Raw genomic sequence first — 72,089 nt, 5'->3', positions numbered from 1 at the left:
GTGGGATATACCGTGGATATTTTGTAGTTTATGGCTAATGTCCACTTATCAGTTAGTACAAACAATGCATATCATTTTAGCTCTAGGTAACCTCACTCAGGATGATATTTTCTAATTCCATCCATTTCCTTGCAAAATTCACAATGTCCTTGTTTTTAATAGCTATGTAGTATTCCATTGTGTAAATGAACCACATTTTCTGTATCCATTCTTCTGTTGAGTGACATCTGAGTTGTTCCCAGTTTCTGGCTACTACAAATAAACCTGCTATGAACATAGCGGAACACATTTCCTTGTGGTGTGGTAGAACAACTTTTGGGTATATGCTCAGGAGTAGTATAGGTGGGTCTTTAAGTAAAACTATTCCTAATTTTCTGAGAAACTGTCAGATTGATTTCCATAGTAGTTGTATACATTTGCAATCCCACCAGCAATGGAGGAGTCTTCCCCTTTCTCCATATCCTCTCCTGGATGTGCTATCACACAAGTTAATGATCAACGAAAACATTCATTCTAGGTTGAATTAGAGTTTGTAGAACCTGTAATCTAGGGTTATGGTTATAGGTTTTTGTGTGCACCATAAAAAGACAGAGTTTCCAATAAAGAACAAATAATTCTATTATGAATATAAGAATAGAGAATAGATGATTATCTAGTTTAGCTGAACAAGACTTTAAAAATAAAGCTAAGATAGACGATAATATGGTTCTTGATAAATACAAATTGTTGTCAGCTAAGCTTAGGAAAAAAACTTGCTGCTATAGACTGGTTTGCTTAAACTTTGTTAAGCAATAACAAAAGAATTATTGCTTTGGGGTTATGATGAACTTGTAGAGAGAAAGATAGATGGGAACTGTTTAGTTAGTAGGAGTTTCAAAGGAAGAATATATAATCAATGATCCTGTTGTAGTTTTCTTTTGTATGTAATGATTTTAATCTGTTTTTGAAGAACATGTTTTTATGGTGATTGTTTTTAGAGAACCTATAACTTGTGTCTATGAGGTAATCTTTTTCTTACATAAAGAACTTTGTCTTAGTATAAATAGGCTAAGGGGAAAAAATAAAGTTGTTGGAGTAAGCTTGTTGATGCTCGCTCCATCCACCAAATGTGCGGATGTAAAATGGTTGGAGGTTTGCTACCAAGTACATGTATACATAAGCATTTAAAGCGCTTGGAGCCTTGTGTCTAAGTGTGTGCTTGCCTTATATCGTCACTGACTCCACCTCCTCTCCTTAGATCACTGAACACATTTTTGGAGATAGAAGTCGACAGTCAAATCTATAGTTATTAGCATAAGTATCACAACTTAGTGGTTTAAAATATAAGTTTATTATCCCAGAGTTTTATGTACCAGATTTTTAATACTACTCTCATCTTATAAGGTTCAAATAAAAGAAATTATTTCTGGAGCTTCTTAAGGAAAATATTATTTTTGTCATTTGTAGTTCCTATAGCATATCTTTATGGGTTAATTTATGACCAAATTTATCATCAAACTCATCAATGTGAAAACTCTAATTCTTTTCTATTATCCTATTTTTCTATATCTGCCTGACCAGAGACATGAAAATTCTTTGATTTTTAGGACATCAGTCAGAATGGCTAAGATGAAAATCTCAGGTGACACAGATGCTGGTAAGGATATGGAGAAAGGAACATTCCTTGGGATTGCAAGCTGGTACAACTCTGAAAATAGTATGGAGGTTCTTTAGAAAATTGGACATAGTACTACCTAAGGGCTCAGCCAAACCACTCCTGGGCATATACCCAGCCTTATTTATAATTTCAGAAGCTGGTAAGAACACAGATGTCCTTCAACAGAGGAATGGATACAGAAAATGTGGTACATTTACACAATGGAGTACTACTTAGCTATTAAAAGCAAGGCAAATGGATGAACTAGAAAATATCCTGAGTGAGGTAACCCAATCACATACACACACACACACACACACACACACACACACACACACACACACAAAACACACATGGTATGTACTCACTGATAAGTAGATATTAGCCCAAAAGCTTGGAATACCCAAGATACAATCCATACCCCATGAGGCTCAATAAAAAGGATGACCAAAGTGCAAATGCTTCAGTCTTTCTTAAAAAGGGGAACGAAATTGTTCACAGGAGGAAATATGGAGACAAAGTTTGGAGCAGAGATCGAAGGAAAGGCCATCCGGAGACTGCCCCACCTGGGTATCCAGCCCATAAACAGCTATCAAACCCAGATACTATTGTGGTTTTCAGGAAGTGCATGGTGACAGGAGCCTGATAGAGCTGTCTCTTGAGAGGCTCTGCCAGAGCAAATACAGATGTAGATGCTCACAGCCAACCATTGAACTGAAAATGGGGCCTCCAGTGGAGGAGTTAGGGAAAGGTTTGAAGCTGAAAGTGTTTGCAAACCCATAAGAACAACAATACCAACCAACCAGAGCTCCCAGTGACTGACTAAACCACCATCCAAAGAGTACACATGGACAGACCCATGGCTCCAGCTGCATATGTAGCAGAGGATGGCTTTGTTGGGCATTAATGAGAGGAGAAGCCTTTAGCCCTGCCAAGGCTCGATATCCTAGTGTAGGGGAATATCAGGGTGGAAGGTGGGAAGGGTTGGGTGGGTGAGGGAACACTCTCATTGAAGCAGGGGGAAGGGTGATGAGCTAGGGGGTTTATGGACAGGAAGTCGGGAAAGGGGATAACATTTGAAATGTAAACAAAAAATTCCATTAAGAAAGGACTCATCAGGTCCACTTCATAGTGCATAATGTTAAAAATTCTCTTGTCGTGGAAGTTACCATAGGCATGGGTTCTAGGATTTAGACTGCAGATATTTTTGTAGATATTATTTCTTCCCCCAAAGTTAAAACTTATCTTTACTTAAAATTGCCCATACCTACATTATGCTAGTATATCCAGAAAATGTTAGGTCCTAATCACAGACTAAACATCATTACTCTAAGCCCTAATATATAAAACTCGCCCTTTATTTCCTCTCGAAAAGTAAGTAAAATGCTTAATCTTGATTATCAACCTGGTGAGAATTACGATCACTATAAAAAGAAACTTCTAAGCACGTCTTAGAGCTTTTCTAGATTAGGTCAACTGCAGGAAAGAGCTACTCTAAATGTAATGGTACCATCCTGTGGGATGGGTTGTCTAGACTGAGTAGAAGGGAGAAAGTAACCCAAGCATGAGTGTTCAAGGAGTATTGCTTCCCAATTATAAAGGCAATGTGACAAATTGCCTCTCTTTCTAGCATGCCACAGATCCCATTGCTATGACTTTCCAACCATAATGGACTTTAAACTATGAGTGAGTTAAACCCTTTCTCCATTCTTGTCAGGAATATGAATGATAATGGCAATGAGGTAAGTAACTACTGCGTTATGTTTCTTAAGAGCTTTGGGTTTACGGTTGTTACAGCTATCATAGTTGGATGATTTCAGAGTACATGGACTTGATGCGAAGATCTAGAAAGTGGTCAGGTACAATGAAAAAGGACTAAGGGCAGGGATAACACTTCAACAGATGTTCCTATCGATAAGAAGAATTTCTATATGGTTAAGTTAGTATCTTAGGTCTGAGGGGATCCCTCTGGCATGTACATGTTTACATCATACAGAGTGACTTGGATAGCAGAGACAATGACCTGTATAGATTTCTGAAATTTAACTACTATGAGAACCAGAACACACTCAAAGTGAATATCCCTTCTATCACAGAACTGTCATGCAGAATTAACTATGAGCTAAAAGGACAGCAATAAAACTAAAGATATATGTCATCGTATCAGGAATACTGAGACCCTTTTGGATCTCTGTTATGTGTACTGGGCTTTCTGGGTGATCTCATAGATAGACCCACTGTGTGATTCAGTAGTTTCTTTTAAGAAGACAAAGAGGGCACAATGAACAGATTGCATGTAGGAAATAAAGGAGTATAATAGTCTTGCACTTTCTAGGTACTAAGTTTATAGCTCACCCCTTAGTTTTTTTTCTTGGTCCCACTGAAGTAGCTGATATTAACTATCTGTCCTTGAACAAAACAAATATTTTCACACTTCTGTGTATTGCCTTAGGCTGTCCCTGCAATTACAAAGTCCTTTCCCTCTCTCCCTCCATCTTCAAACCCAGTTCAGTAAAGACCTTCTGACCCGACTGGATTTTTATCACTTATTCTTTCCTCTGAGTTCCAGTAGCATTCCAAATATAGCCAGATAGATATAGCCTTTGGAACACTACAAGAAACATTGTCTACTCTTAAAGCCTAGCAATTGCTAATGGTTGCTAATGATAAACTGAGGTCAATAAGAGGACAGACATATAAACAATTTAGTGCCCTAACTTGTGAATTCTCATATGGGGGTATCGCTAGATTTACCCAAGGGAGGTAGATCATAGTGTACTATATTCTTTTTTAGAACTTGGGTACAGATTCCACACTGAATCACCTGCTGTGTCTTCTCCCTTAAATCTTCTGAGTATGTAGCATGCAATATGGGAGAAATTTCTTCTTTTAGGGTTAAGTCTAGTACTTCCGATATCTAGAGAGAAAAACAAACTTTTCTCCTAGGCTTATCTTGTCTCTGAGAGCCTCTCCCTTTGCTAGCTACTTCATTCAGCGCTAGAGTAGCCAGTTAGTGCGCAGTTCCTGGAAGATGCCATGCTCTGTAAGTGGATCTGGAAAAGTGACTCAATGAAAAGGCTGGAAGGAGAGAGAAGGACTTGGGAATTCCAGGGAAAATGAACTTGTAGAAGTATCTAAAAGCACAAGAGATCTGTAAGCCACATCCAGTTCTGTAGCATGCAAGCAAACTAGTAAGCTGGTGAACAGTAAGCCATACAATAACAACTCCATTCCTTGGCCACCTATGGAGCTAGCAGCAATGGTTCATTTTCTTCAAAGCATGGGAACTAAATGAATTAGCAGAGGACTCACAACATGCCAATTTCTTTTCTTACAAGAAACATTCTTTCACAGCAGAGAAATGTGTTACGGATGTAGTTTTGTCTTCTCTAGAACATACTAAATGTGTAATACTGGACAACTTTTATTTGATTTATGGCTCTCGAAGTTTCCAGTAAAACGAGAATTACAGATCGTATTTCAAATGACACAGCTCTGCACTTTTTGTCCTATTGCTCTGCTTGAGACATGTTAAAATGCTCCTAGGCCTGTCTTGGCTGGGCTTGACTTACATTATATAAAACAATGAGCAACATGTTTCTGTCTACTTGAAGGAAGCCGCTACTGGGACAAATCCAGTCTATTTGAGACACTATCTGAAAAGCAACAGGAATACAAACAATGAGATCCCTTAACTCTTCTTAAGCTCCTTAAACTTTGGTTAAAGGTGCAGGATATAAATTTGTAAAATTAAAGAGCCTATTATTTTAAGGTCAGTATGAACCACACCATGAAAGGACAATGCACAGTGTGGTAAAGGAGTGCAAGACGCAGACTCACCACAACATTGAAGAGTGGTATGCAATGTGAAGAGGAATGCATCAGGCTGACACAATGCATTATCAGTAGCACCAATACAGATGATGTGGTGGGGAGAAGCACAAGAGCTCAGGGTCTGTAAGATGAGTGTGTACCATCAAGGTGGTGACTTGAATTCAATCCCCAGGAGGAAGGAGAAAGACGACTTCTACAGGTTGTTCTCTGACCACCACACCTCAAACACGGCACCTATCCACATCGAATAAGTAAATAATTGTTAATAAAAGAGGACTCTAGAATTTAGAGAATATTAGACATTGATTAAACAACTAAAGCATCTGTAGAGTCATTTGAGCCAAGAAATAGCTCATTATCTTCAGCCATTGTTTCTTATCCAATAAGTTTTATCAGTCTAAATGTTAGGCAACGAAGTTCTAATTAGATTATTTGGCCCTGTGAGGATTAAGCCATTGCTAAAATTATTTTTACAATTTTATATTTACTTCCTTGTCTTAAGTAACAGAATATTGTTAGAAATGATGGATTTGATAAAGAAGAGTTATAGGCCATAGTGGGATACAAAAGAGTGGTTGAACTGAGGTGGTAATCAATAATCTTAAAGTACTTTTTTTTGTGGGAAGGGCTAAGTTTTTGGGCTTTTGCTTTTTGTTTTATGACTGGGTAGTTCATGGTAGTGCTCTCTCTAAAAGTACAGCAAACAAAATATTCCAGGGCACCGAGAGCTGTAACTACCTGTATTTCTGTAAAATCAGGGTTTGTATGTTGTGTCTGTTAGGTAAAGCTATCAATAGAAAAGGCTTCTGCTATTCTTGACACCAAACCGTCAGCTTGGATTTTAGAAATGAAGGTTTAAAAACTGCAATATGCCAGCTCCAGATTTCAGTGCCAGCTCCAGAGATCAATATCATTTGTTCACCACAGCAGGGGCATTTGTTAAGAAATTACTCTTCCTCTGAGTCCCAGGGAGAGAATAAAGCTTAGCGCGCTGTAGTTCCATGGCAGATCTCTCCACTGATAGCAGCAAACCCCAGCCAGGCCTGTGTGCCGTGGGTCTGTGCTTGTGTTTGTATCTTAGAAGGGTGGGGCCAGTTCTCTTTTTACTGAGCCCCATTCCCAAGGATTTATCACTACTGACTTATTCATTCTGGAGCAAGAGCTTTCATGGGAAATAATTCACTTGAGAACAATACCTCAAGTGCACACATAGAACAGCATGGTTGGCTGGCAAAACGACCTGAAGGAGGTCAAGCTACCATGGTGGGTTGTGAGGCCATCAGAAAGAAGTAGTCACGGGTGAAGATAGACTGATTTCTGACATAGGGCACTGAGGAGGGAAAATCATGATCGGACTGGATAGAATTTGCTATATTCTGGATAGAATATGACTATAAATCAAACATGTGTAAACCTTTGCTGGAGAAGGCCGTATGTATTGAATATATGGACTCACAGTGAACATACAATCATATGTAATGATTCTCAAAAAGGCTAAAAATTCCTTTTGTTTATAGACTTGGCTGTTGAAATGTCTAGGAATAATTTTTTCATGTATTGACTCAAAATCTAATAGTTCCATAGCCTATACCATCATTTATGGTATTATTTGACAATAGCAAAAAGCTTTCTGGTTTCTACATTTGTTAAGCTATGCTTTTAGTCAGTGTTAAAGAGTTGTCAAATATAATTAAATGTATAAAAGTGTTTTAAATTATTCACCACATATATCTATGCTATGGGCAGAATGCTTCTCTGTTTCCTTCCTTCTGGTGGTAAATGCTGCCTTAACATCTACTGTGATGGTAAGTGGAGGTGGTCTTTGGGAACGTAATTAGGAATATGTGAGGATGTATCATGTGACTGCGGTCAGACTGAGACCTTGATTAGAAAAGACAGTTTTCTGTCTTTCTTTTTTTGTAAGCTTGTCAAGATTAGGTCATGTGAAGATGGAAGATGGCAGCTTTTGGAAGAAAAAAAAGAAACTACTAGAATGAAACCTACATTGCTAGACCCACGATTCTAGACTTTATAGGCTCTAGAATTGAGAGAAATAAATTTGTGTTTTGAACCATGTGGCCCTTGATATTTGTTATGGCAGCACCAAAACACTATCCGAATTCATAGTGCTGTTTTCCACATAAATTATTTTTGCACATATTGAATGTGTCTTTTATAACAAAAAAATAGGAAATGTATTTTCCTATCAATAAAAGAAAACACAACTAGCTATTTTTCATAATTACAAATACCACATTATTGTACATTTTCTTGAAAGGAAATAATTCTCTTTCTGTGCTAGCAATTTTACAGTTCTTTTGTACAGGCTTTGCTATTTCGAATATGGCTTCTCCCCCATGACCTATATAACTCCACTGCCAGGTGCTGTAGGGCAGATTCACATTGAGTAACCTCTCTACCCTGTAGCTTTGTGTTTATGACTCTGGATGAGTTGACATTGAGGGCTCTGAGTGGAATCCTCAAAGCCGTTGTAGCCTGAGAAAGCTGGCGATAACTGGGAACCTCTGAAATGAGATGTATCTGAAGTTCAAAATGTCCTATGTGTGATAGAAATCACCAAGAGAAGAGATCAGAGTGGTAAGAGGATGGTCTTAATGAAAATGTTCTCACTTAAAAATTTTTTCAGTACATAAAAAAATCACAGGCCTCCCTTTTCTTGATGATCACCTGTTTCATTGTCTTTTGACAGTGGCTTTTAAACTCTTTTCCATTCTGAAAATTTTTGTTTCATAAATTTGCATCTCTGTGTTTGGGTGCACATGCATATGTGTATGTGTATATATGTGTATGCGTATGTATGTGACGTATACATATACTGTAATCATTGTATTTTCTGATTGAGCCATTATTTAGTTTCCTTTATCATTAAAACATTTTTTCTTTAGGATCTAACTTATTTAATACAATCATAAAAATACTTTGGCTTACCTACATGGTAATTAATTTGATCTAGTATCATTTTTATTTATATGTTGTCAAAAATCATCATGACTGGAGAAGAAGAAATACCTTATATTACAAAAATACATACTGTATCATTAGGAATAAGCAATCTTGCCTATAATTCACTTACTATTTGGACGTGGGTCAGTGACTGTAGGCTATCCAGAGGGCTTATGAAGCTTCAATGGTTTGGATGAGGCTTAAAAAACAATCACAGTGGTAATTTAGAATCCCATTTTCTTTTTGAGGTGATAGAGGAGATCATATTTAGTTTTTTCTTTGTAAATCTGTAATTCCATTCCATCGTGTCTTAAGAACTGTTTCTGAAGGAGAAGAACTTGTCTGTAGGTTTATCACCATGCAACATGTTATTTATCTTTGAGTTAGCAACAACGCTTGTTGCTCTCCAGGGTACCACATGAGTACAGATGTGTCTTCAGCTTTGAAGTCTTGCCTCATTGCCCATGAATCCTCACCTCTAGGTTGCTTTCCTGGGGAGGAGAATAGACTCTGCCTCTGCCTTGCATCCTTCGGTTTTTATACTCCTGTCCCTGCAGTCTTCATTCGGCACAGTGGTTATCTAGTGTCTTCAGAATAGTAGATAGTGAAGTTTTAAGAAAATAAAGATTATGTATTATTTATCTTTGATTCTTTCACGCCAATATATGGTACAAGCTTTGTAGACACTTTGAAAATTTAAATTTTAATATTTGACATAGTAAGCTAAGGCTAGAGGGTTTAGTTGATGAGTGAGAAAGAAGAACAAGACAAAATCTAAGCAGGAGTGATTGTGAGTTCTTGTGTACAGTATTATGAGTCCACCTTAGGAAGGGAAATAGTTTATACAGTTATACGGTTAAATCTTAACCCAACAAAATAACTGATAATCACTAAGAATTGGTAAATTATCTTCTATATATTTTATATTAATAAGTATTAATAGAAATAACATAATTACATATTATATACAACATACTTCTATAACATATAAAATATATAATATAAAAATAAAATATAAAATGCAAGGTATGATATATAATATTGCTTATATGTTCTTGATACAATTACTTTAATCATTTAAGCAGTTTTCATTTTAAGTGACTCTACACAAAATAAAAATATTTGCTCATACCAATAGCATAAAAGCCAGTTAATAACTGAAATTTTAATAAATTACTTGGTTAAAGTAGGATTTTATTTAATCTAGAAGAAAGAATTCTGCCAAACTAATACCTTGATTAATAGTTATGTTCGTCAGGTGCCCATTAATATTCATAGAATACAGTAGATGAATTTTTTAATAATCTAAAGTGTTTCTATCATGATTCCTATTTTTCCCCTCAGATTTGCAATATGTATATATAAAATCAGGATCTTGAATTAAAAAGATTTGACTTGCACATTTCACACATGACAAAAATTAAGCTATTCGAATGCAAGCAGTTTTTTTTTTCCTTTAAACAGGAAGCTACATTGTAAAAGTTCTTGTATAGTCCTTTTTTTTTTTAAGTCATTTTTTACTCCTCAACAGAGTTTTATAACTGGGCTCACCACTATTGGTATCCAGTGATAACTTTGGTCTTACAATGAAACTAGAGGCAGAGAAGACCCAGGCTATCCAAAACAACTTTGAAAAGGTACATGATTTTCTGATCTCAAATCTCAATACAAAGCCACTGTAATTAAGACAAATACTTTTATAATGGTAGTCTTTGATCAAAGTGAATAGAACTGAGAATCTAGGAACCAACTCTTAATCTTGATAGGAAATTTTTGAAATATTGAAATACGAGAGCTAAGAAATCCAATGGGGATTTTTCTGCAATAATTTATTAAAGTATATATTTCTATCAATTTTAGACCCCACTTTAACTCAAAAATAGACCATAGGCAATAATTGTAAGGATGCCACATATGAAACCCTGAGAGGGAAACATAAAGATATGTGTCAGCATTTGTGACCTTGGCTGTGCAGTGGGTTCTCAGATGTGACACACTCACAAAAATGATTCACACAGAAATAGAAGCAGCAAAAATAAATGTAGATAAAATGTTCCTTACACACTTTAAAATGCAAAACCAACCTACAGCATGGAGGAACAAATTTCTCTAATGAAGTGTCAGAAGTGGAATTATTTTAAAAATACTTTTAAATTCCTATAATTAAAAAGTTAAATGATAAGCAACGAAACAAGAAGCAAGTAAGTGATTTGAACAACCATTTCTCTAAAGAATAATTTTAATAATGAATTTGTTAATAACTAATAAGTAGAAGAGAAGATCTTTAACTTTCACAGCAATTAAGCCATTTCATTTCGCATATGTAAATTGTGCCTGTATGTCTCACAAGTTAAAAGAATAAAATTATATGGTTACACAAAACTTATTTCAAATGTTCATTTCAATATTTATGACATTAAAAATGTAGAAACAGCCTAAATGTCTATCAACTCATAAATAGAATATTATTTGGCAGTAACAAGGAATAAAGAATTTATGTATGGACAGATGAATTTTGAAAATCTAGTAATTTGGAGAGGTCCAATATCATAGACACAAGTGCATGATTTTCTCATGTTTCCATTTATATTGAAGGTGAAAATTAGGAGCGGCAAACACACATAAGTGGAAAGCAAGGATGTTAGCTAACTGAATTTGATGACCATAATCTAAAATTAAACACTGATGTTTGTACAGTCCTGGAGATGTGGTAAAATTACCAGAGCTTACACTTTAAGAAGGTAAAAGTTCTTTCTCAAGGCCATTATATAAAATGCTATCAGAAGGTAAGGCTTATTATAGTTCTGCTTTACATGTGAAATTTAGGTATTTGACTAATTTTGGTATTTGAATAAAACTAATTTAATATTAAGTAATACAGTAAGAATTTTAGTCAGGACAATTTTACTCTAGTTCCTCCCTTAAAAAGCTTGTCTTTTTGGCTGTTTTGTGGATAGGCATGGCTATCTCAGCACCATAATTGATTGTGTGTGTGTGTGTGTGTGTGTGTGTGTGTGTGTGTGTGTGTGTGTGTGTGTGTGTGTGTGTGTGTATGGCTTGGTAGGGTGCACCCAAAGTATGGGGCAACTTTCAGGAATTGTTTTCCTCCTCTCACTGGTTCCAGGGATCAAACATACTGGTAGGCTTGTATGGCATACCCATTTACTGACTCAGTATTCTTGCTGGCCTATATTATTATTACTATAAAGTAATCATACTTCTTTGGGGTAGGGTATGCATAGTAAGTGGTACAGTGTAATTAGAACAGACTTGTTTGTGGCCAGCATTAATTTATTCCTCAGGTACTTCAATAGATAAAGCAACTTGGCAAGAAACACATCCTTTAAATCCACAGGAGAATGTCAATCAGGCAAATTCATCTCTTTTCCTTGAGCTGGCAAATCTATCCATAGTTCCAAAGTGTATTTGGTTACACATCACAACATAACCGTGATTAAGTACACTGAAGTCAATAAAGAAAGTGAATTCTTGGCACCTTAGAATTATAGAATGCTCATGAATAAATAGAACTTCCCATCTGTGTAAACTTGAATACCTCACACACTTGCTACTTGGAGATATTTCTTTGTTCTGCTTCTATTATTTTTTCTCCTTCTAATACTCCTTTTCAATTACTTCGTACATCCTTACAGCTCTCTGATTTTTTACCTACAGTTTTTTCTATAGGTTGGAGAAGTAGCTCTGTAGAATTCAACTGGGGACAGCAAGAGGCTTGTGTAGTGACTTTTTTCTTTTATTGGTTAATTTATTTACATTTCAAATGTTATCCCCCTTCCTAGGTAAATCTCCTATTCCATCCCCTGTCCCCTGCTTATATGAGGGTACTCCCCCTCCCACCCACACACCCCCTCTTCAGCACCCTAACATTCCCCTACTCTGGGTCATGGAGCCTCCCATTGATGGCAGATAAGACAGTCTTTTGCTACATATGCAGCTGGAGCCATGGGTCCCTCCATGTGTACCTTTGGTTGGTGGTTTAGTCCCTGGGATCTTTGGGGGTCTGCTTGGTTGGTATTGTTCTTTTTGTGGGGTTGCTAGCCCCAAAAAACAAAAATAGTTTTTTGTTCTAGACCTTTACTCCCCCTGTCCCAATTTGTTTAGTGATTTTTCACTGTAAGTGGTTTTACAATGAAAAGGTTTAAGAATGTTTTCATGCAGCATTGTGCTTTGTGTACATATCTACCCGTACTGCCCTTCTTACTTAATGGGGCTGACTCTGTTAACCAAGCTCAGCTGGAAGCAACCCAACATCCATTTAGAGAATATGCCAGAGTTGAGGAGGTGGAGGGTTTGAACTTTTCTCTGAGAGCAATGTCGCCATTTTAGGCATTTCTCTACCCTGTAGGAGAGCGAAGCTGTGGGGGAGAAATGTTTATCACGTAAATGAAAATGAAAAAGCTTCCAGAGTTAGATGCCTGCCTCTCAGAGCAGAGTCTAGGGTCTATGTAATGGTAGAAATAACCTTTGCAATGTTTTGGCACATGACCGTTGCAACCATGGGACCGAGTATATAATTGTACTTAGTCTTTATTAGTCTGCATTTAAATCCAGGTGGTTTAATATAGCTATCAGATATTTTATCAGACAGCATAACTCTAGTTTATTTTTATGAATATTTAAATAAGAATAGTAGCTTGTCCTTATTAATAATGTATAATGTAAAATATTATCTTTTTATTATCTTTTTGATCCTCCCAACAGCCATGTGATAAAAGGGCTGTCATTATCTTGATTTCACCCATAGGACAATCAAGGAACATAGAGGTTAAATGAAGGACAGAGCTTAAGATAGATTTTAAAGGATTCGAGTCCAGAATCTTTGTTTTTTGATTTTTGTTCTCATTTGTAGACACACTTTATTAATCTCTCTTGAACTACATTCCATTTCTTTTACTAAGGAGAAGAGTAGCAGGTCCCCTCTTCACTATCTTTACTTTTACATTTTGTAGGGCATCCCTTTTCAGTTTTTCATACTTCTAATTCTTTCAACCACTTTGGTATGTATACATGTCCATTTTTATATATCATCTTTGAGGCAGAATCATTCCATTTGTCTTATTCTCTGATCATCTTTGATGAATACCAAGTGGATTCTTTGAACATGAAAGATTTTATCCTTGAAATATATGTTTGTGAAATCACTAAGTGCTCTCAGATATTTGATATTCCGAAACCTGATAATGCATTCTTGCTTCTACCATGGAAAAATCTCATTCAGTCCACAATGAGAGTAAACTCAGGGGCTTTTTGACACGGTTTTCTATGAAAAGGGTACTTTTTTCCTTTGATACATTAGGAAGATGTGGGTTTACCTTTGTACTTTTTTTTTTACACAAATAAGGTAATTCTATAAGAAGAACGATCTGTGCTTTTATATTTTCATCCTAGGTGCATGGGACGGCTATGCTTGTTCTTCAGAGGCACTGCATGATTAGAAAAAGAATAGCAGTTTCTTCCACATCCTCCAAGAACTTTTATTAACTGCCAAATGAGGATGCAGACTATGTGTGCAGAGCATATTAATACTCTGCATTGATGCTTCAATATATGCACAGGTGAGGAAACAGAGGTACAGAGATGACATTCATCTAGGATCACACAGGCGGTACAGGAAGCCAATACCTAAGTTTTGCCTAAGTTAATTCCAAAACTGTCCTCAGAGGGAGGAGTATGCATGGTAGAATTCAGTTTCCTATACCTTGCAGTCTTCTCTAGGGAATTCGAGAAACATCTACTGTGTACCCTACAATGGAGACCAATTAAAACAAAACCTATGGAATTGAATAGAAAGTTTTGCTGACTCTCTGGTTCTCTCTGTAGGTCAGTGCTGCAATATCCTTTAAGGTTTGATAGCACAGGGTCAGTAGAAGTTTACTTTCAAAGCTTACTGATGCACATATGTATTATTTGCAAGAGATAATGAGTATCAGTTTTTCTTTTCGATCAAAAACTTATGTTTGAGCACCCCCTCCCCCATTCTATCTTTCCTTATGGAAGCAGGCATATCTGGGTAACCAGGTTTGATCAACATTTCATGAATCAAATGACTTAAAAGAGATGGATTCAGGCATTAAAACGAGTCATATAGAGTCTTACCATGTGTTTCTCCAGAGTCTAGCCTAGTGACTCCACATGACTTCTCAGCCTTCCAGATCTAGCTCTTACTCTACATCCAGTGTCCAGGCCTAGTAGTGCCACCTCTGCCTGCTCAGCAGACAACCTCTGTGCTTCCTACAGCCACCACTCTAGTCAACCTGCATAATCCCTAATTCATCCTAAATATTTGTCCTTATACCCTCAGGTAAGTGTAGGCCTCACTCCTCATCAAGGAAATTTTTCTTTGCCACAGGCAGAGAGCTCTACAGCAAACAGCAGCCAAGCTAAAGACAACGTTCTGGAGCCCAGTTCCAATAGATACATTTACACGCATCTCCCTCACCTGAGGCTCAGGGAGCATTGTCGAAGAAGGGGCAGAAAGATTTTTAAGAGACAGAGGATGAGAGTTGGTTCTAAGACCCTCTCTCCTAGGATTGTCAGAAGTTCTACCCATAGTCTCAACATGAGTGCACAGACATGAACTGAACGACATAATAGAACTGACATGAGTAGAAACATCAACTGACATGAATAGAAACATCAAGGTGGATGGAGGCAAGCCCATTAGGTCTAAACTCTACACAAAAAGCAACTTAGGAATGCTCAGAGTGGGGAAAATACTTTTCCCTAGGGGAGAACACATTTATCCAGTACCAAATGATTGGCTCTGAAAACATACATACAAATATACAGGCTGAATAGATTATATTTCAATGAAAAGAGGCCATGAATTTAAAAGAGAAAAAGAAAAGGTATAATGGTGGGATTGGAGAGAAGAAAGTGAAGGAGAAAAATGATAGAATTATATTAGAATCTCAAAAATAAAAGAAAACAGTCATGTTTTCCTCTCCCTGTCTTTTCCCGCTAGATTCTGAGGAGCCAGTGCAGCCTACAGCGTGGGAGCATCTGCCTCAGCCTATCTTCCTCACTCCATCCATGCCGGGAGACATTTAGTTGCTTGCTATCTGGGTGTGTCTTTCAGCTCTGTGGGTCTTTCCAAGCTTTGAGGTTCCAAAGAATAGTTGCTGAAGTATTGTCACCTCATGACTGTAAGGTTGAATCTGTGGGCTAGTGTAGCCTGTAATTGTAAAAAAAAAAACAATCCACGATAAGACTGGCTAGGCACCGGCCCCATAGGGAGCCGCAAGCCACAGTCTTCCCAGGTTCCTGTGGTTAGCTACCGCTGAATTCTTGTATCTTTCCAACCCATCTACCCTGCTGACTCTAATCCCTTAGCCCGGTAAAAGGAAAATTCCAGAGGCTTGTAGTTTATCAAATGCCCACACAAAAACTCAAAACTCAATTGATATTGATACAAGCTGCACACCTAGATTGGACAGATGTGCCCTACCTTATTTAATCGTCTATGTAAGAAATCCCCAATCACTTACGACTCCTAGGACCACGTGGTTCTGGCTCATCCTCCCTCAAGTTCCATCTTGTCTCTCCTGTCTCAGTCCTTTCCCTCTGTCCCTCCCTCTGTCCCTCTGTCTATCCCTCCCTCCCTTTCTCCCTTCCTCCCTTTTCTTTCAGCTAAAACTTTCAGCTCCCTGCCCCCTTCCACCGCCCAGTCACAGGCTGCAGTCTTATCTGACTAATTAAGAATTTAATTAAAAAAAAAAAAAAGAATTTAAGCCACTACCCAAAGACTATACATGAACTGACCCTGGGCTCCAACCTCATAGGTAGCAATGAATAGCCCAGTAAGAGCACCAGTGGAAGGGGAAGCCTGGTCCTGCTAAGACTGAACCCCCAGTGAACGGATTTGTGGGGAGGCGGTAATGGGGAGGATGGGGAGGAGACATCCATAAAGAAGGAGAGGGAGGGATTAGTGGATGTTACCAGAACCGAAAGGGAACAACTCTAAATGTAACAAGAATGTTAATAAAGATGGAAAAAAAAGAATTCACCTGACCTCACCTGAGTTCAGGCGCCCCTTTTGAGGGGGCAGAAAACACAGCAATTCACAAACGGCTAGTTCTATCACTTTTCAGTAGGCTTCCTGAGGTACAGAAAGATCCCCCTGCTCAACCATACCTAAGTCATATGTTGACAACCAACCCGAATCAGCCTGCAGTAGTTAATGGTGAAATTGATTTCCATCTTGTACTCAGTGTCTTCACCTTTAAGCTTCACGTTAGACTGCTAAACGGTTTACATCTTTGGAAAGCTATAAGGTATGGCAATAAATTACCATACATATGATGCCATATAGCAACACGCCTTTTACTATCCTACAGTTTTAGAGGTCAACATTCCTCCAGTCATGGTTCAGCATGGCATGCTTCCTCCAGAAGTTCAAATCGAGATCGTTTTCCTGGTGCTACAGATCACCTGCATTTTTCCGCATTTTCTTTCTCCTTGTTCAAAACCAGCAACATGCCCTTTTCAAGTTTCTCTCCTCCTGCCCTGTTTGCTTCCTTGTTTCTATGCTCACGGTCCCTCCCTGTCCCTGCCTCCCTGTCACCTTCTCTGACTCAGGCATCCTTCATTCTAAACAAGGATCCTATGATTCTTTTGCATCTGATAATTTATAATAATACTGAAGTCCTTAATCTAATTAAAAATTCGTTTACCATATAAAGAAGCATTCACATGGGCTCTAGAGACGAGAACACTGACATCTTTGGGAGAATCATTTTTGTTGACCTAAAAATCAGAGTGAATTTATTTTTAAGAGAGTAGTCGTTAACCATTTCCCAGAAGATACTCCTTATAACTGCCAGTGCCCCGGTGAGTGTGGGGAAGCACACAGTTTTTATATGGCAGGCACACAACCCTCCTGGAAGATGCCAAAGCCCTCTTGCTTTCTCTGTTTAAGGACATCTATGACTGCATCTTGAAAATAAGGCACAATTAAGGTATGCTCCCCAGGACTTAAAGATTTTCTGAAAGGATTCGGGCTCATAACTGAAAGGAGTGGGGATATTACCCTGCTGTTTAAGCTACTATTTCTCTGTGATGTTTCTTTTCTCCCCCAGACATGGCAATTTACCGTATTTTAGATGGCAAACTTGCTTTTTTATGTCGTTATGAATTTATTCTGAAACTGTGCTTATCAAATAAACTTTATATATCTTCTGTGTATTAGTTCTTAAAAGCTGAAGGCAAGATTTTAGAACTCAGCAAACCTTTTCTCCAAAAAGATAGAATCTAACAAATCAAAAGCACCCGCCTTTTGAGACTCCATTTATTTCCAAGTTTCACAATCCTATTTTGAACCTCAAAGTCAATAATTGCTGTTTGGTTATCCCTTGAAAGCTATGACAGCCTCTGAATAATAAATGAGTAGCAGGGTCTCCAGAATACAATGCAGTACTTTTATCTTTTGACATAGCTAACAGTATGGTAGCATATGTATCAAAATGCCGAGCAGGTGGGACAGACAATACACGTCGAAATTCAGCTGCTGCAGAGACTGCTAAGGGATATAGCGGGGGCACCACTATGGGGGAAAAACAGGGAGGAGTAACAGAATGGCAGCAAAGAATGGAGACCATGTTTCCAGCCAGGAAAAGTACTCTGCGAATAAACTGTGAGCTTTACAGAGATCCTTGAACAGCACATCAGTAGAACACTTCTGACACATCACCATGTCTTTGTCTGCCCACCTCTGATGTTTCCCTCATCAGCCTAGAAGCATCTAGGCTAAAGTCCGTACCTCATAGGAGCAGGAGCAGGCCTTGAGGTGGTTTGAAATTCCATTCAAAAATGTACTCTATTCTTCACTATACTTCATTGGACAATGAGCAGGGAATGCATGCATATATGCATGTGTGTGGCACATACATATGGGCTATGTGTCCATGTGATATATTCATAGATAGGGTGTATACCTGTATGTAAAGTAAGACATGTGTGTGGTATTGCTGGGCTTATATAGTGTATAGTGTGTGCTGTGTGATGGGTTTGCATGATCTATGAATACGAGCTACAGACATGCCTCTGTGGTGTGACATATATGATGTGTGGCATATGTACATTCATATATGTGTGAATGAGAGTGTCTATGGAAACATTTAAAACTACTATCTGGACCCAGGCTCTTGAATTGATGACTAGGTCCATCACATGGGTAAATTATCTTTACAAAAGGCTAATAATCAAGCTATTTTCAAGTAATCCTGTGAGTTACTACATGAAATGTACTTGGAACACTGCCTAGTGCACAGATGGCACTTGTCAGAGATAGCTGTTGTTTGGTGATATTGGATTTATTAAGACTTTGAGGGTTATGTTAAAAGGTCTCTCTGCTTCTTCTAGTAGTTGATGAACTGTTGGAAGTAGTAGGTAGTGGCAGTTTAGTACCCAACTGTTAGATCCCAGCTAGCAGAGATTTTTCTTTGTCCTTGCTGATCTCCAGTCCTAGCACCTACTCATCTTTAAATTCATTGCAGATTCTGACAACACATAAAAACCCAAGCTGTTGGTATTTCAGGTACCTGTCTAGACTGGTAAAGCATAGAGGTTGCATTCCAGTGTGCAGACTAGGGGAAAAAGAGGCAGGGGGTGAGTGGCTATCAAAGATATCACTGAAACTCATGAATAGTAGTTTGTGTTCATGTAGCAATTGGTGATTTCTACATTTTTATTCTTAGCAGAGGTAAGAAACCCCATGGAAACCTCTAGAAAGAGTGGAGATACCTATGGCTAACAAATAAGCCATTGACATTCAGTGTGGGCATAGGGGACAGGGGTTGAGGAAAACTCATTTCCTTAGCCTGTTTCTGGACCCAGATCAGATTTCAAAGCATGTTGAGAAGTCACCTAGGTGAATTCTGGCCACTGTGGCCTCATCAGGATGGGGCAGCAGGTAGGTTGGGGGCCCAGAGTACAGAGCCAACACTGCATACCCAGCAAGGAGAAGGACCATAACAGCAAGGCAGGAGGAAGCTGCAAGTGGGAAAGAGGTTCCCCTTGTCATAGGTTCCCTGAGGCAGGGAAAGCATTGGAGGGTCTCTGCCTTATCAATTGCAGAGTAGGAAGTAGTCTTAATATAAGTTAGTATCTTCCAATTTTAGAAATTAGACATATGTAAGTACATATAAATAGATTTCTACATTTGATACAAACAATAGAGAGACTGGTGGGAGGATGAAATGACTCAGAACAACTTAATAATACTAGAAAGGTGGGTAGGTTATATTTAAGCAGGAAAAACAAAAGGACAGGTTGTGTCTGTCTTGAGCATCATTTTATAAGGATCAGGAATCTTTCAATATGCTAGAGTAGTAAGTTCTTGTCTTTCTGTATGCCCTTATGCTGCTATACACACACACACACACACACACACACACACACACACACACACACACACACGTAACACATACACGCTTAAGTCCACCTGGAGACACGTGTAACCCTTCCTCATCATGAAAACCACCTGATTTACAGTGCAAAGATTTAATGAAATAAAACTTCAATATAGTGGAAAACAATAGCATCCTTTAAGATGATAAAGCTCACTTGAATCCACAGTTACTGTCACAGAAAGACAACTGCCTATTCAGTGAAAACTTCTATTGCAAAGTAGTTCGTGGTTATATGTATCTGTATACATTTGATTGACAAAAAATGTACATTATATACATTAGCGATAATTTCTGAGTAGAAGAATTATTTTTCTTGCTCACTTTTCTATTATATGAAAATAATTAACTTTAAACATAGGTTACTTTAAAAGTCAGATAAATGTTTTTCTTTGAAAATAGGCCTTGCTGGAGCTCACTAAATATTCCTTGAAAGCCTTGACTCTGTTTTAATTTGCTTGAGTTTTTGACTGTCACTGAAACTTGGCACTTGAGAATTTTGAGAAGTATCCAGATAATTTCTTCTGCTTGATTAGACTGAAGTTGAGCTGTTTAGAGCTTTGGAAGAAAAAAGAAGTAGAACCCTAGCTCTTTGCATAAAATACCCCCTTCACACAAGCTTGATAACTGAAGTGAGTAAAGTTGAAGGTCTTCTTATGACTTGTTCTTGGCTGAAGTGGCTTGTGTTGGCTCCAGGTCAAGTGTGGTTCTCTGGAGTTGAGAAAGTCTTCTAAAATCCAATATCTTGCTTTTCCTATGAAATATGATCTTTCAGACTTCCACCTTTTAGGTCAGAAGGGAGTGAGTGGGAATGAGATGATAAAGGTAATTGATTCTTTAGAATGCAGCGGGTCTGTTTTGTGATTTAAGTAGACTGAGTTCCAAATTGTACCATTTTGGGTACAGTAATTTCAGGTCTCAATCTCATATAACACATAGCTTAACAACGAGATATTAAAGGAACCATTAGCACCAGCATAGCTGTCACTGTAGACTGTGCACAGAATTCTTGCCTGTCATTTCCTCATTTGATCTTTTTGGATACTTTCTAAAGCAGGTGGTATTATTATTTTAATGTTGTCAGTGAGCCTGTGGCTCAGAGAAGGGGGTACTCCACTCGGTGTCATCGTTGTGGATACACATTTACGTGGGTTCATAAACTATGAGCCCAAAGAGATGAGCCATCCGCACACCCCATGAGGGTTCCTCTACTGAAGTCGCTGTTCCCATGAACCACTGTTTTTGTATTTATATGTATATATGTAAATGTGTGGAAGCATGAGTGTGTGCCAATGGATGTGCTTATCTGTGTGCATAGTGAGCTCTGAGACTGAGGCTGGGTTTCTTCGATCCTCTTCACTGTATCTTTTGAGACAGGGTCCCTTATCTAGAATGGAGTTTTCTAGTCCAACCATATTAGCTGGAACACGCTATTACAGGCCCTTATGATCCAAACCTTTCTCTTTAGTATGGGTAATGGGATCCAAATTCAGGTCCTCGTGCATATGCAGTGAGTGCTTTCCACACTGATTCATCTCCCCAGTATGGAATAGTTAAATTTGACAGTAAACATGATTGGATGAAGAAGCATCTTGGGGACTGATTGGGAGTTTCTGGTGGGTTCTATGAGAGAATTTCCAGAGAGGGGTGAGTGGAAGATACATCCTAAATGTGGATGGCACCATTCCGTAGATATTTACCTGAATAGAGTAACAGGAACAAAAGGAGACAGCCAGAGTGTACACACAGTTTTCCTTTCTCTTCTTTACCTGCCATGACCTGGGTTGCACTAGTCCACCCTGATTTCACAATCTTGTTAAATTATGAACCCAAATATATCTTTTTTCCATGGAGGTTTTTTTTTTTTTCTGTCAGGTATTGTGGTCATAGTATTGGTTGCAAAATACTCATCGCACACAGCCCAATAAAACACACACACATGCACACACACACACACACACACACACACACACACACACACACATGCACAAACACACACACACACACACAAACACATGCCGCACACATGGATACACCTTGCCTCAATAAGGAAACACTTTCCTTTACATATTTAGGGGGTCATTATGAGAAGATGACTTTGAAAAGGTCCTGGCCAATAAAAAGGAACTGTATGCAAAAGCTTTTGAATTGTTTTGTTTTATTGTTTAGTGCCATTTCTTTTCTCAAAGTAACCTAATTCTGAAGTTGGAAACGTGGCTGTCTGTGTGGTGTTTGCTACACAGGTATGAAGACTTGACTTTGATGTCCCATACCTACATTAAAAAATGGTTGACATGATGCCTGTCTGAAATCCTTACACTAGGGATATAGAGACAGTGCAACTCCTTAGATTTGTTGGTGAGCTAATTTTGCTAAATCATTGAACACCATGTGCGGAGAGATACCCTGTGTCAGAAAATAAGGTGGAAAATGGTTAAGGAAGAGGCCTGGCATTCATCTTTGACCTCTACATGCACATATGTGCACATACGCATGCAGATACATTAATACCATAATCACATACACACAAAGTAAACAATCCCAACCAGCAAAAACAAACAAACAAACAAAAAAACCAAACAAACCTAAATGAACATTTAGCTTTTGGGGAGTAGTATGTAGAAACAAACTAGCCTTTATGACTTGCTGTTTTAATTAACCAACAATTTACCACAGATTATTTTCAATTGGTAGAATGTCTTCACTGTTGACCTTGCATAAACAGGAAGGGAGCAGGTTCATTTCATTTCATTTAATTGATTTCATATATAAAAGGAAAGTAGGGTGTTTGTACTTATCAACATATATCTCATTAACTAGAACCCTACACAGCTTTTTTTCATGAAGTCATTATTATTTAGGAGACAACAAGAGGCAAATTTGTTTGCAATAGACTGCTTATATAATAATGCTGAATAATTGCCTGGATCTAAAGTCAGAATCTCATCTGGTTGAATATGTAAATGGTACAGTAGTGTTCATTTTCAGTGTTCTTTTAGTCTAGTGATTAAATGGCAGATTTAGAAAACCATTGCTGGGGAGGTGGTCCGCGGGCAGAAACCAGGAGCTCTTTTTAGCAGCTGTTCCCACTTGGAAGCTCATGGTGCTGCTCTTCTCTGACTTGGAGAAGGTAAGAAGAAGCTCCCAGTAAGAACTTTGTCCTTTCCCTGCCTTCTGTCTCACGTGACAGTCAAAATGAGAGCGAATTCTCCCCAAGGACAGTGTTGTATTGCTATTTGACTTATAATAAGTGTCAGGAGGATACTACCGGGGAGAAATGAAAACTCAACCTTAGCAGGACTGCTCTTGCTGGGGAAGCAGATGTCGAAATAAACCTGCCTAAGCTACTTATAATGGGGAAAGTCTTTCCCTGCTGGCAGCAGCCCATAAGCATTTCTGCTTCCTTTAGTTCCCACAGGGGACATTATCTTAAGACTATGCCCAGGACAGTGCTTCCGTTGTCATCTTGAGTTATTCAACTCACTGCATGTCTAAGCCCCTTTCCTCTAGATGATTGTAAGATGAGAGCGTGAGGTGCTGAGTGATACATGAATTCTTGGTAGTACTTAGGCTGTGTCACTTACTGTAGTTGTGAGCAAAAACTGTGGGTGGGAGCTCCCAGACACCAGCCAGAGTCTGGATTCCATGACAGGCAATCAGGAAGAATAGCCCAGTGACACTCTGAATAGATTGGATCCTTCCTTCTGTTGCATTAGCTCGTGTCACATTGTAAATCTGCTGTTATTTTTTGAAGTAAATATAAGTATTATTATTCTTAGTGATGTCCTGATTTTATTCTTACCAGGCCTTCTTAAAGATCTATTGAATATGGAATTAAGCAAATAAGTTCAGAATAAGTAGGTGATGCAAACTGCTGTTTTGTTTGTTTTTGGGTACACATTGATAAAAGTAAAATGGAATTTAGAAAGATTTTATATTGAATTCATCAGTATCAGGGGTATTAGGTTCAATTTAGATTCAGATCTAATGAACTTTTCTCTTTTTCTCCCCTTTTGAAAAGTAGAATGCATGCAACAAAATTAAACATCAACTAACCTGTATGTGCTCACATTTGTCTTGAGGTATGAAAGATGGGGCATTTTCTCCACCATGTGTCAATGCTGTCTATTTTCAGTATAATTGACTTGAAAGCACCCTCCTTTGCTTTTAAACTCAATGGCCCTTCCCTTCCGTAGCAGATAGTTCTTCACTGTGAGGGGGCCTTATGCAGAGTATCTCCCGTATCTCTGTCTTCCTGGATGGCTTAATTCAGTCCCTTGTACCAAACAGGTGTTTAGTGCTTTGTTAGTTGAACAGAACAGACAAGCATTCTGGAGCTGATGTCCTTGAAGATCCATTTATTATCTCTACATGAGTTTCCATATGTTAAAAGAGATGGGAGGAACAACCGATTTTCAACGTAAGTGAATGAAGCTATGAAGGGGGAATTTCAGGCGTGTGATAGAGATATTTGGGGCTGAGTATACAGTCCTTTGCAAGCCTGGGCTTCTTATCTGTTTTTTCAGTAAAGGCTGCCTGCAACTTCTGTTCAAACATTTTGCACATGCTTTGTTGGGGAGAAAAACGAATGTTAACAGGAGCAGAGAATGAAGGCTTCGAATTTGAATGCCCCTGGCCCTGAATATTCCCTCTACCATGTCTAGGCCGCTGACTTAAGCATTCGAACAGAGGATTACAAGCTTAAAACTGAAGCTGAAGGTCACATGACTTTGTAGCATATCATAGGCATTCAACAATGACTGCTATTTAGCAAGTGGTTTTGTCTTTAGGAGGCCATAAACTACATTTACATAATATTTCTAGGTGTTTATAAATAGCTAAAAATTCAAATGAAACAAAAACACCTCAGTCTTTTAAAAGTCGTTGAATTTTTAAATTGAGAAGTAATAATCATTGTATACATATAAGGTAGAATGGGGTTATCTTGATTCATTTGCGCATTATAGAAAATTTAAATGAGGATAATTAACAAGGTTGTTACCATCTAACCAACTTAGTTTTATTTAATTTTATAAAAAATTTGTAAATTTTGGTTGGACAGTGTACTGTATGTCCCATACTATCTCCATTTTTTAAAATTATACCTATTTATGATAATCTTGAAAAACTGAGGTTTCCTTATTGCTAATTGATTCACAAGGACTCCTTGTTTATGCTTTTGCCATTTCCCAAAAGGCTTCATCTCTTTCAAAAAATACCTATTACTTAATGATTTCATACATGAATACAATATCATTATCTACCCATTTCCCACCTTCAAGTCTTCCTGGAAGCCCTCCCTCACATTCCCCTTCCAATTTCTCCTTTACCCCCTTCCCTCAATGGTCAGTTTAGTGCTTTGTAGTGCACATAGGTACAGTGTATCATCTACTGGAGCATGGGCCACACCAATGAAGAAAAGATGATGCTCCAACAGCAGCCATCAATTATGAACACTCTCTTGCTAGGAAAGACCCCCATGAACTCACTGTGTTTCCATACTGGAATGTTGACCATCTAATTCATGCAGGCCTTGGGTTGGCAACTCCAGTCATTGTGAATCCAGAAGACACTGTTTTATGGAAATAATGCCATAACTCTGGCTCATACAGTCTTTCTGTTCTCTCTTCCATAATGTTCCCTGATCCCTGTGGGAGAGGCATATAGAATAAGTATTCTGTCTCCGGATATTCGTTCGAACAGTCACTTGAATTGCAGTTTGACTAGTTGTGTATCTCTGAATAAACTGCTCCCTGCCGCATGAAAATGTTTCTCTGATTATGGGTGAGAATTGCCCTAGTTTATTAGTATGAGACTTTAGAAGACTATTTGATATAATGTTCTTTAGAAAAAATAATAGTACTCCAGTCTATGTCCTCCATAGTAATATGTTTTTGGTCAGTTACAGGAAAAGTTCCTTCTTTTGGGACCTTAAGTTCAACTAGAAAGTTATTGGTTACTCCTGTAACATTCATGACAGTATTATAACAATGATTTGCTGTGTCAGACTTATTGAGAAAAAAAAAATCAATGTTTTAGGAATCTTTCTAATGCAGGTAAGAAAAAAAAGGGGATCTACATTGTTTAATAACCTTCAATGTAAGTTTTATAAAGTTAACTTTTCAGAGTTGAAGTCACTGCCACATAACATGGCTATAGGTTTAGATTATGGAAACAAAACTTGAATGATGTTTTTCCCATGGAAAATTAAACTTCTAAGGGCAACACTGGCAATCCTTGTTTCATGGACCTGTCGCTATCCGAGTTATACCCAGGAATCAAGACTTACTGAATATTCAATACCTGCACTGTGCTTACATTACAGGTAATTTGCTTCTGGTAAGTGATGAACCTTGCTATACAAATTCCTTTGGATAATCTTCACAGCAGGGAAACACAGTTTGAAAATCACTTAGCTTTTATTGACTCTTTGAGACAGCATATACAAACTATCAAGAAGACAGACCAAAGAAAGCCTGAGTATATTTGCAGTAGAGAAAAAGAAGGAGTAGGAAGAGGAAGAGGAGGGGAAGGAGGAGGGGGAAGAGGAGGAGGAAGAAGAGGAGGGGAAGGAGGAGGGGGAAGAGGAGGAGAAGGAGAAGCAGAAGGAAGAGGAGCCATGGTGTTTTCGTTCTTTTCTTCTCCATCATAATATTTTCTGGAATGATCTCTACCTGAAGTTACTAAATTTATTTACTTATTAGAATTATAAGTAAAAGGAAGTCTGTTATTTTAGCATGCATTCCTAACAGATTAAGGAGGAATGGGAAACTGAAAATACCCTTGTTTATTTGTTCTGATTTGCAGTTAAATTTTGCCATCGAAATTCACCTTTAAGACTGCACCTGCCTCTGGGGTCACGCTTCCAAAAACATACTGTTTGGGACGAGAAAGTCAAAGTACACAGTGGTCAACCATAGACTCCTGAGGAGCTCTACATTTTGAAAACTTTAAAAGAATTTTGAGACTGAACACTAAAGATTTCTTGGATCTAAAGGTTCCCTCTTATCTCTGCAGTAAAATATCCTTCCTAATCATGTGAGTCGGCAGCTCAGCAGGAAGAAGTCTTCCTGGAGGAGCTGCATTTGAACTTTCTTCTTGTCATTTTCTCTGTGCTCACAGTGGCCAGTTAATTTACAACGTTTCTTGGTGGGGACAAGCTGGAGGGCTTCAGCAAGGTGGCACTTCATTCATCTCTGGATTAGTACAGAGGCCACAAGATCAGACCCAATACAAATACTGCAGGGCAAATAGAAATCTACAGATTCTTGAGCCACATGTGGAAGGTTGGAAATTCTTCCTCCATGACAAATGTAACAAAGCCTACACATTCTCTAGGCTAGAATTGCCAGGTGGTGGATGGCAAGTGTGAGGCCAGCCTGGGTTGTGTTGTGAGACCCCCATCTTAAAACCAAAAATCAAAGTTGACAGTAACCCTGTAGAGCCTGTTGTACCAACTAGAGCCTCATTCACCTCTCGTGTACCATGTCTATTAACTACAGACACCTTTTTTTTTTTTTTTTTTTTTTTTTTTGCCTGAGGACCCAGCTATACCTCTCTTGGGCATTTACCCAAAAGATGCCCCAACATATAAAAAAGACATGTGCTCCACTATGTTCATAGCAGCCTTATTTATAATGGCCAGAAGCTGGAAAGAACCCAGATGCCCTTCAACAGAGGAATGGATACAGAAAATGTGGTACATCTACACAATGGAATATTACTCAGCTATCAAAAAAACAATGACTTTATGAAATTCATACACAAATGGTTGGAACTGGAAAATATCATCCTGAGTGAGGTAACCCAATCACAGAAAAACACACATGGTATGCACTCATTGATAAGTGGCTATTAGCCCAAATGCTTCAATTACCCTAGATGCCTAGAACAAATGAAACTCAAGACGGATGATCAAAATGTGAATGCTTCACTCCTTCTTTAAAAGGGGAACAAGAATACCTTGGCAGGGAATAGAGAGGCAAAGATTAAAACAGACACAGAAGGAACACCCATTCAGAGCCTGCCCTACATGTGGCTCATACATATACAGCCACCCAATTAGACAAGATGGATGAAGCAAAGAAGTGCAGGCCGACAGGAGCCGGATGTAGATGGCTCCGGAGAGACACAGCCAGAATACAGCAAATACAGAGGCGAATGCCAGCAGCAAACCACTGAACTGAGAACAGGACCCCCGTTGAAGAAATCAGAGAAAGAACTACAGACACCTTTTTATGTGATTAAGCTGTACCACTATGGTGGTTTGAAAATGCTTGACCTGTAGGGAATAGTACAGTTAGGAGGTGTGGTCTTATTCAAGGAAATGTGTTATTGTGGGGGTGGGCTTTGATCCAATGTGGAGAGAGAGTCTCTTGTTTACATTCAGAACAAGATGTAGAACTCCCAGCTGCTTCTCCAGTCCCACAGCTGCCTTCAGGCTGCCATGCTTCTTGCCTTGATGATAATGGACTAAAGCTCAGAGCCTGTAAGTCAGCCCTAATGCCAATGTCTTCCATATTCCTATTAGGATGGCTCATTAAGCCCCACTTAAAGCATTCCACTGCTTTCCAAATCTCCCATCCCCAAATCCACAGTCCTCCAAACAAAAACGTGGTTAGGTCTATCACAGCCATGCCCTTACTCTTGATACCAACCTCTGTCTTAGTTTGGGCTTCCATTGCTGTGAAGAGACACCTTGACCAAGGCAGCTCTTATGAAGAAAGCCAGAACATTTAATTGAGTCTGGCTTATAGGTTCAGAGGTTCAGTCCATTATCATTGAGGCAGGAAACATGGCAACATGCAGGCAGATACAGAGCTGGAAGGGAGTTCTACATCATGTCCTGAAGGCAACAGAAGACTGACTCTCCTGCACTGGGCATAGCTTCACAGTGACACATTTCTTTCAACAAGGCCATAGCTCCTAATAATATAGGTCTTATGGGTCCATGGGTCAAGCATATTCAAACGACCACCACAATACATTTGTGTAAGCATATGCTATTGGATTAACACAATGGCAAATTCAATGAGGAAGCATTTCTCAGAATATCTGCTTGTCATTAATTGATATATTTATGTGGTTTTACTTTTACCAGCATGTTTAGCTGTTGACAATATATTATTTTATAATTCTTATTCAGAATTACCTTGAAATAACTGAAAATGGCATTAGCACTTAGGAAAATTTCAGTGTTTACATCTGGAATGATTTCATTTCTAGGTAAGACAACATTTTGTGGTAGGATTTAAGGGTTTCACAGGGCTTTTTTTGGGGTGGTGGGTCATCAACTTATCTGATGTCACCTAGACTATACATGGGAGAGGAAAGACATCTCTCAGAGTTGCAGAGTAGTTTAACTAGTCAGCAAATGGCCATGCCCATATCTTGCTGGAAGACCCCCCCCTGCCCCGCCCACGTCTTCAGTTCCTCTGGGTTTTCTCCTCTGGCCTTAGGTAGGTCTAACTAAAATTGTCATAATAGTAGATCTTAAGAAGAATGGTCTCAGTGAACTTTCAATCATATATATATATATGTATATATATATATATATATGTATATTTCTCCCTCCCCACCTCCCCATGGCTGCTCACTGAGTGACTAGACTGCTCCAGGTGGCCAGACTTTTTTATTATTTGAAAAATCCTTCAAAGTTCAAATAAATAAACACCACAAGTTAACTATACTTCTCTCTATTTTCGTCACAGAAGTACAGAAAAGGCATTAGGGAATAAAGGTAAAATATCATGCTGGGCTGGTGTTTTTCCACACTGATTGACTTTAATGCCAGTTGCAGCAGGAAAGCTGTCAGTATGATTGGGTGGGGGTAGTTGGGTTCCAGGTTTCTTTCCATCTGGTTCTTCACCACTCGGCTACTAAACTTGATTCTCTTTCCCTGCATTTGGCTACTTGGAGCTTCCAGTCCCATGTGCGTCCCCAAGAACCTGCAAAGAAGATGCCATGGCTTTTCTGCTTTATAGCTCACCCCGTAGTTTTTGACACAGCAAGCTGACACAGTTGTGGTTATTTGCAGAAGACATGCACGAGTTTAAGCTCAGTAAAACTTCCAAAATGTCTAGTATTCAGTGCAGAGTTGCCCCTAAGGCTCCCCTTAGTGGAGGAATCACTGGTTGTTAATGGCTGCTGGAGGAGAGGGAGTCACTTTTCTTTGAAGGGTGACTACTGTTAGGGTGCTCATGACCCAGCAGGTGATTCCAACTAGTAGGTGATTCCATATCCAAGTGTGTGCAGTACTAGTTGATTTACTTTGGGTGCTGTTCATCTTGTTTTTTCAGATAGAATCCATTACGAATAGGGGAATCAGACATATCATTTCTGGTTCTCCAGTACTAGCACACCACCATACCCAGTTTTCATTTTAATGTGTTTTTGTGGATCAGGTCTTCATGTTTGGAAGGAAAGTACTTTGAAGATTAAGGTATTACCTGACCTGTGACACAATTAAAATCATGTCAACATGTTTTGGAAACCATATAGGACCATGGATCTTATAGTCTTTGTCCCCTCTGTCCACTGACTTCTGCTGTTATTTTCTTGATGCTGATGTCCTTATTTCTTCAAGTAGTCAGCTTTGTTCTACTTGCTGATTATGGGATGTCTGCTTTGAACGAGACAGTGGCTTCTTCTTTATTATAATTGTTTCAAATTTAATTAAAGTATAATTACATAATTGCTTTCCTTCCATCTCTTATCTCGCTAGCCCACCATGTAGACCTTCATTCCTTCTGAATTAATGGCCTTCTCTTCTTTAAATGTTGTTGCTACACTTACATAACAAACCAACCGAGCAACAAAAATAAACAACAAAAACAAACAAAAACCAAATACGACCTGTTGATTCCATTTAGCATTGTTTGCATATTTATATATTTCTAGGACTGACCAGTTGGTATTGGATAAGGAACTACTGACTCACGGAAGAAGACTAAGTCTCCCTCTTTTAGCAGTTGTTAATTGCCCATAGCTCTTGGTCTGAGGGTGGAGCCCTATGAGATTTCTCCTGTCTACAGTGGACTGTGAACTTACTGGAATTGTTCAGGTCTTGTTTTGCTCCTGGCAATTATGTTATTGAGATTTCTTGGGCTTAGTTTCTTTGTATCTAGAAGGTACAATCTCACAGGAGACTTCCAAGTCCTTTCTCTCTTACAATATTTATTCCCCCCCGCTTCTGAAATGTTCCCTGAGTTTTTAAGCACAGGATCTGTGTGTATCAGTTGGGTTTGAGTAACACTTGGTCAGTAGTTTCCAACATTTTGTCCAGCTCTGCCTTTCTGTAATGGTCTAACATTACTCCAAAAATGACAGTGGTATCACTTTTCATTGGGTCCCAAAGATAAGGATTTAGAATGAAATTAGGATTTGGACTGATTTAGGGAATTAGCAATAGTAGGCTCTCTTCTTTAAACTTTTGGTTTTTTTTTTCCCTAGGATAAAACTGATGTATTCCACTCAGACTTCTTGGTTCAGGGATTTAGTAGAAGTAGTTGCCCTGAAATTACTACATGTGTGGGGAAAGTTTGGTTTTCATAAGATGTGTCCCTGCACAAGGAGCTGAGTTAACCCCCTAAGACAGGGATGTAAGCATGCATGGGGTATGTTTATCTGTGCTTCTCAAGGTCAGACAGCTACACTGTGCGGGAACTTTGAAGGAGACAGTTACTTCTTTATTATAATTGTTTCAAATTTAATTAAAATACAATTACATAATTGCTTTCCTTCCGTCTCTTATCTCCCTACCCCACCATGTCTACCTTCATTCCTTCCAAATTTAAATCGCAGTATGGCCTTGTTTCCTTTCTGAATCATCTCCTTTCATCATAGGTAATCAAAGAGATCCTTTTCATTCTCTCCTTTCCAAATATCTTCTCTTCTTTCCATTTTCTCTTTTTCCAAATATTTCCTCTTCTGCCAGATTCTTCAGACACACAAGCCCTAGAGAGAGGAGCATAGTCTCCCATGTCCCATCCCTCACACATTTTCAGTGTTTTCTCCTTTAATTTCCTCAATTTAACTTTGGTCAGAGCTGGTTTTTCAATCCTCAAGGTTGGTTCCATCTTGCAGTGGGTTGGTCTTGGTGATTATCTCATACAACTTATGCAGAACAGTAGATCAGTTAGATCATGAGCATCACCATAGCACCACTACTCATCACTCCTTAGATTTTATCCCAGCTTTTCTGAGTCAGATGTCTAATGTATCTGAGGTATCCTTTACCAACACTAGAAGATCAGTTCCCTACCCCACCCCCACTACCTCAATACACAGGATCGAAGCAAGGCACTCACAAAAGCCAGATAAGTATTCCACCATTGAATTATCTCCAGCGTTCATTTTGCTTTTTATTTTTATCTTGAGACAAGGTGTCACAAAATTATCCAAACTGGCATTGGACTCATTCTATATCCCTGGTAGGAAATTTGGTCCCCATTGCTTAGCTTCCTAAATGGATGTGATTCCAGACCTGCATCACCAGGTATGCCTGAATAAGATGTACTTTTAATCTGCATTCCAGAATTCAAAACTCAATCATTGGCTATTTCACCAGTCACTATGTTATAAAGGATGTTCTCTCTCTCTCTCTCTCTCTCTCTCTCTCTCTCTCTCTCTCTCTCTGTCTCTGTCTCTCTCTGTGTGTGTGTGTGTGTTTGTGTATGTGTATGAAAGAGACAGAGACAGACAGAAAGATAGAGACAGAGACATAGAGACACAATAGAAAGACACAGATAGATGATAGATGGATAGGTAGAGAACTTTTAAGTTGTGAAGGCACTTGATTATAAATCTACAGAAGCTAAATTCATAATTAGTAGATCATTTCTCCTAGAGGTTATCAATTGAAATTAATATAGTCCTCCATGTGTTCTTAGACTCTTAGACACCTTTTCTCTGATGTTTTCTTTGTGAGAATATTGGATATTCTTTCCCCACCTGTTTACATAGCCTCTTAAATCCTTAAGGTGGCAGTAACAATCAAAATTGTATTTAAAGAAAAAACTCTAAATAGTGGAAAAGCAGGGAAAAGAGAAACCAATCCCTCCTGAAATGCTCTATAATTTTGCATTTTCTGCTTTGTGGAATTATATCCATAGCAGGATTATTCATTATTAAGAGATTATTTCAGCCTGGAGTCTGTGTGTCAGTAGATTAAGGCACAGAGAAGATTAGCTGCTTACATTGTGGGTTGCAAATAAGTTCCTTATCTGATCATTAAAATATGTTGCTCAAGCTATTTTGATCATAATTATTAGTTCTGTCAGGGGCTTCTGCATGTCGATTCGGTTTCAGTTTATCATCTGTTGTGTTAGGATTCATCTCTATCGTACCAGACAGAGAAGAGTGGGTAAACGTATATTGGTCTTCAATGGTTCTCAGTTCTCTTCAGTCACAAATTCATATATTTGAAAGTATTTAATTTCAAAACTTGCCAAAATGATACTATTACTAATAAATATAATTTAGAAGCTAGTATTTACACTCTACAATGTGTTGGATATGATATCAGCCACAAACTCTGGCAAGAGTCATCATCTTATCTCTGTATTAAAGACAAAATTCAAAGCAGAAGAATGGAATGAGTTCCCTGAGTGCACAGAGCTAGGAAAATACTCATATTTTTCACTCCTAACTCTACCTCTGCTGTTTGTCAAGAAAATGATTTCTTGTGTGCTTGGCCAGAGAATAGAGTTCTTAAATTAATATGCTGTCACAGTTTAGCAAAATGAACACAGATTATAAGCCTAGGGGTTCAGACATTTATTGTTTCTGGCAAAATATAAAATCTAAAGAGAGAGAAAATTTTTGTTTTTAAAATGGGTTAGGTGATTTTCTCTAGCAATACAACTATGCCTCAGACAAGTATTTGAGTGTGAAGCAATGTGTTAGATGCATGGGTTACAACATGGAATAAGACACAATCACAGTTCCTGGAGGAAATTTAAATGTTGTGACAAATGTGTAAACAAACTACTGTGTAGACCAGAAGGGGAAAAATCATTTATTTTACTTTACATGAGAATGGATTCTCAGAGTACACAATAGAATTGTCTGTCCACATTTTCTCTTTTATGAAAAAAGGAAAGGTCTTCCATAGCTATCAAAATACCCTTCTCACATAATGGCGCTCATGGTAGGTTTTGGAAATGTAAGTTTGGGGAGGTAAGGCATGGTGGCCAGGTCCATTGGCCTCACTTTGTAGAAGTACTGTTGTCAATAAATTCTAAATTGCATAAAAAGGTGTGAAACCTGTTGTGGAATTGGGGTGGATGGCAATGGTTGGAGACAGTGAGGAGATGGTTTGTGCTCCTGATCTTTCTAAGGTTAAGCACTCAGAATCCAGGGAAAACAGAATCCTCATTATGTCAACTGAGACACAGGATCCACAGGCTTTTCCTCATTGGGTTTGTCATTTGTTAAGTGGGAAGTTACTTGAGTCTATAGTTTACTTTAAAATTAGGACTAGCTAAGATGAGCAAGGTGGTACATTCTTATAATCTCATTACTTAGAAGGCTGAGGCAGGAGGTGGGCCATTGAGTTCAAATTCAGTTTGGTTACACAAGTAGACCACATCTCAAAACAATAACAACATGAGATTAGGTCTACCTGAATGTCCACCTTAAGAACATTATCATGGAACTGGAGAGCTGGGTCAGCTGGTAAGCACTGGTGTGAAGGACCCTGGTTCAGTTCCCAGAATCCACACAGAGACTAAAAACCCTTTGAAATCTCAATTCCAGGGAATCACATATCCCTTCTGTACTTCCAGACGCACAAGACATGCATATGGTTCACATACATACATCAAGGCAAAATGCTGATACACATAAAATAAAAGAAATCCATAGAAGAAAAATGTTGTGCTTGAACGTAAATCATGCAGCCTCAATGGGAAGCATAGAGTATCTAGAAGACCACTCCATACTCAGGCCATGACACAAAAGAACAGTCCCACAAACAAAGATGAATTGCTCATTGGTTGGATTGAAACCAATTGGATTAGGTATATGGTGAGAACTAAGAGATTGTACTGGGTGTGGAAGTGCTTATTTTTTCTGTATGAATGGGAAGGAGTCACAGATAGGGAGGCTTCCATTATTTACTGACTTGTTCAGTCACATTATGTGTTACTTCTTTTTATATGAAAGTACTGCATAAGTAATTTATCATAACAAAATTAGTAGTCTACACTTATTATGGGGTACGGAGATAACTTGTTACTCAATAAAAAGGAGCTGAATTTGGATCTCAGCACCCACATAAAAACTGGGCATATTCTAAACATTCATGTTTATATCCATGGGTTTGTCACGCTCTCAACTTTGATAACAAAATGTTCTGTTGAGTGATAGAGGTCAATGTGATGCTTGTAACTGTTCAAAACGAAGAGAATAATGTGAGTACCCAGAGGTATATGGGATACCTACATTGGTGCTGTTTCTGATGGCTCTTGGAACAAGTTGCTCTAGCCTTGATATGCAGAGCTGCATAAACATGCACATATACCACCACCACACACACAACACAGTAATACATGTTTCTGTTTCTCACCCAACTCTCTCTTGGAAGGAGGGATGGAAAGATTGTGAGTGCTGTTGCCTGTATATGACATGGTGGTTACACACAAGAACACTAAAAGTTGGTGGCTACTTTTGTAAAACTTATGCAAGAACAAGCCACTCCAAATTCTCTCATAATAGAGACAGGGACTCCCAGGGCTTTCTTTACCCTAAGCTGGCTTTTGGCCTTAGTAGCTATTGGCAACTAATGGGTTCTGGGAGGAAGGTAGAAACTGGCAGGTTGCCCATGCCTCTGTGGATGACTTCACACCCATGCACATATGAGCAGCACTAATCGGACTTAGTGACTTCTAAAATCAAAGAAGACATGAAGCTAGCAGGGAAGTATAGTGAGAAGAGTGCTAGGAAAGTAGTATTGAGGAAGTGGAGGTGAATATAATTAAGATATTTTGTATACAGCTTTGAGAATTACAAAGAATAATTAAAGAAAAACAGGGCATGGTCCCATGCACCTATAAACCCAGTTCTGTGGGTGTTAGAGTTGGTGTAGTCACTGGCTTAATGGCCATCAGCCAATGTCTGGGTTGGGTGAAAGATCCTGTCTCAAAATGAAATGGGATGTAAGAGAACAGGACCTTCAACAAGGTCCTTTAGCCTTGATGTGCATAACTGCACAGATTGTACATGACACACATGCACATATGACACTGACACACATATACATACACATATCACATTCCTACATACATGTGTCAAATGAAAACTATTATATATATATATTTTACAGATGAAGAAAATAAGTTATGAAGGCTTTGAGTGAATTAACCAAGTTATTTTGAGCATATTTCCTCCTAACATCCTGAAATGGAGTTCTTTGACTTCATGTGAACAGTTGAGTTTTTAATTAATATTCTCAGAAGAGCGAATATTTCATGGTCTTAGACTTGTGCTTTTTAAGCCCAACTTTGTCATGGACCAATGAATACTTCTCTTTTTTTATGACATAACAGCAGATCTTGTGTGACTGAGGTCTCAAAGTTGGAGTGAAATATACCAAACCCCAAAATTACTAACAACTTTTGCAATGGAACATCTCACTAGATGCCTCTCCCAGCTAAAAATCATACTATACCTCATACGGCTTGAGCTTTCTAAGACCTCAGCCCTTGCAAAGGCTCCCAGATGGCATACAGCTTTTATCTTGTAGTCTTGCTCCAGATATGAATATGGAAAATAGCCAATGAGGACATTAGAAAGCTCTGACTCAAAAAGCACAGCTAAACGCTGCCCTGCTGAGTGTCACTGTGAGGAAATTTGGGGTTCAGGACTTTTTCTTCCATTTTTAAGTCAGGAGTCTGAGCAGAGAGCCTGAGGCGCCTCTCAATTCACACTCCTTGTCCACAGAGAAGCATGTAATGTGGACAACAGTGGCAGCTGAATGAATTGCTCTGGCTTACTCTGCCTTTCTGCATCTGTCTCTGCCACCTGGGTAGAGCCACTGTAAAAACCCACTGTCATTAAGGGCATCTCAGCTGCAGGCTAGAGTGGTTGATGTAATTGAGAGCTTCCTGAGTGTCTAGGACTTCCCGAATCCCTGACAGGCTCCTTACTGCTCTTTGCCACTCACAGTCTGTGGTAGTTTTGAATAAAATGTCCTGTCATAGGTTGGTGATAACGGTTACTCTGCTCCTGGGAGTAATAGAAACAACCTGTGTTCGCATTGCATTTATGTGTCTCTCTCTCTCTCTCTCTCTCTCTCTCTCTCTCTCTCTCTCTCTCTCTCTCTCTATCTATATCTATCTCTATGTATGTATATCTATATCTATATCTATATCTATATATATTGGTCATACTCTAGAGGTAGATTTTTGATGAGAGATTTTTCTAGCTGGCTTTGGACTTTTGTGTGTGCGTGTGTGTTCTTTTAATAGTGAATATTCGAGTGAACACCAAAAAGAAATGTATTTAAATGGAGCTTAGTTAATGGTGGACTTTGATTTTGTATTAGCTGTTTACAGTTTTTCAACTGGGGCTTTTTTTCCATTGGTATTTGGACATCTGTGTACAGTGAGGAATGTACCGCTTCAAAGAAAAGAGAAGCTCATGCTGGTCCTTTGTTGGTTGAGAAAGTATCTGAAAGGTTAGTCAGGACTATTTTTGTCTGTACATTTTCTCAGTCCTGGACTACCTGTTAGTCAAAAGATCCCTGGCTGTCTCTGTTGTCCTGTCTAGTCTTCCTGTATCACTATTATTTTTTTCTTCTTCCAGGTGGGAACTCGACTCCAGCACACTCTGTCTTAAGCTTGGTGCATCAAAGAAGCTAAACAGATCCACTGTAGAGACCATGCTCTCTGCTACGTTTAGTCTTGTGTAAACAAAAAGAGTTGGGATATGAAAGTTAGATTTTTCCAGAGACAGCTAACAGTAGTCAGTTAACACAGCCTGAAAACAAAATAAAGGAGCAAATGTTGACTAGATATGTGTGTGTGTGTGTGTGTGTGTGTGTGTGTGTGTGTGTGTGAGAGAGAGAGAGAGAGAGAGGGAGGGGGAGGGGGGAGGAGGGGAGAGAGAGAGAAAGAGAGAGAGAGAAGAGAGAGAGAGAGAGAGAGAGAGAGAGAGAGAGAGAGAGAGAGAGAGGATGAACTTGCAGATATTGTTTGTACTCCTGTTTCTTCTGTTTGATCAGAACCCTGATTGCACAGTTGTGTTATACATAATCAGGATCTGGCTATACTGTATTTGTGAGGGACAGTTTAGCAAAGTGTCTCCTTGCAATTCATTTCCCACTTTTCTGCCTCATTTTCTTTTTTCTCCCACTACCTTTCTCAGCAAAGTTCTCCCAAAAAGCTTTGGGCATCATTTTCTATAGAACCTTGCCAAGACAAGGGGATGTGCTAAGGAACTGTCCTCTCAGATAATCAAGTAACATAGTGGCATAAATTAAAGCGTAGCTTATGGTGTGTAGAAATTATCCAAGAAATAAGCAGGGAAGGGGATTTATTTATCTAAAACAGGGCAGTTAGAGCTAAGACAAGTGATGGTTAGAAACAGATGATGCAAAGAGGAGAGGGAAAGATTACATTTCTTCCAGAGCTTATAGAAAGTACAAAAAAAAAAAAAAAAAAAGCCACAGAGCCAGCAGTGTGGCTACCTCACAATGAGATAGGCAGGAATCCAATGCAATGCAGTTATTTTAGGCAATCTGACCACAAAATAAATTAGGGCAAGGGATAATCCAATATTCCTTAACATAAGAAATATGAAAATTAGTTACTCACAGACCCACCACTGTGACTTTTTAAAAACTGAAATATTATAGATAGCTGTGCAAGTAAAACCAATTCAAACTCTATGAGACTTCCCTGTCAAAACCAGACCTGGAAGGTCATGAGCTGGAAGATTCCTTTATGAGATGCTGATGCATATATCCAAGGACATGTGACTCACTCACATCCCCACAAAACAAGGTCTGGGTTGCAGAATACAAACTCAGTTGTTTTGAGGATCAGACAAAATGTTAGGCACATTCTAATTTATTTTATTACTATTATTTGCATTTTTTGGCCATGATCCAGAGTCTATTTTGTGGGTTGGGAAACTGAGGCATTGAAAGGTAAGATAACTCTGAGAAGTTTTTGTTAACAGAATCATATGCAGATGTGTATTAGTTAGTATGAGGGCTTGGAGTCATTAAAGATGTCTTTGATGAGGAGACACATATATTTGAGGAGACACATGAAGGGTAAGGAATAATCCAGACATAGAGCTGAGACAAATAGGTACACCAAGACTCCAAATACAGGAAATAGAATGGGAGAATATCTGGGTTCAGGAGTGAGTTTTATGAAAACTAAGTAGGAAGGAGACATTGTCAAGAAAGATATTAAATGTGGTCCAACATGAGACTGGAGAGTAAGATAGGCTTAAACTGACTCTTATATGTCATGGTATCAACAGTGAACCACATTCTGGAGGTAATGTTGGCTAGTAAAGGGCTTTAAGAAGTTTAGTGCTTCGGAAGAATGACTTCAACCATATGGGCTGGAGAATGAACTGGAGAGAAGGAAGGAGAATGTGAATATGCAAAGTAAGAAGAAAAACATTGTTAATCTACCAAGAGGTGGTAGAGATTTAGGGTGGGGCAACAATGTTGGAGTGGAGACAAATGGAACATTTCAATGTTTTATCTTGACAACAGAGACAAAAGAGTCAAGGCAGGAAATGTGGCTGGAGTCCAGTTTTTTTGTGTGAACATCTATAGAACTGAAGATAACTTTTATTTAGATATAGCATAATGTCCAGGTTCATGTCTGTCTTAAAATAAAATACCAGAGCCTGAGGACTTTACAAAGCAATTTTTGTCAGAACAGTAGAAATTGAACTAGTATATCAACTATCCACTATCACCTTCTAATTGTGTATACTGGTCCCATCCCTTAGTATTTCATAATGGCATGAGATATCAACATGCATTTCAGAGAAGACAAACCATATTCAATAGTAACTGCTTAAAGATTCCACTGTCTGGAGTTTGTGTCTTGGGTGACTCATGTTTCTTTCAAGGAGGATGTGACTACAGATTTGACAGTTGATGCTTCTGTGATTATGTTCTAGTCAGCAGAGATGGAAGGGACCTTTTGATGATCAATATAGCTCTCAATAAGCTGACTTTGAGATAAATCAAAGGGTAGAGGGTTCTTGAATGGGCCAGACTAAATCTGATAAACTGCATCAATGAAGTTCTTAATTTTCCTGGAAGGTATGTCCAGGGGCAGTTAAGCCAAGCAGAGAAATGGCAGTGGACACTGAGATCTTAGAAGTGTTCCCAGGTAATGGCTAACAAGAAAGTGGGATCCTTGGACTCAGTCGGATGGTTGGCTATTCAGTATCTTTATCTGTATTGGTCAGGCACTGGTGGAATGGAAGAGCTGGGGAGGGACTGAAGGAGCTGGAGAGGATTGCAACCCCATAAGAACGAAAATATCAACTAACCGGACCACCCAGATTTCCCAGAGACTGAACCACCAACCAAAGAGTATACATGTAGGGAGCTTGGATTCAAGATACATATGTAGCGGAGGATGACCTTATCTGATATCAATGGGAGGGGAGGGAGGCGTGACGCCCCACCATAGGGGGATGCTAGAGGATTGAGGAGCGAGTGGGTGAATGAGTGCAGGGGTAACCTCATAGAGGAAAAGGGTAGGGGTTGAGGGGAATGGGATGGGGGTGTTGGTGGAAGGGTAACCAGGAGGAAGGAGGATATCACTTGAAAGGGAAATGAATAAAATGGTTAATAAAGATTGTAAAAAAATGGGAGTTTCAATCTCACAATGATAGGGAACTAAATTCTTCAGTCAGTGAAAGGTCACATAGGACTGTGACCAACCTGACACAAACAGTGAAATAATGACATCACATTGCTGTACTATGATACCTGTTGAAAATTGTTATGTAGTAACAGAAAAGGGAATGCAAAGAATGCCTGTCTCTTTTGGTCTTCAGACACCAGTTTATATCACAGTTTTGTTGCTTTTGCCTTAAATATGTGGTTCTGAGTGGCTGTCAAAACATCAGTGCCTTCTATCATTTGAAAGGAAGTATCCCATGTTTATCTGTGGTTATTACAGTTGTTATTTAGTTACTGGGGTTTTTTTGAGTAAATTTTTAAATATTTTCTTGAAAATTATCCATTTTAGTTTTTCATTTCCATATGATCTAATACATATACAGTTTGAGTTAAAATAATTTTCATAAATGTATAATATTCTCTATTATTTTTATTCTCAATGTTATGGTATATTGTGTGTGTGTGTGTGTGTGTGTGTGTGTGTGTGTGTGTATGTGTAGATGTTTGATTAAGCCAGAGATCAACTCAGGTGTTGTTCCTCAGGTTCTGTCCACTGTGTTATTTTGAGACAGTATCTCTCTCTGGCCTGGAGCACGTCAAATGAGCTAGCTGGAATGAGCTCCAGGGATCTTGCTGTCTCCGTGTCCTCAGCACTGGTGTGACAAATGTGCACTTCACTTGATGTCTGAATATTTTCACATGAGTTTTAGGGGGTCTATATCAGATCTTTGTGCTTGAGCTATGAACCTAGTCCCTTGTTTTGGGTAACAATTGAATAACTAGAGCCAGTGGAAACCAGAAGGGAATCAGATTCCCTGCAACTGAAAATACAGATCACTGTGCACGGCCATGTGCACACTATGTATTGAACCTGGATCCTCTGGAAGAGCAGCCATCTCTCCAGTCTCATCATACATTGATAAAATGATAAAAAGAGACAAAATAATAAAAATGTAGGAATGTAAAAATAATAGTTTATCATGCTTATTTTTAAATGTTGGTTTTAATTTTACTTGTTTTTCTAGAGTTAGAGTTTTTTTATGTTTTTATTATCATTACCATTATTTGTAGTTTTGAGATACAATTGATTCTTAGTATTTTGAATTTCCCTTATAAATAAAATCTCGATAGTACTTTCTGAAGCCTACAATGGCCCACAATGGTATTTCCTTTCCAGGGCCTCCTTCACTTGTGTTCTGATCCCAGCAGGTGTGGTCTCCAAGTGCCACAGCATATTTATTTCTCTTACTCTGCCATAAAATTTGACACTTTTTTTTTCCAGCAAGTCACTTGAGCACACCTAGTGCAGCCATTGGTGATGGTGCCAACTGTGAAGACAGCCGCATTCCAAAATGCTTCAGAGTCTAGTGCTCTGGCAACCAGAAAACCTCATGACTCTCTTCCTAGCCCTAATTAGGAGAGAGTAATTTTCTTTTTCTACTCCTCTTCCTTCAAGTGAAGTTTGTCCCTAGAGCCAAACTAACCTCTTAGGAAAATGTTCATATAGTTGTTGATGTAGTGCAGGCATAAGTTGCAGGCTAAGTGGCAGAAACAAAATGCTTCTCTGTTTTCCTGTGTCTCTTCAGTCTTTCAGCCCTTACCAGTTTCTTCTGCATTTCCACGAATACAGCAGGTGCTATAGTGACCGTGGCTGGGCAGGCTGGCGCTAGACTTCCTGGATAGAAATTTTCATTTACCACTTGCTACGTTCATGGTCTTAGCCAAATGATTTTACTTTTTCCTTCTGTGCATTGATTTCTTTTCTAATGTTTGAGGGAGAGTTTTTTGTGTTAGTAATACAAACAACTTTGAGTTATATTTGGTATTTTCAGTTCCTCAGTAAAGATAAACAGCTACTATCATATGCCCTGTACTACCTAATGTCTCTAATGGCTGTGATCAGGCCATAGTTTTAGATTCATGAATTATTTTAGAGTTTCTTCATAGAAGGTAAACATTCCTTTCACATTAAAGAGCTCATGAAGTGTAGATGTAAAATTATTAATAAAACAAAAGACTTTAAAAATCCACATGAAGTTTAAATAGCACATGCTTCTGATAATAGATAGCTTTTATCTTTTCAATTTCCAGGCAATGGATTCCTTTTAGAATTTGTTTCAGACAGGTCAGAAGAAGTAGCTATTTCTCACAGTCAGACTGACCAGTAACTGGAAAAGACACCAAAAAGGCAAAGAGATTTAAAACTTAAAGGGCAGAACATAAAACACACATCGAGCTGATAAGAACAGAAACAAAAAGGTGTTTAAACTAAAGATAAAATGAAATGTTAAGAGTTCTGGGCTCCAGCCGCATGAAGGCATAGGGCTTTAGTTCTTGATGGGCAGTCTGACAAGAGAGTAAATGAAGTCCCAGAAATCTGGGCTCTCTGCCAAAAGGGATTTAAGACTGCAGACTTCTGATTCGGCACTGCAGTGTTGGGAGGAAGAACACAGTTGTCCATGTGTGTGCTTCAAGAGGCCAGCCACAGTCCACTGTCCCACTCTGAGATGGGGGATGAAGTATACAAAGACTTTTCTGAATTTGTCCAGGACTGCATTTGATCCTCGTATCATATGAACATGGCAAAATGTCCTAAATTATCTGTGCCTCAGTTTCCATATTAACAGAAGAGAAATTTCATTATTATAAGGTATGACCTGAAGAGGGAAAGCATTATTCATTAAATGTGGAATGTCTATAGTGTGTAAGATTTTCAAAGGCCCTTTCAGATGCTAGAGGCATAAGATAATTTTTTCTCTTCACGTTCTATATTGAAAAAAAAAACTGGAATATTGAAATTGAGAGTAATTTTAAGACTATAATTATAAAAGTCATTTCAATCTTTTTAAACGCCAAAATTATAGAATGTGGAATGTGGCTACATTTTGATAATTATGATATCATGGGGAGCTTCCAAAATTAATACACTTAGGAAGAAGAGTCTGCATAATAGGAGGGTTTTGGAACACATTAGGTACTGAATTAGCGCTAATTCCTTTTAACTGTCTTTTATCAACCTGGAAATCATTTGAAATCTGGGAAGAAGTACAAAGCCATAGCTAGAGAGATGGCTTTACTAGGCATCGTGCTTATCATGTAAGCATGGGAACCTGAATATAGATCCATACATAAAATCCTGGGTATCGTGATGTGTTCCTTTAATCTTGTAACTGGAGAGAGAGAAAGGCAGATTCCTAAAGTTTTCTGACTAGCCAGCCCAACCAAATCATTGAGCTCTGATAAGTAAGGGGCAGAACTATGTATTCAGTATATGCAACACCCACCTCTGGCTTCTGCATGTATGCATAGACATGCATGTGCACACATATACCACACACATACATAAATAATTAAATTAATTAACTAATCAATTAAAGTGAAAATACAAAGTCAAATCCTGTAAGATGTTGTCAAGTGATCAGTGTAACATTGAGTACATAAAAATATGTGGACTGATTAAAATTATTTCCATGTTAGTACATTTTAAATTTTACTATATGCTTAGCATGTGCCAAGAACTGTTCTAAACTTTGAAGTTTGTCAAAGCACAGAGTGGTAACGCAAAGACTTAAATAAAGTGGTTTTGACTTTAGATCCTAAGTTTACTCATTAAATATCATCACTTTTCTTGGTGGGAAGTTATTTATTTATTAATTTGACCAATATAGTTTCAAGATAATTGCACCTCTGTTTATGGAATGGCATATATATCCATTTAATAACTTTTATTAACTGTATTCTTTGATAATTTCATGCATACCTACAGTGCATTCTGATCACTCTTACCTTATACATCCTTCCTTTTCATTCTCCTGGCCCTGTGGGCATCCCTCCTGTCCTGCCCCGAACCTGATCTTTCCCCTTGTTTTGCCCTCCTCCCCCCACACTCACACCCAGTTTCTTCCCTTGCTCTGACTCCCCTGACTATTTTGTTTCCCTTCTAAGTGGGTTTCAGGTATCCGCACTTGGGTCTTCCTCCTTGTTAAGCTTCCTACAATATTCTTTTAATTTTTATTGGATATTTTATTTATTTATATTTCAAATATTATCCCCTTTCCTGGTTTTCCCTCCACAAAACCCTCCTCCTTCTTCTATGATGGCGCTCACTCCAAAACACCCCACTCCCACCTCACCGTCCTAGCATTCCCCTATGCAAAGGCATTGAGCCTTCACAGGACCAAGGGCCTCTCTTTTTATTGATGCCAGATAAGTCTATTATCTGCTTTATTTCTCTCCTACCTCTCATATCATTCTCTCTTCCCTACATATCCTCGTCCCTCATTCATATCCCACTAAGCTTAATCAAGGCTGCCTGTGTGACTAAGAATTTAGAGCTACTGGGTGGGCTCATCAGTGGTTATGTACCCAAAAAAATGATGGTTTATTCTCATTTCAATAATCCATTAGTAGCCAACAGCACAACAGGGAGAGCAAGGCCATCCTCAATAAAGATTGACTATTGACAATCTCAGTCTTGTACTGGCTGAGAGCATACACATATAGATGCTGTGAGATCATGATTGTAAACATTGTGCTTTGTCCCAAAGATAGTATTTTGCCCTTCTTCCTATTTGTGGGCTCTTAAAATCTTTCCCTTCTGTCTTCTTCAATGATCCCCAAGACTTGGAAGGGGAGATATAAATGTTTTATACTTAAATGTTTTATACATGCAGCTTGCACGTATTCTCGGGAGGCTGACCAGCCATGAATTTTTTTGCTTTCATTCCCATTTATTGCAAAGAAAAATTTCTCTAATTAAGGCTGACAGTAGCATTTGTCTGGGTAGAAACACACACACATACACACACACACACACACACACACACACACACATTTGATGCAATGTAAACTTAGCTAGACAACAACAGTAAATTACTCCCTATAGTCCAACACTCCCTCAGCCATGCAGTTTTATGGTACTAAATGTAAATTGCCTTCTGTGAATCCAAGAAGAGAGTAATGGTCACTACCATAAGAGTCGTGCCACCCCTGTGACTGTAGTTACATATTGCCTGGAAAGTTGATATTATAGTTTATAGGATTCAGATAAGTGTAAGATCAGTGATTATTTTTCTCTTATACCAGCATATACCATATAGCATATGCAATGTACATAGCATATAGCACTTTCTGGTATCACAAAAGCAAACTAGTCAGAAGACAGCTTCTAGCTCAGTTCCAGCTTGAATTCTCTACAACTTACACAAAAGTATGTAGTGTTTCGTCAACAGAGTCTTATCAGTTAATTCTTATAGTCAACTGAGAAGAATAGAAAGAGTCTATATTGTTTTGGAGGTCTTTGGGGGATTACTGAACAATTCTTAATGAGGTATATGTCATGTGGTTTACACAGTGGTAGTTTTCTGTGATTCTGTGCTTTAATCATTCCCCTATGCTGGTCCACAAACATTCTACACTCTGCTATTGCCCAAGCTGTTAAAGCCACTAAATTCATAGTATTTACCACCCCCCCACACTGATTTTCTTAATACCTACACTTTACTAGCTCCTCTTTCTGAAAGTGCCCCTCCTGTGATGGTCTCTTCTTAGTTCTCTGGCTTCTGTAGGTACTTCAAGTTGAATATAGAGTCAGAGGCTCAAAACTAGAATCTACACATTGTGGAGGATTTGCAGCATTTGCCTCCCTGCTCCTAAATTAATCTACTTAGAGAAAGGTTTTGCTGCAATTTTATATACATTAAATTACTTTTGGATATAAGATATAAGGATTATAATATAGAAATAGATATGCAGGAAGAAATAGATATGTTGTGGAGGAAGACATCTTTTCTGTTTTGAACTAAAGAAGAAATAAAATAACCTGACCAATTACTTAAAAATTGTCTTCACAATTGTTACAACACATAGGTAGCAGGCCACAGGCAGGATTTGGATTGTACGAAGGTAGCACACAGGGATAAAATTGGAGTAGTTTCTTTCATTTTCAAGAATGCAAAGCTCACATAAACATCCAAACTTCATATACTCTCTTGTCACAGACATATATTTTGTAAGTCTTATCTGAAAGAATACATAATGGAATAGAACCTAATAGTACATGGATGTTACTTATTGACTTTATTATGGACAGTTTTGGAGCAAAGGTAAATTATTAAATTTCAATAATAAACATGTGTCCTCGCAGAAAGAACTTGTGGCTTATACAGGAACTGAAATGTCACAGAAAGTTCCAGTTGCTAGATCATGGTTTAGGTAAGATTTTGCTGAGTATTGAGAAGTAAAACTTCCTTTTATGTTGCAGTTTTATGAGAGCATTCGAGGAGGGTGTAGAGGTAGAAATGAAATGAATACAAAAGCACAAACATACTTAAACCAACAACAAAACCGCTCAGGGGAAAAGAAATTATTTTTTTACAAATAGAATATGGGCTATCTGTAAAACAGAGAAAACTCACTGAACATCTTGAAGATATTTTGCATACGTTTCAATTTATTTATGTTGCTTAGCCAGGATCTAGGGATCTGGCTAGATTTCCTGAAAAATTTATAAAAGTTTACTATCTTAAACTACAAAGTTTTCCCATCCAAGGTACATTCAGTAAGCCACGACTAATTTCTTTGCTGACTCGTATAGTACTTAATTAGGGAACTTCTGCATGTTTGTTCCCGTTCCTCTTAAAGGTGTTTGTATTACTTAAAAATTCTATGCCTATAAATTTATCCTAAGAAAATTATCAGGGTTGAGTGTAAATATCTTTCAGTAAGAATTATTACACTAGAGGAATTTATAATAAGGAATATCTAAAAACGCCGCTTGCTTATCAATGGGTGATTTATTGCTTAGCCTCAATATTTTGGTGATATGGTACCACACAGGTGTGTAAGCTGGAGCTCACAGGAAGAAGATACGGGGAGAAAATGTTTCAGTGCTAATCCTCTTTGCAGGGCACATTTCCAGGGTAGCCGCTGTAAGACAAAAGAGAAACAAGACAAAGGAGGGGGATAGGAAAACACAGCAATGTTGATGTTGCTGCCTTATCTCCTGTTTCCCTTCAGGCTCCTTGTACCAGAAAGGCTGTGACTTGGAACATAGCATCTGAGGAAATACTTGAGAAAGAATTTATCTCTAAGCCCCAACTTCTCCACTATCCACTCTCCTGGTCAGAATAGGACAACTATTTTACTATTGGGGAGAGTTAATCCCATACACTTCCGCATTGTATTTCTGACTGTTCTAAGGGCAATGGAAGACAACGCACTGTGTAATATCCAGAGCTGTATAGGGTTGGTGGCTGGCTACTTAGCATGTATTTACTTACCAATACAAGTAACTGGGAAATTTATCTGGAGACATGGGAACTAACAGTATAAATACATGTCCACTGAAACAGATGTAGAAACCAAATTAAGGAGGAGCTATCATTGACGTGTTCAGGAATGATGGTGAGACAGGGGTTTTTATTAATTACTTTTGTATTGTTGAGACAGAATACTGGACGGAAAATGACCAAAGGATGACAACATTTAATTTGAATTACAATTCCTGAGGGTTCAGTACATCACAGTGTCCTTCACATGTCAGTGAGTCAGGAGTACAGAAAAGGGAATGTTAACATTCCATGTTTTTGCTTTTTATTGCCCCCAGCCCATGAGATGGTACCCACATTTGGGGAGAGTCTTCCCTTCCCAGTGGATCTTTTCTGGGATCACCCTCACAGGCAAACTCAGAGATTTGCTGCAACCATCTCCGAGGGAGTTGTAAATCCAGTCAAGTTGATGTGACCCAACACAAGCAAAAATGTGTGTGCAGTTTGATTCTGTTTTTATAACTATGCATGCATGTACAAGAGAAAGAATCGAATACTAAAAAGACACGGAACAAAACCTCATTATGCAATTATCTTTAGAAGATGGATTTACAACTGACCTTTGAAGCCTTTATTTCAATAGGGTTTTCTGTTCTTTTCAAGGCTTTTATGTTGAACATGAATTACTTTTTTTTTTTGCTACAAAACAAACCGTAGATGGGAGCAGAGACTTTTATGTAGGGCAGTTCAATGTGCAATGTTAGTTATAACAATGAGAAAATAAAATGCTATTCATAGACACAAAAATGAAAACCCAGCAATTGAATAGGAGCTTTGATGGTGAGGGGAGTTATGACGGCAGAATAGGACTCGACAGTACTTGTCCCTTCACAGAGATGTCAATGCAAAGAGCTATCTATAAGTGAAACTATCTTCATAAGGGCTAGGTAAAGGAACTGAGAAGTTACAGTATTTGATGTAGCATTGAAATAAAGAAATATGGAAGGGCAATGTAGCACTGCCCTTGTAACATCTTTTCTAGCCCATGCAGCACAATATCTCCAGATATAAACAGCTTTGGACATGGGGAGAAGTGAGTATTGACTTTGCCTTGGACTTTTCAACTAGTCTTCACTACTGACTATCATCAGCAAGACCCTCATAGCCCCACACTTCATGCTGGTACCTATAGACACAGGTTCTAGGCTGCCCTACTCCAGGTTAGATCCAAAGCCATTAGCTCTAGACCTAATATTTAATTTCTAGATTTACATCAATATCCAAGGCTTCAGGTTTCCCTTGGTACAAGATTAAATCTATCAGCCTTTATATTCTGGTCTCTCCTCAATACTACGCTATCTCCTATAACCTTAGTATCGGGCATATATATATATATATATATATATATATATATCTTTAGATATATGCTGCATGTCCACCTACCACCAGGGTCTTCCGGAGGGAGCTGAAGTCCTGCATTAATGTGCATTGCTGACATGGGTACCACCACTGTTAAGGATCCCCAAGCTTCAGATCCATGGGAATAACAAAACTTTCCTATAGTCAGGCTCAAAGGAAATGCAGCGCCTTTCTTAGGTATAGGTGTTGATCAGTGGTTGATCTTCAGCTGAAACCAGGGTGTGCAGAAAGTATCAAGTGAAGCTTCCTCTTCTTGGATATTTGCCATGGTAACTGCTACACATACCTTCTATCGAGATTAGCTAACCTCTTTGCTTATACTATAAAGAATGAGCACAACTTTTCTGTACTTGTGTCTGTGTTCGTTCACTGTCACCTCAATTTCTAAGCCATGAATGTCACTGTGTTGTCTCTTGAAGGCCCTGCCATTAGGGTTACTTCTCACACTAACACAGAACCCTTGGTCTCTAGTACTGGGTCTACATCTACAAAAGGTGTTGATTTATTTAACACCAAGTTGATTCCTAAAGCCCCGCATACCAATAAACCCAGAATTTAGTTCTGTTCTAGTAGATTCCTGAGGATGGTCTGATCCTTGTTCCAGGTCTAGGCTGTCTTTTGGTATTCAGGTTTTAGAGGGGTCTAATGTTCCTGTAACCAGGCCAACCATTGTGAATATAACCTTTAAGCTAGAACCTGCACACAGGTCTCCACACATACATCAGCTTATACAGACTCCCAAGTAGGACCCATTGATCAATAACACAGACAGAATTACCCTCGAAGAGACTGGCTGCTGCCTTGATCCCATGGACTCAGGATATACATTGGTCTCTGTTGTGTGATATAGACTTTTCCTGGAGAGAGATACCACACACACCAAACACACACACACACACACACACACACACACACACACACCCCTATTCATTCCAGAATGGTAGCCCAAACAGACCAACACAAGGACCCTGGGCAATGTGGTGAACCAATAAGATTTTTACCAAGGTTTCTAATGGGAATGGGGGAGGAATTTACTTACAAGGAGCAGGGATGACTCCAAAGCAGCTGTATCACCAGAAAACCTACCCCAACCAACTTCTGAAGTCCTGCAACCCGGGGCTCTCTGAAGCTTGCAGGCAACTGCACTATACAAATGTCCCTTCACATTTGATGACCAGCATTCCACAACAGCAACCGTTATATTTCTTTTTATACTGTGGGATAGAGGACCTCAGGAACCTTCAACTTTCTATTCTTTCCAACAGGTAACATTTGTTTACCTCCTGAAGCTTATAATACCCCAACTACTCAACACACACACACAGGACACACACACACACACACACACACACACACACACACACACACACACACACACACACACCCTTCCTAGAGCAATAATTTCAGTTTGGCAGGAGGGAATGTTGCAATTGAGAGAAAAAATGCCACACAAATAGTCCCAAAAGACACAAATTCGACCTGTTCCCATGGACCTAGGATTTAGAACTGTTTCAGCAAATAAGCCCCAGGCTTGTCCCCGTATTAAGTAAACCACAAAAATCCAAGTTCTAAGCCTATCCCCTTGTTCCAGGTTGAACACATGTGCTGTCATGTGCATTTTCATGTGTGTCTTCCAGCTGTCTGGGCGTCAAACTGGTCTGTCCTTTCCCAGAAAAGCTGGTGTGTAGAGGTTGACAAAGTAAGTCTCAATGGTACAGAAAGAAGGAATAATGAACTCAGGAATGGCATTGAAACTATAGTAACAGTAGAAAAGAACAAAAGAGTCAAGACTTGCTTTTTATGTTAGAGGGTGTGATTTGACAAACCTGTAGCTAAATAAAGACAGAAGAGCAAAGAGTCAGATCAATAAAAGCCGAAACGAGAGAAGAAACACTGTAGTTGGTACCAAAAAACCACAAAGGATTATAAGAGATTACTATGAGAATAACATGCAAACAAATTGGATAACCTAGAGGACATGAATAAATTCCCAGACATATATAACTTGCAGGAACTGAATTATGAAGAAATTGAAATCTGAACAGATATATTATGAGTAAGAAGATTGAATCTATAATAAAAAAGTTTCCCATTGAAGAAAATTCTAGCATCCAGTGGTCTCAACTCCTGAATTTTAGCAAGAATTTAAAGAACTAATACCAACCCTCAAAGCCTTCCAAATACTAAAGAAGAAGATATGGATATATTTTTGAACTTATTTCAGGAGGTCATAATTTCTCTAATAGTAAAGTCAGAGAAAGACATTTCAAGAAAATAAATTACAGGCCAATCTCCTTAATAAACATGTGTGTGAGAGTCCTCAACAATATACCCGCAAGCTGAATTCAACAGCACATTAAAAGGATCATGTGCTGCAATCAGGTGGAATTTACCCTAGGGATTCAAGGATGATTTAGCATACACAAAACTATAGCAGCACATTGACAGAATGAAGGAAAAAATATGGTCTCCTTAGTAGACTATATTGGATAAAATATAACATCCTTTCTTGATAAACCTCTCAATATATTTGTTATAAAGGAGAAAGATTTAATCCATTCAACTGTGTATGGCACACATCATACTCAGAAGAGAAGTAATAAAAGCTTTTCTAAGATCTGTAATGGAGATAGTCGCAGATTCCAGCTAATTCTGTTCATTGTTGCTCTAGAATTTCTAGACAAAACTATTAGGCAAGAGGGAGGAATGGAAGGGAACCAGATTGGAAAGGAAAAGCTAAATTGTCTCTCTTCATATGCAGCAACTTAGATATGGCATCCTGAGGATTCAGAAGAAAATTGTCAGAGATGATAAATGCATAAAGTTGCAAGATGCAAAATGTATGTACAAAATCCAGTGGCATTTCTGTATATTTAAAAACAAATCATCTGAAAGAGAACTAAAAAATTACCATTTGCAATAACTGAAAAACATCCCAATGGCTTATGCTTTAAGAACAACAATCAACAAATGGGACCTCATAAAATTGCAATGCTTATTATGTAAGGCAAAGGACACTGTCAATAGGACAAGATGGCAACCAACAGATTGGGAAAAGATCTTCACCAATCCTACATCTGATAGAATGCTACTATCTAATATATACAAAGAACTCAAGAAGTTAGACACCAGAGAATAAATAGTGCCGTTAATAATGGGGTATAGAGCTAAACAAAGAATTCTCAACTGAGGGATACTGAAAATGTGGTACATTTACACAATGGAGTACTACTTAGCTATCAAAAACAATGACTACATGAAATTCTTAGTCAAATGGAAGGAACTGAGTGAGGTAACCCAGCCACAAAAGAACACACATGGTATGCACTCACTGATAAGTGGATATTAGCCCCCAAACTCGGAATACCCAAGAAACAATTCATAGGCCATATGAAGCTCAAGAAGAAGGAAGACCAAAATATGGGATGCTTCATTTGTTCTTAGAAGGGAGAACAAAATACTCATGGGAGGAAATACAGGGACAAAGAATGTAGCAGGGACTGAAGAAAAGGTTATATGGGACTGTCCCACCTGGGGATCCATCCCATATGTAGCCACCAAACCTAGTCACTATTGCCAATGCCAAGAAGTGCTTGCTGACAAGAGCCAGATATGAGTGTCTCCTGAGAGGCTCTGGCAGAGCACTACTGATACAGATGAGGATGGTTGAAGCTAACCATTGGACTGAACAAGTGGACATCAATGGAGGAGTTAGAGAAAAGACTGAAGATGCTGAAGTGGTTTGCAACCCCATAGGAAGAATAACAATATCAACCAACCAGAACCCCTGTTGCTCCCAGGGACTAAACCACCAACCAAAGAGTACATATATGGGGCTTCAAGCACATATGTAGCAGAGGATGGCATTGTCCAGCATCAATAGGAAGAAAAGCTCTTGGTCTTGTGAAGGCTTGTTTTCCCAGCGTAGGGGAATGCCAGCGCATTGATGGGGAATGGGTGGGTGTGAGTGGAAGCATTCCCATAGAAGCAGGGGGAGGGGATACGGGAGAGGGGGAAAGGGATAACATTTGAAATGTAAATACGTCAAATATCCAAGAAAAATAAAATTTAAAAGAAGATAAAAAGAAAACAAAACAAAACAAAAAAAAGCTTTGCAATAAATTGCACAAGGAAAAGATCTGTATAGAGAAGCTATAAGACATTTTAAAAGAAATAAAAGATAACACAAATCAATGAAAGATATTCCACCCTTATGGTTTGACAGAATTCATTTTGTTAAAATGCTTGTACTACCTAAGAAGAGCTGCCATGTCAATGACTATTGTTCAGCAGAAATAGAAAATACAATCTCTAAATGCATATGGTGCTAGCAACCATCAGGAGCAGCCGAAGCAATCTGAGTCAAAAGAATAAAACTGAAAGTACCACTGTACCTCATTTCAAAGTACACTACAGAGTGCTGGTGAGAGAATGTGGGCGGGCGTGCTGCCTGAAACCAAGGCAGCTAAAGTGAAAACAAGAAACTAGCACATCAAACTGAAAGCCTGGCCTGTGTGGCTAGTAAAACCGAAGACACAGCCTGTTCACTGAGGTATTAAATGATGTATTTGCAATATTTAAAATACATTTTAAAAAACCAACCCCTTTTATTATTATTTTAATTTGAAAAGGACAAAATGTCTTAGTTTGTCTTTTGTTGCTCTAATAAAAACATCATAACCAAAGCCAAGGAAGGAAGGAAGGAAGAAAGGAAGGAAGACTTTATTATTTTACATTCTACCATGAAGAGCAGTGAGGGTAGAAAGTCAAGACAGAAACTTCAAAGCAATAGCTGAGGTAGACACTATAGAGGGACTTACTGGCTTGCTTTGCATAGATTGTTCAGCCTGCTTTCGTATAACAATTAGGTCTACATGCCTAGCATGGCATTGCCCACAATGGCCTGGACCCTACTATGTCAATCATTAATACACTAGAAACTTACCCACAGGCAATCTGATGGAGACATTTTTTTTTCAAATGAGATTCTTCTTCTCAGATGACTCTAGCTGGTGTCATGTTGACAAAAAAACCAAAAAACCAAAAAAACCAAAAACCAAACTGGGACAATATCTGAATAGAACTTTCTAAAAATAGAACTTTCTAAAACTACTTACACACACACACACACACACACACACACACACACACACACACACACTCAGTAAGTACTATCACTTAGTTCCAAGCCTAGTGACTTGTGGCCAAGTCCTGCAAGTTGTCCTCAGGTCTCTATATGCACGTCATGGCATATGCACACAAGCACACATAAACACACACACAGCACACATGCACACATGCATGTGCACACTCACAGTATATACATATAAAGAAATTTGAAGATACATAAATATGCAAAATACATGAAAATGTTCAGCACTAACAATCATCATAGAAATGCGAATTATAACCACAGTGAGATATCACCATACTTGGTAGACTAGATACTAGAAAGACAAGTAATAACAACAACAACAACAACAACAACAATAATAATAATAATAATAATAGTAATAATAATACACCACCACCAACAACAACAACAAAACATCAGCCATGATGGAGAGGCAATAGTTCTCTGTACACTGTTGGTTGTTGGGGTTATACAAATGCCCACAAGAAGCTAAAATTCCAGTTGGAAAAGAAGAAAGGAGATATGGGAGAAATAAGAAAACAACACAAAAAGTATATTTAGCCATGGACCCACTGAATCTGCATCAGTGTTAAAATTTAGATGTGTCATGCGTACCTTTTTTTGAGCTCTAGTTCAAGCACAGGACCTATGCAGCTTCATAAGGGAAATATTACCATTTACACATCCAACTTTACTATTTCTATAACTCTAATAGAAATGTTTATTCCTGGCCTGTGTAATCCCACCTCATGTCTTATTAGTTGGAGAGATATGAATGACACTGACACCCAGTGCCATAATTTGTGTGCTTTTTGTCACATCACTCAGTGTATTAATATATACTTTCAAGTCTGCTTTTATCATACTAAAACAACCTTCACATGGGTTCCAGTAAAACTAAAAAAAAATGGTCTTCAGAAAATATTAATGCTATACTTGGAAAATTATTGATAGTACTAAGAACTAGAACTAAGGTTTATAGGATTGTTGATTGTTGGAATCCTGATACTTAATTTGAATCATAATTGTCAGTATAGTAGGAGTGTTGATCCTCAAAGCGAGAGTACAAATAGGTCACATCACCAATAATTTAGTGGAAATATTTCTGGGCTATGAAAATCTCCCCACTGCAAAGAATAGACATGGATTTTCAAAAAGACTTGATGCTGTTAAGGATGGAATTGAGTGAACTAGGCAACAAGTGAAAGCTATTAAATATCAATTGGCCATTGATTGCCATTATAGGTATACTTATATTTGTAACTCTGCTTTAGCTTATCAATTCCCATGGTGAAAACATGGTGCTATTGACCTTGGGTAATTACATTCAGAAGCACTAGAAAATATCATCCTGAGTCCTCACTCAGCTCAGTGTGTAGCTCAATCACAGAAAAACACACTTGGTATGCACTCATTGATAAGTGGATATTAGCCAAAAAGCTCGAACTACCCGAGATGCAATCCACAGGCCACAAGAAGCTCAAGAAGAAGGATGACTGAAATGCAGATGCTCCCACTCCTTCTTGAAAGGGGAAAAATGATCCATAGGAGGGGAAATGGAAGCAAAGCTTAGAGCAGTGACTCAAGGAATGGCCATTCAGAACCTGCCCCACATGTGACCCATATATATATATATATACAGCCACCAAAATTAGATAAGATTGATGAAGCTAAAAAGTGCATGCTGAAAGGGACTGGATATAGATCTCTCCTGAGAGACACATCTAGAGCATGTCCAATACAAAGGTCAATACTAGCAGCAAACCACTGAACTGAGAACAGGACCCCCTTGGGAGGAATTAGAGGAAGTATTGAAAGAGTTGAAGGAGCTTGCAACCCCATAAGAACAATAATGCCAACCAACCAGAGTTTCCAGGGACTAAACCACTATTGAAAGACTATACATGGACTGACCCAGGGCTCCAACTGCATTTGTAGCAGAGAATAGCCTTGTTGGGGCACCAGTGAAAGGGGAAGCCCTTGGTCCTGCCAAGGTTGGACCCCCAGTGCAGGGGAATATGGGGGAGGGCAAAGGAGAGGGGGATGGGATGGGATGGGATGGGGACTTATGGACAGGAAACTGGGAAGGGGAATAACATTTGAAATGTAAGTAAAGAAATATATCTAATAAAAATTAAAAAAAGAAGAAAGCTCTCATTCGTCACTAGTTCCTGGCCAATAGTTTGTGAATAAATTGCAAATAGCTCACAGCATCTTAATCCCTTTAATGTTTCACATGATGAAGCTAGTTAATTTAAATTTATCTGATACATTTAATATTGTAGTTGGTATTATTATTTTATTGCTTTTAATAAGCTGCCCTGCACCCAGAGAACCCAGAGAACACTGATTTTGCACAAAAGGGTTGCTTATGTAACGGTGCTGCCACAAAATCAGGAGTGGGAGGTGTTGAGGACCAGGACTGCAGTTCCTTTCTTGGGCCAATCTTAAGCTCGCTGTGGCTTTGTGACTGCAGAATACTGTGGCATGAGATAAGGCCTAGGAGGAACTTCCTCTGGGTCTGAACAGGGCTACAGGGGCAGGGAAGTGTGGAAGAGAGAACCAGACAAGGGGGCCAAAGATACTGTTTGATCAAGCTTTGCCTAAAATGCTATCTCTAGTAGTTAGATCAACAATACATAAAAAGGAGTGAGAAAAATAAAATTGTTCATTCTTAAGTGAATCCAGAGTTTTGTGTCTCTACTTCCCTTGACCCTCCTTTCCAAGCCCCTGTGTTTCCTACAGCTATGTGGCCGTGACAGTTGATGAGATTTTAAGTTAGTACAGATAACATTGAAAATGTATGAATGCTCCTCCTAAAACTAAAACTTATATGCGTGTCAGAAATACCACAACTTGGTCTAGTGATGGCCCTCAACTCACAATGGTTAAACGTATAAAATTTTAGTTTGTAATTATTAGGCAGAATATTTAGTGATGAATTTTATAAAGATATTTCACTCAGTCACACAATACAGTTTCAACATTCTCATCCACCATTCCTCATTTCTTTTTTTCTTCCCAATAATTCCTTTTCTTCTGCCAGAGAGGCCCTAATTTCATCATCTATTTGTAATATAGATACAAAGTACAGGATAATATATGTGAGAGATGACATGAGCCTTAAATGTATAATGGTGCAGAAATGGCACACAGTAGATACATTTATTTCAAAATTTGACTTTTTTTCAAGCCAATGATTGCTGCATTGTAAATGCCACAACTCTCAGGCATCCATATGATCAAGTGGGCTAATGATACACCTGTATTGTTAAACTTTGATGGAATATAGCTTAGACCTGAACTTCATAGGGAAATTAAACTATTTAAACTGATGATATATTTGTTGTGGCCTAAGTACACCAGGAAATGAAGTTATATCGGGACATGGAGTACGTCAGGAATAAGTACACCTGGAAATCAGGTGTCTCTATTTCCAGGCTAATAGTAGAATTATCCACAGTAACTATGATACTGAGCCAACATCAGTCATCCTGGATACACAGACCAATAAAGTGTGTAAATGCACACAGTGAAATACTATTCAGTTTTTAAGAGAAGGAAATTTGTCATTCATGAATGAATCTCAAAGACTCCCCTATATAAACTAAGACAAACATAGAAGGTAAATAGCACCTCACTTTACAGTAAGAGCTAAAACACTGAAACTACAGAAAGAATGGAATGGTGAAATCTAAGGATTGAGAATTTGGTCAACATTTAAGCTATTTAAAAAGAAAATAAAAAGAGGACTATGTTTAAGAGGTATACTGTTAATCATCATATGTTCATTACCTCGATGGAGTTATTCTTCAATGCATTCATTTAATTTTTAATTTGTCAACAAAATAGTAAGACATCATATTAATGAGAATTTTTCCTGATTCTTTAATATCGTGATGCCAGCATAAATACTTAAAATATTAACCAGAAAGTATATATGCATATTGTTCAGTAAGTCATGAATCAGTGCATTTAGTCTAACATTTACTTCAAAAGTATACCATCTTTATTTCAAAAAAATGTCATATTGTGACATTCTTAGACAGCAATAACTGTCCTCCTGATTGAATATCATAAAATTATACACTATTCCAAGTTATCCATAGTTAATAAAATTTCAATCAGAAGTTCATTTTTCAAATGAGAAAATACTATCTTAAATTTCATATAAAAGAATAAATGCACAAATTATAATGTTGTTTGTATATCTTCTACAATCAAAATAATATGATAGTATGATAAGAACAGACAATCCTATTGTTGGAATTGAGAAGAGAATTTAGAAATAGAACAAAGCCTGGAAAGGCCATAGTGTATGATAAAGATGTCTTCTAAGTTTAGTGGTAAAATGATTTCATTTATCGCTGTGGTGGAACTCACAGCTTATCTAAAATACTTCCAAGTATAAAATAGAATTATCAAAACATTAAAAACTTTAGGGAAAAATTTTTGTAACATTTGTAGTTTTTGTAAATAGTTCCTAGAGTTCTATGTATTAGAGACATGGTCCTCTATTCATGCCCTTGTTAGAAGAAATGTTACCCTTTCTTCCCCTCTTTTTTTATTGGCTATTTTTTAATTTACATTTCAAATGTTATCTCCTTTCCCTAACCCAACCACCCACTCCTTCCTGCTTCCCTGCCCTGACATTTCCATACACTGCGGGGGTAGGGTGGGGTGGGGAGGGGGCATCCAGCCTTGGCAGGACTAAGGGCTTCTCCTCCCTCTGGGGTCCAACAAGGCCATCCTCTGCTACATATGCAGCTGGAGTCATAAGTCTGTCCTTATGTAGTCTTTGGATAGTGGTTTAGTCTCGGGAGCTCTGCTTGGTTGGTATTATTGTTCTTACAGGGTTGCAAACCCCTTCAGCTCCTTCAATTCTTTCCCTAACTTTCCTCTACTGGGGATCCCATTCTCAGTTTAATGACTGGCTGCAAGCATCCACCTCAGGAGACAGCTATATCAGGCTCCTGTCAGCATGCAGTTCTTGGCATTAGCAATATTGTCTAGGTTTGGTGTCTGTATGTATATGGGCCGGATCCCCAGGTGGGGCAGGCTCTGAATGGCCATCCCTTCAGTCTTTGCTACAATCTTTGTCTCCATATCTCTTCCCCCTTCAGCTCCTTCAATCCTTTCTCTAACTCAACTCTTAAGAGGTGAGGTTTAGTGGGAAGCTGTTGTGTGAAATATTAGAAAGTGGCACCATCTCATGCTAACATTGGCTACTCTCTGGTTCCAGCAGCCGCTATGGTTCTCTTGCTTCTCTTGCTGTGGATTCTGCTCACATTCCCAGCCATCTGCCCCCTGTGGTTAGCTGTCACAAATCCTCATAACCAGGTAAAATCAAAACTGTAGAGGCTTAGAACCCATCAGTCAGATTTATATTAGTAAATTCTCATCCCACCAAACATCTGCACAATGAACTCAACACTCAAATGATATAAACACAAGCTGTACACCTACATGGGGCAAACACACCCCACTTTTTATTTAATCTTCTATCTAAGAAATCCCCAATATTTATGGCTCCCAAGACTGTGTGGTTCTGGCTTCTCTTTCTCTCTATAGGTTCTATCTTCTCCTCTCTATCCCTTCCTCTTTCTGTATTCTCTGTACTCGACTCTAAAATCCTCAGCCTGCCTTCCTTTCCCACTGCCCAATCACAGGCTCTTAACTTACCTCGTGCCTGCCCTCACCTGCATGTAGACAGCTATCCACAGGAGGAAGTAGGTCATTGGAGCTATGCTTTTGAGCAGACATTCTTGTTTTCTGACCACCTCTTTTAAGTTTATTGCCCCAGATATTATGTTCACCACTGTGAAAACATAAATAGAGCAACTTTTTAGGTTATTATATTTTAAAATAAAGTGAAAACCTAGAAAAATGGAAAATGATAGAAAGACCTGAAAATGTATTAACAAACTTAGATTATCAAGGCACTCCAGCCTAGAGAAAAGCATTTACAGTATATGTAGTAGATGAGGAGAACATATTTTTAATGTACATGCAAGTCCTAAGAGCTACTAAGGAAAATACTGGGACCAGCCAGTTCACAAAACCAGAATTGAACTTGGGGATACAGCTTAGTGACAGAGCACGTGCATAGATTATAAATAAAAGGATCTGGGTTCAATCTCCAATATTAGAAATCAAATCAAAACAAAACAAATCCAACATGATGACTTTGTGGCTAAAGGCATTTGTCAAGGAATTTTGATGATCTGTGTTTGATCCCTGCAATTATAGTGAAAGCAAAGAGAATGGACTTGTGAAAGTTGTCTACTGATCCTTCAGTTGCTGTGGCATGTGCCTACCCAACACTCATCTTCACACCCCACCATCATTAACAGTAAACTGATAAAAAAAATACATTTAAAAAAAGAAATAAAAAAATCAACTAGAGACACAAAAAAATCTTCAGAATTTGGGGAGTATGAGCCAAATATTGAGAAGCTACTTTGAACCAAAATACACAATGTAAAAATTAGATAAGGTTGAGTATTAGCAGTCATATAGGGTAACAGTGAGATTTCTTATATTTAAGAATTTAATTCTACTTCAGAAATAATTCTACTTATAAACCTACAAGAATTTTAAGTGGAATATTATTTAAAAGGGAGACACTAAATAACTTGAACATAACAAAAACTAATTTGAGGGCTAAAATGTATGATACATACATATTGAAATACTAAGAATCTATCACAAAGAATGAGTTTAAATTTCAATGTATAACACTTGAGGAACTTGAAGAATTATGTAAGTTTCTGAAAACCCAAAGTAAAATAATAAATTTAAAGGTTGCCTAAGACTCAAAAGCATTTTTAAAGAAAAGAGGAAACTCTAGCAGACTGAATTGTTACATGGCTATCACATAGAAAGATGATAAAATATGTATGCGTGTTTTTTTAGTATTTTTATTAGATAATTTATTTATTTAAATTTCAAGTGTTATCCTCCATCCAGGTTTCTGCTCAACAAACCACTAGCCCATCCCCCTCCCCCTGCTTCTATGAGAATGCTCCTCCACCCACTCACCCATGCACTCCCACCTCGCCCCTGGCATTCCCCTACACTGGGACATCCAGCCTTCACAGGACCAAGGGCCACTCCTCCCATTGATGCCTGATAAGGCAATCCTCTGCCACATCTGCAGCTGGAGCCATGGGTCCCTCCATGTGCACCCTTTGGTTGGTGGTTTAGTCCCAGGGAGGTCTGGGGTGTCTCGTTGGTTGATATTGTTGTTCTTCCTATGAGCCTGCAAAGCCCTGCAGCTCCTTCAGTCCTTTCCCTAACTCCTCCATTGAGGTTCCTGATAGTGTCTGGGTTTGGTATCTGTATGTGGGATGGATTCCCAGGTGGGTCAGTCTCTGGAAGGCCTTTCCTCTAGTCTCTACTCCACACTTTGCCCCTGTATTTCCTTTAGACAGGAGTGTTTTCTAAGTAATAGAGTAGTATGATGAAAGGTATTGAATTATATAAGAATGGGTTTTAAAAATATAAGTGATAAAGTGTCAGAGTTTGAGTCAATCATAAGGCAGAAAATATGAAACAATACATTGGAAAACTGTTCTATTGAGTTAGAACCCTGAGGAATACTGTCCCTGGAGAAGTGAGTGAATAGAAATGCAGAATGTGTGCTTAATAAGAAATAGAGGAGCTTTAATAAGTAATGGTGGAGGCCAGAACACAATGGAAAAATATTTAAAGATATAATTGAAGAAATTTTTATTTGAAACAAACTACTAACCATTTCTGGAGATGCAAGCAGCCTCAGCAAACGGTCACAGATGAGAGGTTGCCCCCTTTAGAAAAGTCTTCGGACTTCAAAAGTTAGAGCAGTATTTTGGCTGTTAAGGACTATGGGAACTTTTGAAGTTGAGCATACAGTGTGCATGGGATGCCAAAATATGAGGAGAAATTGGTCTTCTGATGCTTATTAGTAAAATTTAAACCCGCAATAATAAATCGTATAACCAGCCATTTAGTAATAAAAGATGACTTATAAATAAGCAAAAATTCGATATTAGAGTTAGAAAACATATGGTTCAGGAGACACATAATTAGTCAAGTAACCACAAGGAAGGTGATATTTTAACTGATCAGTGATGACAGAATGTGAGAGAGGAATTATTTAATTACTTGGATGGTTCCTGAGAACTCATGTGAAGTAGAAATGGCTAAGCTAATGTTTATAAAAAAGAGAATAATTAACTAAGAAATCAGGGGGTCAGCAGTGGCAAATACAAAGACCAGGTAGCCCCATAAGTAGACATGAAGCTGTAGGATACATCGTTTTCACTGCTGGGGTTCAGTCTTGAATTAGCCCAATCTTTCCTCCTAATACCCCAATGTTTCCTTGTACAATAAGCATGTGCCATTGTATGCTTAAAGTATGTAATTTGTCTTTTAAATTCAAGGGGGTCACAGATAACAGGTTGCCTCAAGTCTAAGAAGAGTCCAAGACTTATATAACACATTCTTATATAAGTCTAATTGAAGTTTAAAATTTTGAACCGTGTTGGGGCTGTTAAGGACTATGGGAAGTTTTGAAGTTGAACTTAAAATACTTTGTACCATGAGCTGTCCCATAGCCTTCTGGGGCCTGATGAGGAATGCTTTGATTCAAGATTGGAAATGTTCTCCTTTGCTCATTTATTTGTCCATTTACTCTCCATGTGGTTGTACCATTCAGTAGGATTTGGAACCTTGGTTGGGGAAGTATGCCACGTGTGGAGGGCTTTGAGAACTTATAGCCTGGTCCCGTTTGCTCTCCCCTTCTGCCTCCTGTGCACAGATGAAATGTGATTAGTTGGCTTTGTGCTCATGCTGTCTTTTCTTCCCCACTATGATGGGCTGTCTCCACTCTTGCTGGTGCAGCTCGTGCGGCGGATAGAGAAGAGTGAGTCTTCGTGAGCCATCCGCGGTTTCCAGCCAATGGATTCTGTTTGAGTGATGGTGATTGACTGACATAGCACCCTGGAGAAGCTGAAACCAGAGAGCCTTTGTTTTCCTTTTTCCTTTCTTTCTTTTTTTTCTTTCCCCCTCTGTCTTCACTCTGTTCTCACTGACACTATGTTTCTGCTGTGGTCTGCAGTTGACGACCTCGATATGAGTTTTTGATTATTCAGTGGTTCCTTTTTTTGTTTGTTTGGGGAAAATAACTTTGATTTGGAAAATGCGCTCACATACAGGAATTAGGGCCTAGATTGTAATCCCTGTGGCAGTTGAATAACATTCATTCCTGGGCTTTGGTTGTTGTTCCTGAATTTTGAGGTGCTTTGCTCTTTCTCCGGTGACCTGATAACTCCCTGAACTTTGGGTCCCTGTGACACTTGAGACTTGGAGTTGGAGCTCACCGCCTCTGAAAGTTCTGAAGAAGCTGCGTTAATTCTAGAAGAGGACTCCATGTAGCAATGGCAGAAGAAGGGACCAGACTTCATCTGGGACTGTGGATGAGCTTTTTACGGCTAGGACTGATGACCTGGGAGAAGGGTCGGAGGATTCTATTGTTTCTATGGGGGGACTTTAATTTCTGTGTGAGACCAAAGGAGGACAGATGTATTTTGTGCAAAATTTAAATTTTATGTGCTACATTATCTATTATAACCTGCCTGATGAGTTTGGGACAGCCTAACTCATTTCTAAATGAAATGGAACCTGGTATGGAAGATGAGGTCTTGTTCGTCTGTACAAGTTGGTATCCCCATATATTTGAGGAGATCCTGGGCATACAATGGAAGGTCCTTGCAATACCCTTTGTGTACTGAGAAGGAAAACGTGCAATGGACCCAAAACTTCAAGGAAGAGGCGTCTTCAAGGTTCATAGGTAGTCAAGCTATAAATGTATTGAGTGGCAGGCCTGATAAGCATTTGAGGTCAAAACCCTTATCATGTCGAAAACAAAATCTTACATGTTAATAAAAGTATTCATTTGCTTGAAAAAAGTTGTTAAGTTCAAGTAAGTCCTTTCTTCCCTGCCTTGCTGTTTGTCGGGGTCTTTTGTCACAGAAGTGTAACTGATACACCAACCTAAAAATACTTTCAGATGGTGCAGAAAGCGTGGTAAAGGGAAACATGATGCAATTACACTGAGTTATATTTTAAAAGAATATAACCACTGGAGAACACCATCCTGCACTTTAATAGGTAACAGTGTAGGAATACATGAAAGGTTAAACATTAATCTTATTAAAATTTTAAAATTATAATGAATTTCACTAGACCACCAACCAAGCAATGTACAGGGAGGGATTCACGCTTCAGATACATATGTAGCAGAGGATGGCTTTGTCTGACATCAATGGGAAGGGAGGTCTTTGGTCCTGTGGAAGTCTGATATCCCAGCGTAAGGGAGATACTGGAGCAGTGGGGCGGGAGTGGATGGGTGGGTGAGTGAGTGGGGGAGCACCCTCATAGAGGCAAAGGGGAGTAGGGAGAGGGCAGATGTGGGATGGGGGTTTGTGGAGTAATAACTGGGAAGGGGGATATCATTTGAGATGTAAACAAATGGAGTGATTAATTTAAAAGAAGTGGAAAATAATATAATTTACCCAATCACCACTTCATTCTCCATTTTTATCTCCTCTCATTCCCTAAGCCCTGCAGGAAAATGTCCCCTATAGTTCAAAACTTGGAGAATCCACCCCTTTTACCCTAGACTTGCTATTTCTCTTTATATTACTTTTTCTTTTTAACAACTTTATGAAACAATGCGATTTTATGTCCTTTTGAATTTTGCATTATATGGTCTCATTAATAAAGAAGAGATGATGAGGTTTTATTTTCTGTGGTGGTGCTTATGGTGTGCATAGGATGACAAAGTGAAGAGATACAATCTGTGTCCTATGATGATAGAAAGGAACGTGGGTCTCTGGTCAGCAAAGCAGGGTTGGGGGCAACAATAGGATTATTCAATATATGCTTCAAAAAATGGAAGATTGTTGGACAAGACATGAAGAGAGCTGTGAAACACATCCATGGGATCTACAGAAAAAGCCATCCTTTTAGATTAGAAGCAATCCACTAAAGTGTGCCAGAGGTGGAAATGGGGTAGGTATCTAAGGAACTTTGGAAATGTGAAGATTTTACAATGTTGCACTGAATGAACCGGGAACTGTTGACAGTGGACAATGTTGGCCCATGAGAGCCAACATTTGTAGCATTCAGTTAAAGGCACCTCATCTCCATCAGTGTTGGGAGATAGAAATCAAGTACGAAAACTTGAAAGGTTTTTACTTTCTTGTCATACCTACTAGAGTATGAGCACTCTTTAATCCTTAAAAGATACCAGTGTCTTGCACTGATACAGAAAGCAGTGAGGGTCCTTTGTTTGGTTAAAGTATTCCAGAGCACAAAATCTTGTGTTTGTTACAGAAGATTAGTTTTATTTCATTGTGATAGAACCTCAAAAATACCAGTTCATGTGTGTATAAACAGTTTGATAAATGACTATGGGTTTTGGCTATAATTAAAAGACAAACTTCAATGTGTTTTATTCATTAAAAATGGTACAGAGTAGATACTTATTTTGTAGGTCTTATTAGAAACACAACCCGCAGTTTCCCTTTAAAATATGGAAAACATCCTGAAAAGTGTCCTACTCCTAGCACTTACGGAACACTTCTAGCCTGAGGAAGAGGATAAAGCTCTTCCCTTCTCCCGCAATGGAGGCAGCAGTCCAAGAGCACTAGTAGTATAGATAACTCAGGCATTTGAAGCAGGCAATTGAATTATCCCTGAATAAGTCTTCTAACACTAATCAGCCCTGGATAGACAGAAAATCAAACAGCTCAGTGCTAGAGGGGTAAACATGAGGATTTGTATCCAATGAGGGCACTTTACTGCGATAATACTTTATCTGGAATGAGTTCTTAGCAATCCCTGTGTCCTCCTTCTACCCCTTATCTCCTGGTTCTAGCATCATCAAAAGGTGAGCTATGTAAAAGGCCTGGAATTACATGTTATGAGGTTATAGCAACTTTTATCCCATGAATTTAGAAGGATTAGCTGTAGTAAGAACACACTGAAAATGTGATAAGGCTTTTATACAAAGAAGCTGATAATCTGCTACTAGTGTACTTTTAGGAAAAGCTTTATAATTCACACAGCATCTGCACATTATTAATTGAATTGCTAGGTAAAGAATATTTATACAACAAATACATACTTACACTAGGGAGGGATAAAACATGAATTTTCTGTTTTTGTTCCTATATTAGAAATTATATTTGAATTGTGGAAAAGGGATAAAGATTCATTATGAAAGATTAAAATGTATGCAGTTGGAATTATAAAACCCAGAGAGATGTCAATTTGCAGATGAAATGCAAACTGTTATGTATACAGAGGGCAACTTTTATGCTTCTTTAAAAACGCTATTTTTTGCCAGTGAGAAAATAGCTATGGTATTCCAGGTAGATGGCAGGCATGGATCTTTGACTGTAGTCATGGCAAAGGGGCTTCATACATGGAAATAGCATCTGCTCTTTTATGAACCAATAGCCAGATTTAGAGGCTTCCTCCTTTTCTCTGGCATTCCTCGGAAGGGTTACTTAGTCAGAGTAGCCTCTGGTCACATAATCATATAATTAGTTAAGATGAAGTCATCACATGGGAATGCGAGTTCTGAAAGACAAGATTAATAATTATTTTTTTCCACTGAACTGAAATTCTTACTCCACGTCATGGAACATACATGTAACCTCACAGGGAGAGGCTGATGCAGGGGGAACTCAAGATCCAAGCTCAGTTACAAGTGAGACCATCTCAAAACAAAACAACCACAGCAAAAAGCTTTCTCACCTGATAATTGCTCAAGCTAATATTACATCATATTTTCCCCCACCAGGCTTCAAATTTAGAAGCTAACAAGAGGAAACAGATGGACTTGGGGAACTAAGCTGCCTGACTCAAAGTGTGTCTCTTAGTAAAGGAGCAGAGATAGAATCAAACACCGCTATTGGGAATTTATTAAGTACCTGGCATTTCCCTGGTTTTTCTATATACTTTTTCCTCATCCGATCTTTACTAAATCCTGTTTAAAAGGACTTCTTGTGTATATATTATATAAAATGAAACATGGGCTCATGTCAGTTAAATAACATGATCAAATTTAGTCACTGAGTGAAAGGATTGAAATATAAGCCACAGTTTAACATCCCTGGACAAAAAGTGGGGCTAAGGAATTTTCTGGAGATTTTGACTAGGCTATTCTTTGTTTTGTTCCCCTATTCACTGGTAATTGTTTCCTTTGCTGTGCAGAAACTTTGAGATTTCATATAATTCCATTCGTCTATTCTGGGAATCCTTGCTTGTGTTATTAGAAGCCTGTGCAGAAATCTCAGTCTATGTCTATAATCTTTAAGTGTTTTTATTACATTTTTTGTAGCAATTTCAAAGTTCTGTGTCTTAGAGTAAGATTAATTTTGAGTTGATTTTTGTCTGGGATGAGAGATATGAATGTACTTTTATTCTTCCAGTTTTCCCACCACCATTTATTAAAAAGGCTGCTTTTAAAAAAATCAGTGTGTGTTTTTGACAGCAATCTCAAAATATGTTTCAGAAAATATATTGAAATTTTAGCCATGGAAGACAGCCTTACAAAATGTGTGCTTTTCCTTATTCCAATTAATTCTTTGTTCTTAAAAATATTTGAATTTGTTTTAATTATGAGTGGGGTGGCAGGTGCACATGTGGGCAAGTGCTTACAGAGGCCAGAGATGCCCAATCCCAAAAAACTGAGTTACTGGTGGTTTGTAGTTGCATAATATCAGTGCTGGAAATGGAACTCAGATTTCTAAAAGAACACTATGGGTGATGAACTGCTAGGTGATCTCTCTAACCCCTCACAATTTTACTTTAAAATAAAAGATTTCATAAGAATTAGCTGGAGTGATTTAACTGTTACCATCCTTTCTTTTGGGATGCCATATCTTTGATAGCATTGACTGTGTGTGTCTTGGGTAATGACTTTCTTCTTTTAATGAGGCTACGTGTATGGATGCTTAACTATATGTAACAAAGGAAGGAGGAGGAAGAAAATGATATCTTGTCCAGTTGACATTTCAGCCTAAAATTGTTGAGAAGGAAATTAGTATGGAAACAGTCTTTATTCAGCAGTGAGAGAAAATGGTGAAGAAATATACCAAGTTCTTCACTCTTGTAAAGTCAGTCACTGATTGGTGACATGCTCGTCTCACAGAGAGCCCAGCATAACGAAGCTTCAGCTGTCTAAGTACCAGGTGTTTCCTTCCTCGCCCTTCCTTGGCTTTTCTCTTTTGGCAGTCTTCCTTTGCCTCTGTCTTGCTGGTTGCTTTCAAGAAATCACTTCTAGTTTGTCTTCTGTCAAACACTAACCTAAGGTATTTTTATGTCATATCTAGGTTATAGTGTTTTAAGTGGAACTGAATAATCTTTTCAGAACTGAAGATGAGGAAGTGGATCTGCCTTGGTTAATGGGGCTGGGGCATGCAGCTACAGCTGCAGGTGGAATATAGAGTAGAACCCACCTGTCTGCCCCACCCCGAACACCACCATTACTGTATCTCCACAGAATGTAGTCCCTCTTGGAAACAATTGAATACCTCTAGGTGACAGTTACTATTTTTTTCACTTAAAAATGAGAATTTATTTAAAAGGTGAAATTTTCTTCACCAAATACTGTGTTAATTGTTCAATATTGAAGACATTTAATGATATTGCTACATCTTTCATTCTTTTTATAAATATACTATTTCTAAAAATCTCTTTCTAAGGCAATCAACACAATTTCCCAAAAGCAGCCGTAGCTTGTGTGCAATATACTTCATAGCTAGTTTAATTGAACATTGAGAAGAATCCACTCAGTTAATCCTGATTCTATGAACCAAGAGATTGTATAAATCCTAGCTGAGGTCAATGCTAGCTGAAGTTTTTTTCTTAGAGTGTGACTTTTCATATAATATATTTATTTAATGGACACATAACAGTAACTTATCTTGAAGTGTGACAGGCAAATTTTCTGGGAAAAAAAATCAATTTCCCTCTTTCGATATTTCTTTTAACAAGGTTGGAAACCATATATCTTAACACAAAATGTTCCCTAGCTCCTCTATTAACATGCAAAGCTGTTTCTTAGCAGCCCTCTCTCATTTTTAAAATGACATCGAGAGTATAGAGTCACTTGTTCTTAATTTTTAAACCTACTGATTTCATTGTGCCCGACACAAAGCAGAACATCTCTGCCATAATTACTGTATAACAGTTATTTTTCTCTAAGTAGTAATTTTCCTAAAATTAGCTGGACAGCCTCAATTATGTAAATTAATCCCGAGACTTTAATGAGTGTATTTGTGGGACACAGTAGAATTTTATCGGGGAGATATCGGGGAGAAAAAATTTCCAAATTATTTTGGCTTTACTTTTAATGAGGCCAGAGGATGGAGATCCACACTGTTGGTCATCATCATCCCTTGGGAACTCTTTCTACTTTGTGAAATTAGGAAAATTCGCTTAAAGCAACTTTTAGAATCTGCCAGATCTCTCTCTCTCTCTCTCTCTCTCTCTCTCTCTCTCTCTCTCTCACACACACACACACACACACACACACGCACGCACACACACTGAGAGCTCCAGAATGATGTCAATGCTGCTACAGCTTCACTTTCTCTCCTCTTACTAGGATGTCCTCCTCTTCTGCCTCACAGTAACCTGGCTCCACTTCTCTACTGCTCTGCAGAGGACTACTCTAGACTTTGTGGTTTCAACCATAATTTAATTTGTCATTATTTCTCTTTTTATGGATCTGTAGGCTGAAAAGACGGATCTTGGCTCTGGATCACGTGGGATTTTATTCACAGAACAACTGTGGGTAGCATTCCATGGAGGCTCAACTGAGCTGGATCTCATAGCTTCTTCACTCATATCAGGTGCCTGCATGCTTTAAGTTGTTTCTGTATCCAGCACAGTAGCAAGGACATTGGTCCCATCATGATACCGAGAGGAAAAGGGGGGAAACTGAGATCATTCAAGAATACATTCAGTGCTACCAGGACGACACTTTTAACACTTTTGTACTCAACTGTTTATTTACAGCATGTGAGGTCCAGCCCGGATTTCACTTCTCAGTGGAGGAAGGTCGTGAACCTTAACTCTTATTACTCCCACTCAACAGTTTGTCTCTGAGTTTTGTTGGCTTGTTTTCTGTTTCTTTGTTGCTTAATTTCCTTCTTCCTCTGTTAGTCATTTTGTTCCTCACTGGAGGGTCAACTCAATAAATTTACCTTCTTTTCTGTTTATCGCATAACATATCCTAATGAATAGAATTTTTTCTTTTGTATTGGTTATTTTACTTATTTACATTTCAAATGTCATCCTCCTCCTCAGTTCCTCCTCCACAAACCCCTATCTCTTCCCTCTCCTCCGTGCTTCTATGAGGATGCTCACCCACCCACCCATCCACTCACTCACTCCAGCTTTAGGGCCCTAGAATTACCCTACATGGAATCATCAAGTCTCCACGAAACCAAGACGCTATTGCTGATGCCATGAAGTACCTGCTGATAGGAGCCTGGTATAGCTGTTCCCTGAGAGGCTCTGCTAGACCTTGACAAATATATATGCGGATGTACGCAGCCAAACATCGGACTGAGAATGGAGATGTTAGGTCAAGGACTGAATGAGATGAAGGGGTTTGCAATCTCACAGGAAGAATAGAAAATTTTTAATTGGCACTACGGGGTTGGGGATTTAGCTCAGTGGTAGAGCACTTGCCTAGCACTAGAAAATTTTTAATTGGTCCTTTCTCATTAAGTGACACAGACCTCTTCCCCATGTTTCCATTTTGTTGGTAGAAAGCTCCTTTTTAAAATTTTTTCTATATTTTTATTGTTTTTTTTATTTGTTTACATTTCAAATGTTGTCCATCTTCGAAGATTCCCCCTCTGCAAGCCCATGCCCTCCCCTTGCCTTTATGATGGTGCTCCTCCCACCCAGCCACCCATTCCTATTTCACTGCCCTAGCATCCCGCTATGTTGGAGCATCAGAGCCTCCTCAGGACAAGGGACCTCCCCTCCCACTGATGCCAGATAAAGCCATCCTATGCTACATCTGCAGCTGGGGTCACGGGTCTCTCTGAGCATATTTTTTGGTTTGTGGTTTAGTCTCTGGGAGTTCTGAGGTGTCTGGTTAGTTGATATTATTGTTCTTATGGAGTTTCAATTCCGTCAGACTCCTTCAGTCCTTTTCCTAACTCTTCCCTTGGGGTCCCCATGCTCAATCTGATGGTTGACTGAGAACATCTGCATCTGTATTGGTCAGGCTCTGACAGAGCCTCTTGAGGGACAGCTATACCAGTCTCCTGTCAGCAAGCACTTCTTGGCATCAGCCATAGTGTCTAAGTTTGATGTCTGCAAATAGGATGGATCCCTAGGTGGGGCAGTCTCTCTATGGCCTTTCCTTCAGTTTGCTCCACTCAGTCCCTGTATTTTCTTTAGACAGAAGCAATTCTGGGTTAAAATTTTGGAGATGTGGCGTTGG

The 72,089-nt window shown here is 38.6% G+C and overlaps 1 pseudogene; it reads left to right on the top strand.

Annotated features, from left to right (window-relative positions):
- Nucleotides 1-22,960: 22,960 nt before the first annotated feature.
- Nucleotides 22,961-53,288, top strand: LOC116900510 (annotated as a pseudogene).
- Nucleotides 53,289-72,089: the final 18,801 nt, after the last annotated feature.

The sequence above is a fragment of the Rattus rattus genome, chromosome 5, assembly GCF_011064425.1.
Source record: "Rattus rattus isolate New Zealand chromosome 5, Rrattus_CSIRO_v1, whole genome shotgun sequence".
Taxonomy (NCBI): Eukaryota; Metazoa; Chordata; class Mammalia; order Rodentia; family Muridae; genus Rattus; species Rattus rattus.
This window is presented reverse-complemented; position numbering and strand designations above follow the sequence as displayed.